Source organism: Trachurus trachurus (assembly GCF_905171665.1).
Source record: "Trachurus trachurus genome assembly, chromosome: 11".
Lineage (NCBI taxonomy): Eukaryota > Metazoa > Chordata > Actinopteri > Carangiformes > Carangidae > Trachurus > Trachurus trachurus.
In genome coordinates this window covers 4,286,877-4,346,618 of record NC_139904.1, presented here as the reverse complement: position 1 = coordinate 4,346,618, position 59,742 = coordinate 4,286,877, and the positions used below count along the sequence as shown (strand labels likewise).

The window sequence follows — 59,742 nt, the reverse complement described above, 5'->3', positions numbered from 1 at the left end:
TTCTTGTTTTTAAATATTTTACAGACAGAGTCATAAAATGATGTATGTTCCACATAAAATAAAGTTTCATTTGGCATAGACTGGAGAAATCTGGCTTTGTGTAGGTGAAATTTACCCAACAGACACAGCAATTTTATTACGTTATTAACTTCCTTATTTTTTACATTCAACATTTAAGAATAAGACCATACTTTCAGTAATGGTGATCAAAACTTTATGAGTTTATAAACTGTAGATAGAGCAAAGACGGTTTAGTAGCTTTGACTCCACTTCCCATCAGCCACCGGGCGCGTCGTGTCCGCTCCTAAAATGGCGCCGTGTGGAAGCAAACAGGAAACGTGTGTCTGACTGTGTGTGTGTGTTGTGTGTTCAGTGTGTTTAGCCTTCTCCTCCTGCTGCTTCTTCTCCTTCACCGACCCCTGTCCGGTACCGACTCATGGCGGCGTCCAACTCCTCCCTGCGGGTGAACCGGGACCTGCTGGACCCGAACTTCGAGAGCTACCGCCTCTCCCTGGAGCCGCTGCCGGCCTACACCGTGCCGCTGGACGCCGGTAGGAGCCACAGCAGCCACTAGCTTAGCATCAGCACCAGCACCAGCATCATCATCATCCAGTGGGGGGTCATTCCTATGTTCCCACAGCCTTATGTTCCCACATTTCTAACTTTTGTTGTCACTGAAAGTTAGGCCCTATGTTCCCACAGTCCTTTGGTCCCACCATTGGTTGGGTTTAGGCAATGAAGAAAAGAGTTGGTTAAAGCAGAAGTAAGCGGAATGTGTGTGTTAATATTAGTCTTAAATAGTTGTATCTTCCGACAGCAATCACTTCTATAGAGTGTTTGGTCTGAAACACGGGTCTGTCAGTCACTCTGCTCTGCTCTGAGCCGAGGAGAAAACTTTCCTTGTATCCTACAACCTTTATCCAATGAGGAGAGAGAACGGCATAAAGGGGCGGTCCTCTCTGTGTGTGCAGCCAAGGGATGCGCCTGAATGTGGTGACGTAGGGACGAGGACCAATAGATCCATGATGAGGGCGGGGGCTGCTAACTCCATCGGCTGACAAGAAGTTATGGTGCGTTAAAGGCAGCCCGTAACTCGTGTTTTTCCAGTTCGAGTTCCAGTTCGATCTGGTACGAGTTCACGGGTCGGAAGTTACGAGTGGCCGTTATAGTGACTTTCACAGGTAAAACAGGTCGGAAAAACACGAGTGGGTTGCCTGGAACGCTACAAAGTCGTAAATTGTGACTTGAAGCTGTAATTTACGGTTTCAAAAGCCTGCCTGGAACGCAGCATTAGCCAAAACGACCGGATCGCTTACTTCTGCTTTAAGTTTACCTGCCAGACACAAGATGTATCCTAAAGTACTTCACTATAGTCAATCGTAGGCATTTGTATTGTACAAAACAGAACCCTGATACTGTATGTAGCTATATATAAAAAAGTAACAAGCCTTTTTGGGAAATGTAAGGAGTAGCCTACAAAGTAAGTAGCCTAATATTTGCGTTAGAAATGTACTGAGTAAAAGTAAAAAGTTGTCAGAAAAATAAATACTTCTAAAAGTACAAAGTACCTGAAAATTCAACTTAAGTACAGTCACAAAGTATTTGTACTTAGTTACTTGCCATCACTGTCAATCTGTCAGTGTGAGCACAGAAAACTAATCAAATCAAATGATTATTTCCTATAGTTTATTAAAACTCCACAATAACAACTATTTCCTGGTTCCAGCTTCAGTTACAATAAGTTAATTATAAGGAGCTTTTATCACATTTCTGAAAGTGAAATGGTTCATTATTCTGATAAATAGCCTATAGCCTAACGGTGGCAGCCATTTTTAATTTACTACTGATTATCATAATAACTGTAATTACTGTGATGTAAGACTATATAAACACAATGAATAACAACTTGATGTCCAGTTCACTGGAGCTGCAGTTTTGTTGTAATGAAGGTGAAAATGTGTCAGAATCATCATCAGTGTTGTGTTGCCATGGAGACACCCTGGACAACAAGTCATTTTCTCAAGACGTGACTGTTTGGTACCGGACCAACGAACGCCACATTGTCAGGTTTAGATCGTTAGGTTATGTATATATATAGCCTGTACTATACATATACTCTGTCTCAGACTCAGCTGACAGGAGCGACTGACTGTAGATGATGCGTTCAGGGTCCAACGTCTCTGAGGAGGAAACGAAGCATCACAGATTTAAAAAAAAGAAGAAGAAAAAGAAACAGGAAGTGAAGAGAGAGGAAACATGATGTCACACTGATGAAAACTTAAAGGGACATTGTGTAGGAATTCCTCCCATCTAGCGTTGCGGTTGTTTATCACAAGCAACTCAATCGTATTTTTCATGCTGCATTCACGTGAAATTGGGCAGACGGCAGACGGACGACAGCCGCTGCACGTAACGGCATAAACAAGCCTCTATGTAAACAAGTGGTCACAATATGTTGTCATGGCGATGTGGTATTATTTACCTGACCCACGTTTTACCGGCTTTCTCTGGACTTCTGTGACTAAAATGACATCTGGTTTGTTAGCGACGGCCGTCTGCCCGACTGCAGGTGAATGCAGCATCAGTGTAACGCTCCATTCCTCCTCACTGCGTTACCGCGGTGACTTTTCACAGACGCCACCTCCACCTGAGCCGACAGCTCCGGTGTCTCCGCTGAGTTTCCGTGGTTTCCTACCATCACGCTGCCACTGAACGTAACAACATGGAGACACCACATGGCAGCAGCACCGAGCTTACCCGCTCCATGGAGATATGAATGATATGAACGGCTCATTCAGAGCTGAAAGGAACACTTCAGTTTGTTGATGCGGGGGATTACTGGTTAGGGTAGCAAAGGGGTGGAAAATTTCCAGTAAATTTCTGGAAACTTTCCAGAAACTTTCCATGGGAAGTTAAGATGGGGAATTTTTTAAATATTCCAAACTGGAAACTTTCCATGGTAATTATGGGAATTACTGGGATTTTATGGGAATTAACTGGAAATTAGGGGTAATTTAAACAAACTGTATCGTATCCAAACATAAATGTAAATACTTTGTTTTGGCATAATCAGACATCCATGCAAAATAATACAATTAAAAAACATTTCAACAGATTTATTTGTGAGTAGAACTTTATCAAGTTTTAAAGGGACAACGAGGAGTTTTGGAAAAGCGTTTTCACACTACATTTATGAGCCTCCGCGCACCGTGAAATTCTTTGACCGGCGCAAGACGGACTCATGTTTTCATTCATCAAGAATTAAAGTCAGAGGTTTGAAGACGATCACATACCGTCGTAGTTCCGACCATAAACGGAGATTCAGCGGCGTTATTCTCATGACTCGCCACGAAACCGAAAGTAAAGAAACGCTGGTCGGCTCGACCAGCATTTCCACCACCACTAATAATAACAAAATAACGATAGAGATAAAATGATATATTTATCGAAAATGGAGCCATTAACAAGTGGTAACGTAGATTCATCCACATTAACGTGAGACTTTTTATAACCAAATAGAAACTCCTCGTTGTCCCTTTAATTCTTGTCTGAACAATCAATTCTTTTACTGAACAACAAAAACATGAATGCTGAGTAAAATATTACACCCCCCCCCCACCCAATCAAAAAATAAAATGCCCGTTAATTCCCATATACTGTATTCCCGTTAATTCCCATGGAAAGTTTTGAACTTTGAAAATTCAGATTAATACTGATTAATGAAAAACATATTTTTGAACGACATCATCGATTTTCGTGAATAGATAACAGGAGAAGTTACACAATGTCCCTTTACTGTAAAATCTGTGTTTCTTATTCACTGTGATCCAAACACACGGTCATAACACCTTCTCCTCTCCTTCCTCCTCCTCCTCCACCTCCCCCCCCCCCCCCCCCCCCAGCGGTGGAGGAGGTGCAGCTGAAGGACTCCCTCTACACGCTGCAGCACATGCAGGCGTTCGGCATGTACAACCACCTGCACCTGGACCCCTGGTACGAGGACAGCGTCCTGTTTGTGGACAATAAAGGACGAGTCCTGAGTCTCACCGTCACTCTGGTCAGTTCCTCTTTCATTCATCCTCAGTCCTCCATCCTGTGTTTCTATTGGTCAGGACTCTGATGATGTCACTCACTCTGGGATTCAGAAGTGACAGTCAGATGTTTCACAGGCTAGAAGACAAAGACAGTCAAACTATAAAATGTAAAAATAGATAGATTGTTGAGGAAAAGAAGGAAACAGAGTTTATACAAAACCAGTCATTAAAACCCTGCGGAGGAGAAAAGAAACAAACATCGCTCCACATTTTCATATAGTAGTTAAAATGTGTCTTTAAAGTTACTAAATCACTCGATGACCTGAGAAGTTGAGTTTAGTAAATTTTAAAGAAGAAGGAAAAAAAAAGTGTTTATTACTGAAGCTGTTAATGTCTGTGATTCACCAGCAGGAGGCGATAAACACAAACCGATGCTCATCTATAGAACAGCTCTATCATAAAGTCAATGAATCCATAAATTGATCAATGAGCTTTGTCATACGGAAAATTCCACCAGGCACTTAGTAAATTAACTGATTAAATTAACTGATTAATTGTTCATTTCAGATTAATTGATGAAGAGAAAAACAGTTGAATTCATAATAAGTAGTATGTTAGTTAAAATGTGCATGTGTGTTAATTAAATCCTCCTTTTGTCATCAAACTGCTTCAAAAACACAAATAGGCTTTAAGAAAATTAAACTCAACAAACTTCACTTTGATTATTGACTACTGATTATTGATTTTTTTTTTCCTGTTTAGAGACTTAGACTAAGAGATAATTTATTGATCCCAAAGAAAATTCAAGTAGTAGCACACATAAATAATAAGGCATACACATAATATAAAGGCATGGTAGAGTAAAAAAAACAAAACAAAGAGAAGTAAAGTAAGAAATATATACAGACTATATACATCCATATAAATTATGTACATCAATATGTTATGAGATTAGAGCCACAACAATTAATCAATTAATTAAACTTTAATCGATTATTAAATTAATGATCAACTATTCTGATAATCTAATAATCAGTTTGAGTAGTTTTTTTAAAAGAAAAAAAAGTCAAAATTCTCTGATTGCAGCTTCTTCAATGTGAATATTTCTGGTTTCTTTGTTCCTTTATGACAATAAACTGAGTCTCTCTTTGGTTTGTGGACAAAACAAGACATTTGAGGACGTGGTCTGGTGGTTTGGGAAACACTGATTGATGTTTTTAACATTTTTTTTAACATTTTATTGACCAAACAACTAATTGATTAATGGTTGGACAGATTAATCGATAATGAAAATACTTGTTAGTTGCAGCTCTAGATGAGATAAAATACTAATATTAGAATACATAGAAGAAACTGTGTGAATACAGCTGCTGTAGTTGTTGATGAAGACGCTTCCAGTCTCTGTGTTTAATCCCATTCAGGTGTCTGTTCTGTTCTGTTCATTCGGTTCTGCTCAATCTGCTCTCTTGTGTCTTTCACCTTTAATAAAAACAGAAAACAACTCGGATTTTATTCTGGGCTTTTAACTGTGAAAGGTCAAATGAACACAGCTCTGAAGCTAGTCTGACAAACAGTGAACATTTTTGAATACAAATATAACATATTGGTGCAAAAACATAAGCACGGTGTGTTTCATAACACAACTTATTTAGCCTATACAATTATATTATATTATGAATCTATAATTTGGCTTTTTTGTGATTAGTGATGTTAAATTGAGTCTGTAGCTTCCTCTATAAAAACCAAAAAACATGTTTAACCTGGTCTTTCTGTCTTCCTTTGTCTCCGAGCGTCTCCATCGGGTTTCACCTGTAGAGAAGAAAGAAAACACAGGTTCAGTTAATGTTTTCAGTGCAAATGTTAACAGGACTCCATTAGGATGATATCATAATTAAATAAATAAAAAATACAAATGTATGGCTCAGAACTGTAAGATTTTTTTACTTTCATATAAATGTCTGATCCACGACCAAGAAGTTTTAAAAAAATCATCTCCGTGACCTTGTTTCATCTGAAGCGTCTTTTATGTCTCAGCTCGTGGCCGTGGTGATGACAGATAATTGGAGCCACATCAGAGTTTTAATGTGTGAGGATGAAGATGAAGATGATGATGATGATGATGATGATGATGATGATGATGATGATGATGATGATGGCGGCGGTGGCGTTGGTGTCATCACGCCGTCAGGTTCTTCTTCTCTTCACCTGCATCATTAACAGACTCTTTATGGAGATGCGGCCGCTCGCATCCTAATTACAATCATCACACGCTAATTACGGCGCCGCGCGGCCTTTTGTGTTGGGGGGGGGGGGGGGGGGGGGGGGGGGGGGGGGGGGGGGGGGGGGGGGGGGGGGGGGTGAGGGGGGGGGGAGGGGGGGCGGAGCTGCAGAGGAGGCGACCGCCACTTTATTAACTAACAGCGGACAGAACGGACACGGAGGAGAAACTGATCTCAGAGCAGCAGCAGCAGCGACGTTAGGTAGTGATATAATACACAGAGTCAGCGTCGCCACGGCAACAGCAGGTTGTTAGGCTGCTGTCACATGGACACACACACACGATACACACAGGACAACTTCACACACTGATCCAGCTTTTATTTTGAAGGTGTCTTCCTGCAGCTTTCAACAATAAGAGCGTGACGGAAGTGAAGCTCCTCAGACCTTCTCCTCCTTTTTCTCCTTTTCCTCCTCTTCCTTCTTCTTCTTCTCCTCCTCCTCTTCCTTCTTCTCCTTTTACTAGCTACTTCTTCTCCTCCTCCTCCTTCTCCTCTTCCTCTTCCTTCTTCTCCTCCTCCTCCTCTTCCTTCTTCTCCTCCTCCTCCTCCTCCTCCTCTTCCTTCTTCTCCTCCTCCTCTTCCTTCTTCTCCTCCTCCTCCTCTTCCTTCTCCTCCTCTTCCTTCTTCTCCTCCTCCTCCTCCTCCTCCTCCTCTTCCTTCTTCTCCTCCTCCTCCTCTTCCTTCTTCTTCTCCTCCTCCTCCTCTTCCTTCTCCTCCTCTTCCTTCTTCTCCTCCTCCTCTTCCTTCTTCTCCTCCTCCTCCTCTTCCTTCTTCTCCTCCTCCTCCTCCTCTTCCTCCTCCTCCTCCTCCTCTTCCTTCTTCTCCTCCTCTTCCTCTTCCTTCTTCTCCTTCTCCTCCTCCTCCTCCTCTTCCTTCTTCTCCTCCTCCTCTTCCTCTTCCTTCTTCTCCTTCTCCTCCTCCTCTTCCTCTTCCTTCTTCTCCTTCTTCTCCTCCTCCTCTTCCTTCTTCTCCTTCTCCTCCTCCTCCTCCTCCCCCTCCTCTTCCTACTTCTCCTCCTCTTCCTCCTTCTCCTCCTCCTTGTTCTCTTCCTTCTTCTCCTCCTCTTCCTCTTCCTTGTTCTCCTCCTCCTCTTCCTTCTCCTCCTCCTCCTCTTCCTCCTCCTCCTCTTTCTCTTCCTTCTTATCCTCTTCCTTCTTCTTCTTCTCCTCCTTTTCCTCTTCCTTGTTCTCCTCCTCCTCCTCCTCCTCCTCCTCCTCCTCCTCCTCCTCTTCCTCCTCCTTCTTCTCCTTCTGTGGCGTTAAACCGAGTCTGTAAAAGTCGTTTGATTGGTCGATGACGTGTTTCACTGTAGTTTAGTGGCGGCCATCTTGGTTTCAGGTTTCACAGAAACGTGAACATTCAGATGAAACTCCTGTTCCTAACGTGTGTGTGTGTGTGTGTGTGTGTGTAGGACACGGCGCTGGGGAAGCCCAGAGAGGTTTTCCGTCTTCCCGGCGAGGAGGAGCAGCAGGAGGAGGAGGCGGAGCGTCTGTGCTGCCCCTCCCTCAGTCTGACCTCGGCCACCTGGGCGGCGCTGTCGGACGGCGCCGGGAGGCTCCTCCTCCTCCGCACGGGGAAGAGAGGAGACGGAGCGCTCTGCAGGTGGGAGGTGGGTCACACACACACACACACACACACACACACACACACACACACGATACACACACACACACACACACACGATACACACACACACACACACACACACACACACACACACACACACACACACACACACACACACATAATACTGATCCATGTGGAGGTTACCTGAGTCACAAGTTCACACCTGTGACGTCACGACAGGTGAAGAAACTGGTGACACGACCTGGGAGTCACTGAGGAGGAGGAGGAGGAAGAGAGGGGGGGGGGGGGGGGGGGGGGGGGGTGGGGGGAGAGGAAGAAGAGGAAGAGGGGGAGGAGGAAGAGGAGGAGGATGAAGAAAATGAAGAGGAGGGGGAGGAGGAGGAAGGGGGGAGAAGAGGAAGAGGGGGAGGAGGAAGAGGAGGATGAAGAAAAAAATGAAGAGGAGGGGGAGGAGGAAGAGGAGGAGAGGAAGAAGAAAAGGAGGAGGAGGAAGGAAGATGATGAGGAGGTGGAGGAGGGAGAAGAAGGAGGAGAGGAAGATGATGAGGAGGAAAAGGAGTAGAAACAGGAGGAGGAGGAAGTGCAGGAGGAAGAGGAGGAAAAGAATAGGAGGAGGAGGGGGAAAGAAGAGAGGAAAGGGGTGGAGGAAGATGAAGAAAATGAGGAGGAGGAGGAGGAGGAGAAGTAGGGAGGAAGAAGGGGGAGGAGGAGGAGGAGGAGGAGAAAGAGGATGAGGAGGAGGATAAGTAGGGAGGAAGAAGGGGGAGGAGGAGGAAGAAAATGAAGAAGAGGGGGAGGAGGAAGAAAAGGAGGAGGAGGGAGGAAGATGATGATGAGGAAGATTAGGAAGATTAGGAGGAGGAGGAGAAGAGAAGGTGGGGGAGGAGGGAGAGGAAGAAAAGGAGGAGGAGGCGGAGGGAGAAGAAGGAGGAGAGGAAGATGATGAGGAGGAAGAGGAGTAGAAACAGGAGGAGGAGGTAGAGGAGGAAAAAGAATAGAGGATGAGGAAAAGAAGGGGGAGGAAGAAGGAGGAGGAGGAAGAAAAGGAGGAGAAGGGAGGAAGATGAAGATGAGGAAGATTGGGAGGAGGAGGAGAAGAGAAGGTGGGGGAGGAGGAGGTATAGAAGGAAAAAGAATAGGAGAAGGAGGAAGAGGAGGAAGATGATGATGAAGAAGAGCAGGAGGTGACTCAGTGATCTGATATTTGATGCGTTTGCGTCTCATTGTTTTTAATAAACTGATCCTGGAGCAGCTTCGTCTTCAGCTCAGAGCAACAAATCCTGTAAATACTGATCCTAGTTATTAAAGGGATAGTTCAACACTTTGGTACTGATCCTAGTTATTAACACAGATCAGATGGTGACATCATCACAGGTCAGTGAACGCACCACGACGGTCCAACAGCAGCTTGTCGTTGTTTTCTCCTCCTGCAGCCTCTGTTCAGTGAACGCACCGCGGAGCCGTTCACCGTCGTCCACAGCGTCTCTCACGTCCAGGACGGCGTCCACAGCCTGGACGTGCTGCTGCTGCGCGTCCAGAAGGACCCGCAGGAGGAGGAGGAGGAGGCGAAAGGCTCCGGCTTCTCTGTGGCCCTGGAGTGGATCACCGTGGGCAACGCCGCAGCACACGGTGCGTTCACTGACCCTCACTGCCCACGTTTACATGGGCTTCTTTTCTACTATCTGGTTATAACCTATGTACGACGGAGTATTAGGCCCATTGACAAATAAAAAAATCACAAACTTCTAGAGTAAAGTCGTAAATTTACGACTTTACTCTAGTAATGTTATGACTTTATTCTCGTAGGAAATGTACGACTTTATTCTCGTAAATTTACGACTTTATTCTCGTAGGAAATGTACGACTTTATTCTCGTAGGAAATGTACGACTTTATTCTCGTAAATTTACGACTTTAGTCTCGTAATGTTATGACTTTTTTCTCGTAGGAAATGTACGACTTTATTCTCGTAAATGTACGACTTTATTCTCGTAAATTTACGACTTTATTCTCGTAATGTTATGACTTTTTTCTCGTAGGAAATGTACAACTTTATTCTCGTAAATTTACGACTTTATTCTCGTAATTTTTACGACTTTATTCTCGTAATGTTATGACTGAAAATTCTGTTCACAATCACACACATTCATCTCTTTCCTCAATGACGTAGTTTTGAGACGTTCTTGTCGAAATTCACACAAGATCCACAAACAAATGGCTCATGACTCACACAAAGCCCGCCCTCCTCCGTGATCCACAAACGCTGAATCACACTTCACACATAATTTTCAGTTTTACAAATGGCTTTTTGTTTTGTTTTTTACAAATGGAAAATTATATATTTACAAGTACACATCTATTTGTAAAAGCCAAAATACAAATTAGAAATTTGAATTTGTGTATAGGAAAACACGTGTGCAAATCAAGGAATGTTTGTAGATCGCCCTCTGTGCATTTACAGGTATTAATGAGACAAATCTAACCCCATAATAATCTTTCTGATTGGAAATTCCAACTTGATGTGAAATAAAGTGGTCTGATTAAAACCTGTGTGTTCATGCATCGAGCAGTTAATTAGAATGAATTCACAGTAGAAGAAGCAGCTTTTCCTTCTGTGATCCTCTGATCAACATGGATCTGTATCGTGTGCTGCAACTGTTGTTTCTGGTTTTCCCTGTAATGAAGCTGCTGTTTGTGTTGTATCTTTTGCTCAATATTATTAATTCCTGCGTTATATTTCACGATGAAAAAATATTAGATAGTATTAAAAATACAGTTAAAAGCAAAGTTTACTTCATTTATAATATGTAATGTTGCACCTTTAGACCACAGGGGGGCGTTTTTTGTTTAGCTGAGTTGAGGAGAGAGAAGGTCAAAGTTTTCCCAATCGACGCAGTTTTATTCAGATCTGCATTTTATTCCTTTTTTACACCGATTATTTGTGTAGCATATAAACATGGGCACTGTGTGTTGTTGTTGTTGTTGTGCGCTGAGCGTGTCGCACATAACGAGTGTGAGTCAGAGTTTGGTCCAGATTCTGTTGTTTGTCTCACTCACTCACTCACAACTGCTGCATAATAATGAACCTCTGACGGGACGTTAGTCATAATCTGCCGCTAATGAAATGTAATTATTGTCTCTCAGATCAGATTAGAGAGAGAGGGGGGGGGGGGGGGGGGGTTAAAGACGCTGCAGTTTGATTCTGCATCAAACTCACACATCTGAGTCACACACACACACACACACACACACACACACACACACACACACACACACACACACACACACACACACACACACTGTGTTAGTGCAGCAGTTCAACAGTGTCGACACTTAAAACACAACAGGATTCACAGCATCATGACGTGTTTCCTGGTACGATTATTGTCAGAGAAATAATGGCGGTATTATACGGTCTACCCCTCTCTATCTCTTTCTATCTATCATACCCCTCTCTCTGTCTCTTTTTTCTCTCCCTTTCTTCTTTCTTATACCCCATTTCTCTGTCTTTTTACTTCTCTCTTTCTTTATTTCTACCCCTCTCTCTCTGTCCTTTTCTTTCTTTCTTTCTTTCTTTCTTTCTTTCTTTCTTTCTTTCTTTCTTTCTTTCTTTCTTTCTTTCTTTCTTTCTTTCTTTCTACCCTCTCTCTGTCTTTTTACTTCTTTCTTTTTCTTTCTGTCTACCCCTCTCTATCTCTTTCTATCTACCTCTTTCTATCTATCATACCCCTCTCTCTGTCTCTTTTTCTCTCTCTTTTACTTCTTTCTTTCTTTATTTCTACCCCTCTCTCTCTGTCCTTTTCTTTCTTTCTTTCTTTCTTTCTTTCTTTCTTTCTTTCTTTCTTTCTTTCTTTCTTTCTTTCTTTCTTTCTTTCTTTCTTTCTCTCTCTGGCTTTTTACTACCCCCCTCTATCTCTATATATCTACCACTTTCTATCTATCATCCCCCTCTCTGTCTCTTTTTTCTCTCTTTTTCTTCTTTCTTTCTTCTACCCGCTTTCTCTGTCTTTCTTTCTTTCATTCTTATTTTCTTTCTTTTCCCCTCTGTGTAAATGCAATGATTTACATATAAAAAATTATAAGAATTATGAACAGATGTAAAATGTAAAAACAAGAGGTGTATCTCATGCAGCCAGTGTAGTAGTGTGGGGGGTTGTTGGGCGAGTCCAAGTCATTTTACGTATTTCAGCATTTTATAAAATAGTAATGCAATAGTTACTTTTCCTGGTAATCAGTTCCTTTTATAATGTAACTCAGTTACTTTTTGGGGACGCTCTCACTGTGACGGAGTGGAGCTTCATTAAAACACAACAGGATCCACAGCATCATGACGTGTTCCTTGGTCGGCTACGATTATTGTCAGAGAAATAATGGCGGTATTACGATTATCACGATTATTATGCATTGTGTTAACTCAAATATTGTCAAAATATAATAACATTACCAATTCTTTACACAAAATAAGTTTTATTTTAATCTTTTCAAGTTTATTTCAAATGACATGCTAACATTTAAATTCCTACCAATCTAATATTATGTTAGGTAAATGGACCAGTAATACCGTTTAATGCCGCGGTTAATTGTGAAAACAAGTAGCCTAATCATGACATCCCCAATAATAATAATAATAATAATAATAATCAATAATAATAATAAACTGAAGCTGCACATGATTAAAATCTCAGTGTGTGTGAGCTCAGCATGACAGAAGCTGCAGTCTGAAGGTAAAATGAGCCTCATTGTTGTTTACTGTATTTGCTCCTTCTGTGTTGCGTTGCTACGGAGACGCCGTGGCAACAGATCAGATTTTCTCCTGATGTGAAGAAACAAAAACGAAACAAAAATCACTTAAAAAATGTTTCTCAGTGAAACTGGGAAAAAAAGACACAGAAACGCAGAAATGACAAATATCTCATGTTAATATAAATGATATAATAATAATCAGATGTTTTTAACCAAAGTGTTGAACTGGTGTCTGGTTTTATAGGATCAGATAGATGGATCATTGCATGAAAAACCTGATTATATCATTTAAAATATAAAAATTAAACTAATTAATTAAAAAATGACTCAGTAAAATAAATGTAGCTGTGTTGGACAGATGTCACTGTAACGACTGTACATTCATCCGACAGGTGATTATTAAAGGATCCTCAGTGTGTGAACATTTGTTTTTTATTATGGATCTTGAGTCTGACATGATGACAATGATGATGATGGTTGTCCAAGATAAACAACAGAAAAATGAATAAATTAAAAAGATAAGAAGATAAGAAAAAATAATCGCAACAAGTCAAGACAGTAGAAAAGAATAACAAAAAATGGGAAAAATTTAAGTTTGATCAAATATTGAGTAGTTACAACGGAGTATTAGGGCCACATTGAGAAATAAAAAAATCACAAACTTCAAGAATAAAGTTCTAAATTTACGACTTATTCTCGTAATGTTATGACTTTTTTCTCTTAGGAAATGTACAACTTTATTCTCGTAATGTTATGACTTTTTTCTTGTAAATTTACGACTTTATGCCCGTAAATGTACGACATTATTCTCGTAAATTTACAACTTTATTCTCGTAAATGTACGACTTTATTCTCGTAAATTTACGACTTTATTCTCGAAGTCTGTGTTTTGTTTTCGTGGCCCTAATACTCCGTCTTATAAGTTTGATTAAATATTCTTTTCTTTTTTTAGCACTTTTCTGTCCTGCTGTTTGTCGTCATGTTTTGTTTTGTTCTGTTTCGTTTGTGTGTTTTTGTCATTGTAGGTTTCTAAATTTGTATTTCATTGTCTGTTTCCATTAAATAAAAAAAATAAATAAAAAGATAAGTATCATAAATAAGTCAACAATTAATTAATGATTACAATTAAAGCAGAAGTAAGCGATCTGGTTGTTTTGGTTAACTTCTTGTCAGCAGATGGAGTTAGCAGTCCCCGCCCTCGTCCCTACGTCACCACATTCACGCGCATCCCTTGGCTGCACACACAGAGAGGACCGCCCCTTTATGCCGTTCTCTCTCCTCATTGGATAAAGGTTGTAGGATACAAGGAAAGTTTTCTCCTCGGCTAACAGCAGAGCAGAGTGACTGACAGACCCGTGTTTCAGACCAAACACTCTATGGAAGTGATTGCTGTCGGAAGATACAACTATTTAAGACTTATATTAACATAAATATTCCGCTTACTTCTGCTTTAATGGAAACCGACAAGAAATAATAAATCTTTAAGTGTTAAATAAGTGTGTGTGTGTGTGTGTGTGTGTGTGTGTGCAGGTGAGGAGAGGAAGTACGAGGTGAGGAAGAGGAGGCTCCTCCGGGGGAAGTCGGTGCCTCACTACGCCGCCCTGGAGCCTCGGGGCCGCGGCCTCGTGGTGGCGTCAGAGAAACCGTTCGTCTGCACGCACGTGGACGGACAGAAGGTGGAGCAGCAGGAGGCGCAGCCGATGGAGGTGGAGAAGACAGGTGGGTGACAGGAGGAGGAGACAAGAGGAGGAAAGAGGAGGAGACAGGAGGAACATCTGGAGAAAAGCTTCAGAGTCAGGAAGGAAAGGAGCTAATTGATAACTAGATATTGATTATTAGTTATCAGTTACAATGTTCCAATAATGGCGCATTTCCACTAGCTCGGCTCGGCACGGCTCGGCTCGGCTCGGTTTGGTTGTGTTTCCATTACAACTGAGTATCACTAGTGCCGCCGTGACGTCATTTACACGGCGCCGAGCAACGATCTAAACTCTGTAAATATATAACTTTAGCAACATTTGAAACATTTTCAGGCGAGAAAGTAGTCGTTTAGATCCCCAACGTGTTGAAAATCTGACTAAATACCAGCTGTTTACAATTTTGTTCAGACGAAGTCAGCGTTACTAAAGCTAGCCGTAGTGAGCAACGCACTTCCGGTTATTTTCACAAAATAAAATACCCGTTGCCTTTTATCATAAGGAAAGCCATTACGATAGAATTGGTGCTTTTACTTTGAAAACAGGAAGTGAACCTACCCTCACTGTAGCTAGCTTTAAACCGCCGTTTTGACCGCTCTCGTCCCGTTAACGGCATTTAACCGTTCAATATGCCTTACCGGAGAGTGTTGCCAGCTCTGAGATCGGCCTGGTTCATTGTAAAACATTTATTTATTGATGTAAATGTGGTGTTTTCTGTGCGTACAGACCCCAAGGCAGTGCTGCTCTTCTGTCTAACCACAAACAAACTTCTGCTACAGCCACAATTGTTAGATTTCATCAATGAGACCAACATTTATCCCCTAAAAAGAGTTTAACCAGCCGGTGGTAAACCTCTAAAAGCCATGGGGTAAGTTAATTAGCGGTCGTTTTCTCCCCGGGGTGACGGTGGTAGGCTGGCCGGCGGAGCACGTCAGGAGCCGGGCTGCTGCCTCTGTGATGTTGCGGTCGCTGCTCGGACCTGGAGCTTCACTTCTCCGAAAAACATCGGGGCAAACTTCTAAACAGCCGTCGTTTGGATAAACTAACCGCACATGGGGATCTAAACAGTTACTTTCTCGCATGAAAAAATATTAAAACTTAATAAAGTCACATAGGTAATAACAGGCTTCAGCAGGAACATTTCTGTTGTCGGTCGTCGCTTCCAGTGACGACACTCATCGGCCAATCAGTGGAAGGCAGTCGGCTGACGTCACGTTTTAGTAACGCTTCGGCTCGCTTGGAACCAGGGCTGAGGTGATACCAAAAGTTTACCTGGTTGCAGGTACTGCGTGCTAGTGGAAACACGCAAATAGCGCCGAGTCGAGCCGAGCTGAAGCGCTAGTGGAAATGCGCCATAAGTGATGTCATGACTCTTGGTGACCTCTGACCTCTGACCTCAGACCAGCTGCTGCTCCTCCCTCCTCCCTCCTCCCTCTGACCTTCACCTCCCTCTGACCTTCACCTCCCTCTGACCTTCACCTCCCTCTGACCTTCACCTCCCTCTGACCTTCACCTCCCTCTGACCTTCACCTCCCTCTGCTCCAGACCCCGTCTACTTCTGGCAGCAGACGCCTGATGACATCACCGTGAGCGTCCGTCTGCCCGAGGGCGTAACCAAGGACGACGTGAGGTTCCGGCTGACGGCGGACAGCGTCTCCGTGGCGGTGCGGGACTTCCCCCCCCTGCTGCAGGGACAGATGTTTGCAGCTGTGGACCCCGAGGCCAGCGCCTGGACCTTCACCGACGACAACAAGAGGTTGGTGTGACGTCATAGATCCATATAAGGAGGCGATGAGTCACCTGACGCTGCTGCCCAATGACACGGCAGAGCCACACGGCCGCCATCTTGGCTCAGTCTGCTCCCTTCCTCAGAGCTTTAAGCCTCTGGAGCTTCTTTCTTTCTTTCTACCCCCTTTCTCTGTCTTTTTACTTCTTTCTTTCTTTCTTTTTTCTACCCCACTCTATCTCTGTTATCTACCTCTTTCTATCTATCACCCCTCTCTCTGTCTCTTTTTTCTCTCTTTTTCTTCTTTCTTTCTTTCTACCCCACTCTATCTCTATCTTATTTACCTCTTTCTATCACCCCCTCTCTCTGTCTCTTTTTTCTCTTTTTCTTCTTTCTTTCTTCTACCCCCTTTCTTTCTTTCTTTCTTTCTTTCTTTCTTTCTTTCTTTCTTTCTTTCTTTCTTTCTTTCTTTCTTTCTTTCTTTCTTTCTTTCTTTCTTTCTACCCTCTTTCTCTGTCTTTTTACTTATTTCTTTTTCTTTGTCTAACCCTCTCTATCTCTTTTTCCTCTCTTTTTCTTCTTTCTTCTACCCCATTTCTCTGTCTTTTTACTTCTCTCTTTCTTTATTTCTACCCCTCTCTCTCTGGCTTTTTACTTCTTTCTGTCTAGCCCCATCTACCTACCACTTTCTAGCTACCATCCCCCTCTCTGTCTCTTTTTTCTCTCTTTTTCTTCTTTCTTTCTTCTACTCCCTTTCTCTTTCTTTCTTTCTTTCTTTCTTTCTTTCTTTCTTTCTTTCTTTCTTTCTTTCTTTCTTTCTTTCTTTCTTTCTACCCCTCTCTCTATGTAAATGCATTGATTTACATGTTTCCTGTCTGGAGGCACTGAACGACTCGTAACCATCCAGAGGCTGAAGGAGCCTCAGTCTGTGAATCCCCACAGGACGGAGACGACCTCGAACACAACACGCACTCGGGGACAAATAAAAGTCCTGCAGACGGGCCTGGGAGGGGCGGAGGGGCAGAGGGGGCGGGGCCTAACTGCCCGCGGCTGTTTACACCTGCGGGGATGTGACCTGTGACGTCGACGGGTCAGAGAGGAAGAGACGGTCACAGACCAGAGCGGCATTTTTATGCAAATGTGAATGACTGATGCATCCTGGGTAATTTAGGGGCAGCGCCCGGCATTTTTAAATTGCACTCATATCAGTGGCTTTTTGTGTTTTGATGGAGTGTAGACTAACTAACAATCAATTTGAATGTTTTATTTTTTGTTTCTTTTGTAGCACTATGTCTCATAATTATTTTGACACCCTCTTTGAAACCCACCGTTCACGCTATCTTGAAAAATTACAATTAATTAATCTACCGGTCTATGCTCATTTAGCCTCCCACAGTGATCAATGACCCCACACAGTGGCCAGAAATGTCTGACCCAGACATCTACACGTATTTGGTCGAATCACCGGGGAGGTTTTGGCTAAGTGTTGTCTGTAAGCCTGTTAATAGCCAACTTTTTGTTAGTTTGTTAGTTTGTCAAGCCAGTTAGGCTGAACTTTTCAATGGAGGGATGCCGGGCGCTGCCCCTAACTTACCCAGGATGCATCAGTCATTCTCATTTGCATAAAAACGCCGCTCTGGTCTATGGTCACTCAGTGATGTCACTTCCTGCTCGTTAACACCTTCTTCATGTCGTTCTCTGATGCTGCGTTCAGGGTCACGTCGTGTTTCACAGCCTGGTTGTTAGTGAGAGAGACAGAGTTCACCTGTTCACCTGTTCACCTGTTCACCTGTCTGCGTGTGTCTCTTTTCTTTGTGAGGAAAAACTCAGATTTATTTTTAGTTTCTTATTCTATCTCAGTTTTTCTGTGTGTGTGTGTGTGTGTCGGTGTGTCTGTGTGATGTTTTCCTGTTCTCGTCTTCGTGTTGAAGCTGTGACACTGAGGAGAAAAATAAAAAACCTCCAGATCAGAGAGAAGGAGGACGAAGGACGAACAGCGACGCTCCTCTACCTCACTAACACAACAGCCTCCTCCTCCGGCTCATGGTCGTCTTGTATCCCTCCGCCACACAAACTAGTTCCTAGTTCCTTCTGGTTCATCCACAGAAAATATCAACAACCGTCTCAACACTTCAGTTCAGTTTAATGTTACATGTGTAGAACCAACTCGTGATATTATAATAATAATTAAGGGGAGACACTACAGGTGAATAGTGCAAACATTTTATTATCACCATGAAACTTAACAAGTTTATCACTCACATTGACAAATATTTTTTGTATTAGAAGTTTTGTCAACTTTTTTGTTTAAATATGTAAATGAGGCAACATCTAATGAAATATGCGCTAATTTGCATACTGAAATCTGAACAATGGATAAAGCTTAGAGTCAGAAGTTTTTACAGAGGAGGATTTTGGATATCTCTTTTTATCACTCTGTAAATGAGAAAATACTGTCACCAGCCCTAAAAAAAAATCTAATGTCTCTTCTTGTCTTTTTAGTAATAAAATGTTGTATAAATGAGGCTGTGAATGATATATCAACAGTTCCCTCTGTAAAAACCTTCAGAATATAGAAAGGGATCAAAGTGGAAGGTTTGGTGTCTGTAAGTGCTGCTGAAGTAGAGATTTCTAACTCAGAGTCTGAGTCTGGAAAACTCTTTCTGAGAAAACGGCCTTTAAAGACTTGGACTGTAAAATTACATAGATTGTTATTGTCAATTGTACTTTTACGATTGGTTGCGGATACGAAGGAAATTACAATTTTTGGAGACAAAGAGACAAAATGAAGTAAAATAAAAACCTTAATGTGGATTTTTCTACCATTTCTTTTGACTTTTCTGAAAGAATACATGCTATGGAAGAAAAATCTCAGAATTGACCAGTGCATGAAAAAACAGTGTTTTTGCGTGTAGTGTCTCGCCTTAACACACGTTCTATGGAGGCTGGTTTTATAACTAAAGGTCACATTCACATCGCTCCGTCCTTTTGTCTTCATTCCACCTCCAGGATGAATACATTCAAACCGTCATGTGATTTTTAATTAAATTCTAATGTATTCCTGTTTTTCAGCTTCGTTTTCATTCTGACACTGACACACACGTGCTGCTTTCAGGGCCCAATGTAAAGAACGACACTGTGCATATAATAATTACTGCCGGTGATTAAATGAGCTGTGAAGAAACAATAATTAATTATTATTATGTCATCAGTTTGAGTTTCATAATTAAAATAATAGCTAACAACACAAACAAACGTTAACGTGGCGATAAATCAGTTTTAATCTGTGACAGGAAACTGGAAATGGAATTATTGCTTACTATTTGTGTGTGTGTGTGTTTGTGTGTGTGTGTGTGTGTGTGTGTCAGCCTGGAGTTGACCCTGCAGAAGCGCAGTGCGGGGGCCGTGTGGTCGGAGCTGGTTCTGGGCGACCGGAGAGGAGAACACGTGATGAGCGAGGAGCAGGCGGCGCTGATCCACCAGAGACTGAACCACCTGACCGCCGACGACCTGGTGAGGCCCGATGATGTCATCATGCTGAGTGACATCACACCGAGCTTAGAGGCGGACCAGAGTCATTCAGCTGCAGCATCGAGCTTGTTCATATTATATGTATATATATATATATATATATATACTATATATATAAATATATGTATAAAATATGAACAAGCTCAATCCTTGTTTATGAGAACAGTTAAACAGGAACTCTGTAGGATTTCCACCTTAACTCAGCTCCATGTGTCCCTTGTCTCCACACAGGGGTCCTTGAGAGGGTTCAAGGGGGTCCCCAACTTTTTCTTGAAATTTTAACACATTTTCCTAGAATTTTTAACCCCCCCTTTTTTTCTTGAGAAATTTTTACCACTTTTTTTTTTTTACTTTCTAAAAATTTCATAAAAACTTTTTTGGGGAAATTTTTTTTACAGCTGTTTTCTAGAATTTTTTTTTTTTTACTTTTTTTTTTTTTTTGAAATCTTACCACTTTTTTCTAAAAAAGAAAAGAAAATGAAAAAAAAAAAATACAAATTATATACAGTATATTTAGAATTTTTACCACTTTTCTCTCAACAATATTTCCAAAAATTCATGCCATTGGCCCTAAACTGAACGTACGTTATGTTATATTATATTATATTATATTATTATGTAGTTGTATGTGTGTCTATATTGAGCTGCTGTCGTCACAGACTCCCTCCCTCCCTCCCTCTCTCCTCCTTCTCTCTCTCTCTGACTCACACATGAAACTTTCATGAGTTCGTCTTCGTCTCGTTTCCTCTGGAGATTCTCATGACCTTCTCCACCTTTTCATTAACCCCCCCACCCCCCATTCCCCCTCTTCATCCTCCTCCTCCTCCTCCTCCTCCTCCTCCTCCTCTTGTCTCTGTCACTTTCCTCTTCAGCTGCTCTGAGTCTCTCTCTCCATCTTCCTCCTTCCTCTCTCTCTCTCTCTCTCTCTCTCTGGAGTCGCTCTCAGCTTCATGTTCAACACTGTTTTCAGCCACTTCCTCCCTCACCCCCCTCAACCCCCTCCCCCCTCCTCAGCTTCTATTAGCATCATCCGGCTCCACTTGAACCAGCTCCTCGGCTCAGATCGGCTCCTTGACATGCTAATACATGCAGGAGTGGCTCTAACTCTTCTTCATCTTCTTCTTCTTCGTCTTCTTCTTGTTCTGTGGTGTTCCTCAGGGCGGGGGTCTTGACGGGGACAAACCTCCCTGTAACTCTTCTTCCTCTGTGGTGTTCCTCAGGGCGGTCCTGACGGGGACAAACCTCCCTGTAACTCCCAGGAGCTGGAGGACTGCGACGGCTTCCCGGAGGACAGCTCCAGCCTCACGCACTTCGACGGAGAGACTCTGAGACCCACTCAGGTGGTGAGTAGCCCTGCCCACTTTCTCTCTCTAGCTCCGCCCCCAGAGGTGTAGTCTCTCAGGTATACTCAGTATACCCAGTACAACAAAACTATCTAACTAAAGTAAATGTCAATGGTTCTCAAGTGGGAGGGTTGAGAGGAGAGAAACTCTACAATTTTTTTTTATTTTTTTACCAGTTTCTTCTCAATTTAAAAAAACACTTTTTTTTATTATTGTTTGACTATTTTGTTGAAATGTTACCACTTTTCCTAGAATTTCTTCGAGAAATTTTTACCAATTTCTTCTAAAAAATTTTAAACTTTTTTTTTTTTTTCTCACAAATTTGACCACTTTTTTGAGAAATTTTCTGTAGGATTTCCACCTTAACTCTTTAGGATTTCCACCATAACTCTGTAGGATTTCCACCTTAACTCTTTTTTTGTTGATATTTTACCACTTTTCCTAGAATTTCATTGAGAAATTTTACCAATTTTTTCTAAAAAAAAAAAAAAAAAAAAAAAAAGCAAAATTTTACCACTTTTTTCTAAAAAAATTGTAAACTTTTTTGTTTATTTTTTTTAAATCTAGTTTATTTATTTAACATATTTATTCATTTTGTCTCAACAGCAACATGACATATACATTTCCTTTCAGTTATATTGTTTCCCTTTTACAGCTGCGCATCATCTTTACACTTATATTCAAGAATTGTGTAAGAAAACAGTTCATAACTATAAAATTCAATATTTATATATATATGATAAGATGATAATAAATAAATAGATAAATAAGCTGTTCCTCTATTAAATATTGATCTTCTTTCAAATTCCTGCCTTGTGCGGTTTGTAGCCACAATACATGAGGGTTTATTTTTTTTACATGGTTATACTTTTGCCACGATACCGGCACCTTGACTTCTGCTGTGCACGGGCATTTTTCTATTTTTAGATAAATAAACAAATAACAAGAGTTTGAATTGGTTGTTTGGACTTTCTAACAGGTTTCCTACAGTGAAGCAGGTCTGAGTCTGTTTCCTCAGCTGCTCCGACGACGTTTTCAAATCTCTGCCTCATATTTTTCATTTATTCCAGTTTTTTATTGGTTCAAGGTGAGAAACGACCACATGTGTTCGATCAGGTTCATTCAGGTCGAGACACCAGAACTTCCTCCTGTCCTTATATGGACGTGAGGAAGTGACACGCTGTCTTCTTTTTTTTTTAATGCTTTTTAAAACAAAATGAGCACAAAGAGCTAAATGAAAACTCTCCGAGCCGCTGACGTCGTGTGTGTTTAGAAAACAGAGAATAATGAGAATAAGTTCATGTTTTCATATTTTTCCCCTCTTTTTACAAAAAGCTCCATTCAGGAGTGTGTGGACATTAGTGCAGGTCACTTTGTCTCACTCCCACTGGACGGCATGTGTGTGTGTGTGTGTGTGTGTGTATGTGTGTGTGTGTGTGTGTGTGTGTGTGTGTTGAACCTTTTCATGATGTAATGAAAGGCTGATAATGAAGACAGAGACAGAGGGAAAGAGCTGCAGCAGCTGATGGATAAAAGCTCTTTATGCTGCAGACGGAGGAGAAGCTGCAGCCTGACGGACGTGAAGGACGACTGTTCACATGTGCACCAACATGTGAGAGTGTGTGTGAGAGTGTGTGTGTGTGTGTGAGTGTGTGTGTGTGTTCCCTCCTCTTTGTGTCACCTCACTGCTGCAGCCTCTCTCTCTCTCTAACCTCGTGTTATAAAGGGATAGTTCAACATTTTGGCAAACTGGCCCATTGCCATAATCCCTATAGTCATAGCAGTAGGTTCGTTACCTTTAATTGTCGGTGCAAGCTATTTTTAGAACGGCGGAGCAGAGCCATGAGCTGCTCAGAGCTACACTACGGAGGCTCATTATGGGATTTCTTGGTTTCCCTCATCAAACTCATCAAATACACAATCCAACAACTCCACAACGCTCTGGTGGACAAGTTGTGACCTGCACATTCACCACGCTATGAGATAATAACACAACGTTACCAGACAGAGTTGTTTTAGAGGGAAATACAGAGACTGCTTGATGAAAAACTGTCCCTGAAGGCAACGCGCATCAGTGGTTTTGCATGAATTTCCCTCTAAAACAACTCTGTCTGGTAACGTTCTGTTATTATCTCATAGCGTGGTGAATGTGCAGGTCACAACTTGACCACCAGAGCGTTGTGGAGTTGTTGGATTGTGTATTTGATGAGTTTGATGAGGGAAACCAAGAAATCCCATGAGCCTCCGTAGTGTAGCTCTGAGCAGCTCACGGCTCTGCTCCGCCGTTCTAAAAATAGCTTGCACCGACAATTAAAGGTAAAGAACCTACTGCTACAGTATGACTATAGGGATTATGGCAATGGGCCAATTTGACAAAATGTTCAACTATCCCTTTAAAACCTTCGCCTCCGTCCGTGAGTCTGTCTCTGTGGTTCTGATCTGATCCGAGCTGAAAAGATGTGATATGCTTTCTGTGTGTGTGTCACCAGAGGAGGTCTGTGACTCACATCCACTGTAAAACCTCTTATAAGGGTGTGTGTGTGTGTGTGTGGCTGTGTGTGTCTGTGTGTGTGTGTGTGTGTGGAGGATAAGAGGCTTTGATCAGAGACAAGATTGTAAAACCGAACCTTCGTGTTATTATTTATAGAAAAGATATGAATTCAATCTTTTCATTGTTAAAGATGAAAGATGTGAGTCTGTAGTAAAGAGGAGGAAATCCACACGGCATCATGTTTGTATAAAAGACATTTATATTTATAGAGATTTTAAGGTGAGACACTAAAATTTAAACTAACAGATTTCACCATGAAATCCATATCACTCACATGAAGACAAATATTTTTTGTATTACAAGTTTTGTCAAATGTTATGTTTAAATATGTAAATTAGGCAATATCTAATTAAATATGCACTAATTTGCATATATTTCCAGAACAGAAATCTGAACAATGGATGAAGCTACTTTTAAAATTCTTGTTTTATCTTGTTGACATATTAGAGTCAGAGGGGATTTTGGATATCTCTTTTTATCACTCTGTAAATGAGAAAATACTGTCACCAGCCCTAAAAAAACATCAAATGTCTCCATGTTTTTTAGTAATAAAATGTTGTATAAATGAGGCTGTGAATGATATATCAACAATCCCCTCTGTAAAAACCTTCAGAATATAGAAAGGGATCAAACTGGAAGGTTTGGTGTCTGTAAGTGCTGCTGAAGTGGAGATTTCTAGCTCAGAGTCTGAGTCTGAAAAACTCCTTCTGAGAAAACGGCCTTTAAAGACTTGGACTGTAAAATTACATAGATTGTTATTGTCAATCGTACTTTTACGATTTGTTGCTGATACGAAGGAAATGACGTCATTGTTCAGGAGAGAGAGAGCTTTACAATGATACTAACTTTTGGTGAATTTAGGAGAAATTTACAGACGAAAGCGACAAAAAGAAGTAAAATAAAAACCTTAAAGTGGATTTTCTACCATTTCTTTCCACTATTCTGAAAAAAAGACGTGATAAGGAAGCACAATAGCCCAAAATCTCAAAATTGATCAGTGCATGAAAAACCAATGTTTTTACCTGTCGTGTCTCACACCTTAGTGATAATTGACATAATTAACAGTTTAACGGAGCGAGGAAGGTGAGAGTTTATTGGCTGGTTATTTCACCAGATACAAGAAAAACAAACTCCGTCAAACTAATTAAAGTTAATTAACAATCAATATTGAAGTTGTAGGTGAGTAAACAGCAGCAGAGACTCCAGGTGTCATGGTAACAGACACCCAGAGAGCAACATCTGGCCCAACAGCTGCTCAAATTCACATCACAATGTTTTTTTTTTTGTGTGTGTGTGTGTGTGCATACGATTTAGCTCTGAATATCAGAGAAATATTAATTACACCATTAATGTGGATTTAATTAGTCTCCAGCTCTGCAGAGACTCACTGTTCAACTCTGTGATGTCATGTGGACTTTTCTTTTTCAAATTTAAGTTTAAAGGGATAGTTCAACATTTTGTCAAATTGGCCCATTGCCATAATCCCTATAGTCATAGTAGCAGTAGGTTCGTTACCTTTAATTGTCGGTGCAAGCTATTTTTTGATGAGCTGCTCAGAGCTACGCTACAGAGGCTCATGGGATTTCTAGGTTTCCCTCATCAAACTCATCAAATACACAATCCAACAACTCCACAACGCTCTGGTGGACAAGTTGTGACCTGCACATTCACCACGCTATGAGATAATAACACAACGTTACCAGACAGAGTTGTTTTAGAGGGAAATTCAGAGACTGTTGATGAAAAACTGTCCCTGAAGGCAACGTGCATCAGTGGTTTTGCATGAATTTCCCTCTACAACAACTCTGTCTGGTAACGTTGTGTTATTATCTCATAGCGTGGTGAATGTGCAGGTCACAACTTGTCCACCAGAGCGTTGTGGAGTTGTTGGATTGTGTATTTGATGAGTTTGATGAGGGAAACCAAGAAATCCCATAATGAGCCTCTGTAGCGTAGCTCTGAGCAGCTCACGGCTCTGCTCCGCCGTTCTAAAAATAGCTTGCACCGACAATTAAAGGTAACAAACCTACTGCTATGACTATAGGGATTATGGCAATGGGCCAATTTGACAAAATGTTGAACTATCCCTTTTAAACCTTGATTTCCGGTCTGCTTCTTTATTCCAGTCCAAACACACAAACATACACACTCATTAGGTTAATTAGTGATGTAAATGACCTGTAGGTGTGAATGTGAGTGTGTGAGGGCGTTTGACCCTGTGACCTGGTCCAGGTGATCATTAAGTCCAGTCTTCAGTCAGAGTCGAGTTGTGTTGTCGTGTTGTCGTGTTGTGTTCAGGCTTCGGCTTCTTTAACACAAACCTCTGACCTCATGTCTGGTGCTTTCATCAGCTCTTATTTTGAAGGGGCCTATCTGTGTTCTGCAGGAGGCGTTCAGGGTTTAAAAGGTTTAAAGTTAATCTGTTGGACGGAAACTGGAGCTGAGTGTAGATCTGGTCTGATCTCTGCAGGAAACTCAGAGATAAAAACTCAGGATTCAATTGGATTAAAAAACTCTTTTTGCAGTGAGTTTGTAAATGAGGAAACAGAAGAAGAAACTCAGAGCTGATGATGAAAGATGAAAGAAATAAAAAGATGTTTTTATGAATAAACCAGGTGACTCACTGTTAAACTGTTCATCCATAAGATCAATATTCTCTCTTTTTTGTTATTAAACCCAAATACTTTTTTCATTTTCATTCATTTCTTTATTTATTGAGTTGGGACAATGCACATTCATCAACATTAATGCGTTAAGCATCAGTGTAAATGCGCTGGACTTAGCACAACTGCTAAATTTCAGCCGTAGTCCCAAGGCAGGTTCCTAGACATGAATATAAACACAGCAGACTTTAAAACCTCGCAACAACACATCATACAAGGAACAAAACAGAACACAGACAATTTTAACCCACAGTTACAGAACAATGTACCAAAAGCCCTGGGAACAGGCACCAGATTAAAAGCAGTATTTAAGCTATATGGGTACATGTCTGATTTGTTTTTAACGAGTGTTTGAGATTTTTTTTAAAGAGTGAGTAGTTGTCACAGTTTCTGATGTGTGATGGTAACTTTCATTTTTTCATTTATTGGTTTATTTGAGATGGGACTCCACATATTCATGAACATACAAAAAAACAATTATTTGCTGTAAATATGTCGGATTTAGCTAGAAAGCTAGTTTCCATCCGTGGTCCCATGGTACACAAACAAATAAAATTACACTCAGACATTTAAAACGATAGACAATAACCTCCATAGGGTGTTAGCAGCAATTACAATTACATTGTTGCAAATTGCTCAGCAGGTGACGATGCTAGGCAACGCATTGCCACCTGCAGAGAAAGAAAGGAGAAAGAAGAAAGAAAATAAAAATAAATAAATAATAATGCAGGTGACAATGCTAGGCGACGCATTGCTTGTTCCAGGACTGTGTTCCTCTCACAGAAACGACCATTTGACAAAATTTTGTTCTACGCCTCGGTACAACATTACAATCACCTCTTGTTAAAGCTCTGGTTCTTCGTCTTTTTTTTCTTTCTTTTTTTTCTGAATGAATTCATTCAGTGGTCGGGGGCAAGTGCATTTAAAACTTTGAAAATGAGGCAAACATCCATAAAAATCTGATAACTGTCGAGGCCAAGAATGTTAAACTTTTTTTTAGGGCTGACCCAAAAAAATCGAAGCTCCGAAGCTTCGTTCGTTGCCATGGTAATCGATCATGAAGTCCGTGATCGATTGTTTTTTTTTTCTTCCTTTTTTCCTTTTTGACACCGGTTCTCATCGGCAATTGTTACATTAAAATGAGTAGGCGACTTGGCATCCTGGAAACCTGCTTGATTTATGAGATATGCAGTGTTTGTTTGCCATTACTTTCATTATTTCCCGCTACGGTAATGAAAATGAAGAGGTTTCCTGTCCAAAATCTTAACTGCCTTTTTGAAGAGAGACTTGATGGGTTTTAATATACTTTCTGTTGTGTGTGTCCACAACGTTGTAAAACAATAATTTATGTGTGAGAATATCATGGCATGCATATAAACTTTAGCCGTCTTGGAGGTAAAACCCAAACCCAAACTCTCTGAGGTCACAGCGTCTGCAGATGATTCTGATATTTACATGTTGAATCCCTGGAGAGAAAGAAAAGGAGTCAGAGTTTGATGATGTTTGTCTGGTTCTGGTTCTGGTTCTGGATCTGCAGCTCTGTGGTTCTGACCCGGGCGACTCCGGCTCGGCGTCAGTCACCGAGCTGCACTGACAGACTGTCACAGTAAACTGAAACTCTGACAGAGAGACAGAGAGAGTGGAGGAGTGATGAGTTTCTAAACGGCCCTGTCACCGTGGGCAACTGTCAATCATCAGCCGTCGACAGTGTGAGCTGCAGAGAGTGTCAGCTGAGGGGGAGGAGGAGGGTGCTGTCACTTTACACCAACAGAACAGAAACAAACAGCAGCAAAAATAATATCAAACTGTTTTTATTTTTGATCAATATTGTGAATCTGATCAGCTGATACAGAGTCAATGAGTCGTGTCCAGTTTATGGTGAAATGTTCCTTTAAGTTCCAGATGAAACGGTGCATTCAGACCCGTCTGTCACCGGAGCATCAGGATGTTCTGCTGCATCAGTTTCATCAGGATGACCTTTGACCTTTTCATAGGCGACAGTAGGGATGTCACGATCATAGAATTTCTTGGTACGATTATTGTCAGAGAAATAATCACGATTATCATGATTATTATACATTAGTTAATTTCACAACACTATTAATTAATAGTCAAAATATAATTATATTACTAATTATTTACACAAAATATTTTAAGTATCTTTTAAAATATGACCAATTATTAATCATCCAGGGGAAGTGTTTGAAATATTCAAGACCATGACCATATTTGGAGACATGTTGAGATTATAATGGGTGTGTATTGCACGGAATGTTCGTGTTAGAGTGCGTGACATCATCGGTCAGAGTGGGAGAGAGCCCAAACAAATTCCAGATTTTTTCTCTTTCCACGCTCCTCCCGGACACAATTTACACTCTACACACATGATTTTTTCCATATTTGTAGACAAACTCGTTCTGTCTTTCACCATGTGCTCAAAATATCTGAGAGACTTACAGAATTTGAGTTGTCAGCCTCTGAGTGCGGCCACGTCTGTCTCTGCTCCTCATTGACTCCAATACAAAGATTTTCTGAGAGTAGCAGTACGGACCGATGTTTTAAACTCGCAAGTGTCTCCAAAATATTTACTGTAGAAACACCAAAATCGCACCAAATCGTTCAGGAAGTCCTTACAGCGATGACGGTCTGTGTTTTTTTCTGATAGGAGCTACCGTTTTGTCACAATAAGTCCAAATGTGAGACCAGTGCAGAGGCAGAAAATCGCTCTTTTTCTCCACGTTTCTGTCTGCCTCTATCGTCATTGGCAACCACCTCGAGTTGCCGTGGTAACCTCTGATTCTCAGGCCAGAGCTCGTTAACATGTTTATAAACACACACACAGATATACACAGGTAACCTAATGTGGTTACAGCTCCTCCATATCAGAGCTCAGTGAAAGATGATCATGTGCCTGATCAGCTCTGTTTTGGTTTTTTACATTTCACATTTTACATTTGTTCCTCCTTTGTTTGTATTGTGGCTTGTCCTTGGCTCCGCCCACTCACCTGTGACCTGTGTGTGTGTGTGTGCGTGCAGGTGAACCTGAGCAGCCATCAGTACCTGTTCACGGTGCAGGTGAACCCATCTGAGATGCCGTGTCTCTGTCTGCGTCACGACGTGGACGCTCTGGTGTGGCAGCCCCGCCCCCAGGAGCCCGGCGCCATGTGGGAGCACGTGGCCACGTTCAACGCCCTCGGTGAGACACACACACACACGCACACACACACACACACACACACACACACACACACACACACACACACACACACACACACACACACACACCACACAGCCCTGAGTGGTGCATTCAGGTGCTGACACAGTAGTAGGACGTCTGGGGTCTCCCACTGACTGTCCCAGGCATAGATATAAGAACTAGATGACTCACCCACCGCTGTTTCCCAATGACACAGCGTAGCCAGTACGGCGGCCATCTTGGGACGGGCAACTCTCTCCCTCAGAGCATTAAGCCTCTGCTGCATGTTCTGCTATAATGACCATAACTTGCTCAGTTTTTATCCGATTTCAAAACGGTTTGATTTTTTATGAAAGTCTATGCAGTTATGATGCAGCATACTTAAAATCACGGATCATTTTAATCATGTACTTTTTTTTGTAAAAGTAACATTATAGTGACATTATGCAAATAGTTAAAGTAATAGCTACATACTGATTTATTTTTCACAGTTATGAATCGTTTTTTTAGTGCAGATGACTGGATCACCTATCTACTGCACTGTAACTGCAGCTAGAGTCAGAGCAATTTGCCCGTTCAAATATGGCCGACTGTGAGCTGCGCCTGCGTGTAGTGCGATCTACCCCCTTGGTCCCAGGGGTCAGGACCATGGATGTATTATATTAACTGGATACCGGACTGGAAAATGGCCGCCGTTCATTTCAATGGAAGCTGCTCGCCTGGCGCATACGCCGAAAAAGTTTCTGACTTCCGGGTTTACTTCCGCGTTATCGGGCCCATAGAGCATGCGCAGTTGAGTCACCCCCCATAATGCTCTGCGGTCTCCCATCATGCACTGGGGCAATGAGAACGAGCAATCGCCGTTCTAGTTTTGGCGCTGCGCGTTCATGTATGTGTTACTTGTGGATTTAAGGAATGAGTATTAAGACTTTTACAGGACTCACACGGACTTTAAAACAAAGATAATGATTTAAAAAGTAAGACGGACGATCGTAGGTTTACTACGGTCGTTTATATGATCGTTAAATCGTTTTGACAGTTCATTAATATACGATGTTACACTGAAAACGAATTAGTCCGAACCTGTAAGCTTAAATCACAATGGAAAATACATAATTAACTGTATTTTTGTTAAACATGACAGAGATGACCCCAGAACACCTCAAATAATGTAATGAGGGCTTTGCTCTTACCTTTTTTATATATTTAACTTGCTGCACAGTTCACCAGTTGTATTTACAGGACGTTGGTGGAGGTATTATAAACTTAGTCACACCTGTTTTGTTTTTATCAACCACACTGTGATTAAAGACAGTTAGAGCTCTTTGGCAAATGCATCTTCCTTTTAATAATTGTCTGTACTGGCTGTGTTCATAGTTTCATCATCATCATTAAGCCTTCAGGTGGAGACTCTTTGTAATTCAACAGTTTAATTTACAATATTTCCACAACACGCAGAATATCAGTGTCCACTAATACAGCTGTTACAGAACCAGACATTTTAATTAAACACGAATGCCCCAGACACAGTTGCAGATGTTGGATTTGGTAGAAGAAGAAAAAAGTCACAAGCATGTTGGTTTTTTTCCGAACAATTTAATAATATGATTATGAGTTTAAGTGATCATGTAGCATACTGACACTGAACAAACACACACTGACGACGGTGAGGAGGATGAGGAGGTCCACGGTTCTTCCTCCGGCCCCGGTGAAGACGGGGAGCAGCTGCACCGTCAGGACACACACCGACACACACCGACCATGGAGGAGTCTGGACAAGTCTCGGTTTACATTTGACCAGCTTGGCATTAATTAAACCGTAAAATAAATTAACGTTGACGTTGTGAACGGAGCAACAGGTGTTGAACATCAGCCGCGATGAGACACTGTTGACAGACACACACACATTCAGCATAAATGACTTATCAAGCTAAAATTACTGAAAAATATGAGTTTTACAGGAGCAGCAATGTAAAACAGTCCGGTTTCACGTCAGTAAATGCAGTCACTACGAGGCGATCTCATCAATTAAAACGTTACGTTTAAGAATACGAGTTGACAAGAGACTAATAACAGACATTAACTATCATAAAGTTAAATTAACTCGATGTGACCAAACAAAAACTCACCTTTGAGCGGTGTTTTCCACTTTTCTGAGTGATTTTAGCACCGGGCACCGTCCGTCTCGTTAGTTTCAGGCATCCTCGGTCCCGAGACACACACGACCGCGCACTGCTGGTGCACGGACACAGCCGTGACGTCACGGCCAGAAATGAGACTTTTCTGTGGCTTTTCTGGCCGTTAGAAAACATTTTGACGGATAAAAAGTCCATGACTTAAAAATATAGAATACAAAGATTAGTAATTAACGGAGGTTACAGCTGGAGGTGTCCTGTGAACAGTTTTACAGGCTTCTCTTTTACTATTGCGGTCTATGGGAAAAAATCCTTTTTGGGCCCCATGGGATTTTTTGTTGCAGTACCACGGGTGGCCACTGGAAAAAATCGGCGTGCCTGCTGAGAGGATTACAGGGGGGCTGGTCAGCAAGGGGGTAGATCGCACTACACGCAGGCGCAGCTCACAGTCGGCCATATTTGAACGGGCAAATTACTCTGACTCTGGCTGCAGTTACAGTGCAGTAGATAGGTGATCCACTCATCTTCATTAAAAAAACGATTCATAACTCTGTGAAAAATAAATCAGTATGTAGCTATTACTTTAACTATTTGCATAATGTCACTGTAATGTTACTTTTACCAAAAAAAGTACATGATTAAAATGATCCGTGATTTTAAGTATGCTGCATCATAACTGCATAGACGTTCATAAAAAATCAAACCGTTTTGAAATCGGACAAAAACTGAGCAAGTTGTGGGCATTATAGCAGAACATGCAGCAGAGGCTCAATGCTCTGAAGGAGAGAGTTGCCCGTTCCAAGATGGCCGCCGTACTGGCTACGCCGTGTCATTGGGAAACAGCTGTGGGTGAGTCATCTAGTTCTTATATATATCTATGCTGGTCAGGACCAAGAAGCAGCATTTTGTTCTCATGTTGTCACCTCCTGATGATGTCATAACACAAGCCCCGCCCCCGACCTGCTAAAAGCTTTTCTGTTTGACATTATTACTGAATTATTACATCTTTTTGTTCCTTTTTAAACTTGATTTCTAATTATTTTAATCCTATTCATGTTATTTATTATGATAATTTTTTTTAATTGTTAGTGATTTATTCATTCATTTTAATTTACGTTTTTATTTATTTATTTCTAAACTCTTTTATTGTCAATCTGTTTCCTTTATTGTCATATCTATAAAAAGCACTTTGCAGGACAGAAAATCTATTAATTCATTTCTTTGAATAGTTTCAGTATTGAAGTGAAGTGTGTCTGTTGGTGTGTGTGTGTGTGTGTGTGTGTGTGTGTGTGTGTGTGTGTGTGTGTGTGTGTGTGTGTGTGTGTGTGTGTGTGTGTGTGTGTGTGTGTGTGTGTGTGTGTGTGTGTGTGTGTGTGTGTGTGTGTGTGTGTGTGTGTGTGTGTGTGTGTGTGTGTGTGTTGGTGTGAGTGCGTCACAGCTGCAGTGACGTGTGATGTGCCCCTGAGCAAGGCACTCATACCCTCAACATGAGGAGCTGAGTCACGGTGTCTGTTGTCTTCCCTCAGTCTGTAGAGAAACATGAGCTGGTGATGCGTTCAAGGACCAAGAACTTCACGTTACATCATCGTCTAATGTCACATTATAGATCTGTTTGTTATAATCTGTCCTATTAGAGATTATTATACCAGGGATATCAATATACTGTATATCAAGGATAGATAGATGGATGGATGGATGGATGAATAGATAGATGGATGGATGGATGGAGGGGTAGAAATAAAGAAAGAGAGAAGTAAAAAGACAGAAATGGGGTAGAAGAAAGAAGAAAAAGAGAAAAAAGCGACAGAGAGAGGGGTATGATAGATAGAAAGAGGTAGATAGAAAGAGATAGAGAGGGGTAGACAGAAAGAAAAAGAAAGAAGTAAAAAGACAGAGAAAGAGGGTAGAAAGAAAGAAAGAAAGAAAGAAAGAAAGAAAGAAAGAAGAAGACAGAAAGGGGTAGAAGAAAGAAAGAAGAAAAAGAGAGAAAAAAGAGACAGAGAGAGGGGGATGATAGATAGAAAGAGGTAGATAGAGATAGAGTGGGGTAGAAAAAAGAAAGAAGTAAAAAGACAGAAATGGTGTAGAAAGAAAGAAGAAAGTAAAAGACAGATAAAGGGGAAAGAAAGAAAGAAAGAAAGGGATAGATGGATGGATAGATGGATAGATAGATAGATAGATAGATAGATAGATAGATAGATAGATAGATAGATAGATAGATAGATAGATAGATAGATAGATAGATAGATAGATAGATAGATAGATAGATATTGATAGTATATCTCTCTCTCTCTCCTCAGGTTACGTTCAGGCGTCCAAACGTGACAGGAAGTTTGCGACCTGCGCTCCGAACTTCTCCTACGCCTCGTTGTGCGAGTGTCTCCGCCGGGCGTTCATCTACCGGCAGCCGTCGCCCGTGGAGACGGTGCTCTTCAACAGGAAGCAGGGGCGGCAGGTGGGTCAGGTCGCTAAGCAACAGGTGGCGAGCCTGGACTCAGACAAAGCCATCCTGGGCTTCAGAGCCACCAACGAGAGACTGTTCGTCCTGACCTCCAGTCACCTCTTCATCCTGAAGGTCAACAACGACTAGTCAGCTTTCATCCTCAGAGGAAGTCGAGTCATTCCACAGAAGAAGAGTTGGACAGGAAACTGGTTCTGGACTCACTCTCATCATATATATAAATATATAAATATATGAGCTGAATCTTTTGTAAACAGAGTCAGAGATTAAACCTTCATCAACTCACTGGTTCTCATGAATCATTTTATTTATGATCAAAGGTTCATAACAGGTTATATGATGTTTGTGTTCTGGTGTCTCCTCCTCTGTGTCTCTAACCCTCCTCTCCTCCATGTGCATTTGTTTCCAACTAAGCCGGTGAGAAATCAATCCATAGACCAGAGCGGCATCTGAGAATGACTGAGGCATTCTGGGTAATTTAGGCGCAGCGCCCGGGATCCCTCCATTGAAAAGTTCAGCCTTTCAATGTAAATAGCTTGTTAAAAGTTGGCTATTAACAGGCTATTTACAGACAACACTTAGCCAAAACCTACCTGGTGATTCGACCAAATACGTGTAGATGTCTGGGTCAGACATTTCTGGCCACTGTGTGGGGTCATTGATCATTGTGGGAGGCTAAAGGAGCATACCGCTAGATTCATTAATTGTAATTTTTCAAGAGAGCGTGAGCGGTGGGTTTCAAAGAGGGTGTCAAAATAATTATGAGACATAGTGCTACAAAAGAAACACAAAATAAAACATTCAAATTGAGTGCAATGTAAAAATGCCGGGTGCTGCCCCTAAATTACCCAGGATGCATCAGTCATTCTCAGATGCCGCTCTGGTCTATGGAGCGGTGGATAAGGTTATTTATCATCTACCATGTTACCATCATGTGTATATCTGTGTAGTCTTATCTGTCATCAACAAGAGATTAGGGGTTACGGGTTAGCGCGTTAACGTTTGTGTGGCGGTGTCGCCATGGAGACGAGAGCTGGGACACCGGGTCGGAGGCTCTGATCTTACAAGGTTGGTTTTCAGCCAAGAGACGCTCCATTCTCCCTGGAACTAGTTACAAGGCATTGATTTAACCAGAACTAGGACTCTGGAGCTGGAGACAAGGGACACATGGAGCTGAGTTAAGGTGGAAATACTAAAGAGTTCCTCTTTCATAGATAAACTCCGGTGGCTCTGAAGGCTGAAGGCTGGGGTTCTGGTTCCAGTCCTGGTCCTGGTATCCACCTTTTTCCGAACGTCCAAAATCTAAAGCTGGTTTTACTCTTCCGGTGGAATTTTATGTTTATGTTTCCATGGTTTCGGTAGTTGCGGTAAATGCATTTATTTTTTCAATGTTTCGTTTTACAGATTTTCATTGAAGAAAAAAAAAAATCCATGCATTTACCGCGACTACCAAAACCATGGAAACGTAAACTACCTAAAATTTCACCGGAAGAGCAAAACCGGCTTTACGTTTTTGATGTTCGGAAAAAGGTGGATAAGCTGAGTTTGTTTGGTTTATTAGAACGTCATTATCACATGATTCACATGCTATTGATCACATGGACGGTTAGCTTAGCATTAGCCTTTAGCCTGGTCCCCCACTTTATTGTGTCCTCCAGAAACACTTCCTGTTGTTGTTGTTGGGAGTTGTTTTTGTATCATGTTTGTGTGTTTTCCTCCGCTGCAGGGATCTGGTCCCTCTGAGCCACCGTAGTTTCTCCATGTAGCAGTTTATTGCTTCATTACTCACATTTGTAATTCCATGAAAACACATGCGGGATTAGAAATGAACAGATTTCTGTGAATGAGTGATGGATTTACTGCTGCGCTGATGGCTGATGGTAGTACAGTGTCAGATGGTCTGTGGTTGGGGGGGGGGGGCTCAGAGGAAATCCCTCTTCTTGGCTGATTCTACAACCATCAAGGATTCATCTCCATAAATTTACATAAACATGTTGGAGACAGAGCTGCTGGAGCTTCCTCCTCCTCCTCCTCCTCTCCGGTCGCTGCAGGATGTTTCTGGACCCGAGGCCGATCATGGAGAGCAAACACATTTCCTGCAGCTTTGGTGAATCTAAAACCGCTGTGGTAAACAAGACGACTCCTTAGCAGCAGCAGAGACGTTTTTTCATTTTCCCTTTTCTTTGTGAGAAACCGAAGCAGAAGATTCAGACTCTCTCGGAGTTTTTTTCACTTCCTCCTCTTTGTGTTTTCTCCGACTGGAACATGAGGAAAATGAAGAGGAACGGAAGCAGCGGAGGTATTTACAGGGTCTGTTATAAACACTCGATCAGCACCTGAAAGCAGCATCCGTGTGTTTTCAAACTGAGATGAAGGTGAAAGGTGGGCGCATGACGTCTGTCCGACTACCCATTTCTCCGACCATACATTTCTTTATTTTTGCGTCCATTAGCCCGACCTCCCACTTCTCCGACTTAAGTGGCCCTAACCCTTAACCTTACCCTAAACCTAACCTTAACACTGTAGAATGGGTAGTCGCAGAAATGAGCCGTCGGACTTTTGGGCAGTCGGACTGATGTATGCTCCCCGTGAAAGGTGATGAAGAATGAAGATGAAACGACCTCACAGCTCTGATCGGCCCATGGCTCCTCCTCCTCCTCCTCTTTGACCATATTTAGATTAGCTGAGAGTTGTGGGGGGCGGAGTCACAGGAGGTGACGTCCATCTTTTTTTAGGCCACACTCTTACCTCTTTTCCACCAAAAAGAACCGGTGCCGGTGCCTAACTGGTTCAACTCTGGTGCCTCCAAAGAACCAGTTTGCTTTTCCACTGGTAAGAAGGGAGCTGACTGTCTCTGCTGCTATACAGTTATAAACGGACCTGAAAATTAAAACCTGGTCTGACCGACATGGTCCGTCTAATTATTGATAATTCTCAGCCTAAACCTGGCTGGAAAAAAAGGAAAAAGGAAGCCATCTTCATCGCAATCGCCACGACCCACACCTATGTTTTCACAGCGATATGTTTTGATATGAATGTTAGCATTTGTTAGCCACTGCCTTCACTTCAACTGTGTTTACATTGATTACATAGCAGATAAGCAAACTTAAAGGGATATTCTGTCATAAGTTTAACTCATGGTCTAACACATCATGACACCAAGTAAGACCCCCCCTCCAGAGATCAAGTCTGACGACCGCTAGCTTCTCTAGTTGTACAAACTTGAGCAAAGACCACATGATAACAACACACTGCTGTCGATTCCTCCACCAGCACCGGCATCAAAAAAGCCGCTCATAGCCACAAATAACAGCACCAAACTACATCAACAGTACAAACAGGGTCCCAGCCCATAATACGAGGCATCAAACACCTGCTAGCTTTGCCTGAAAAGAGAGGAAAACAAAACTCCACTCTCCTCCCCCAGCTGCTTCCTACTGATGCAGAAGCCCTGATGAGTCGATCACCGAGTGCATCAGAGTTCCTCTCTGTTTCTAACAATAACTAGTGTTAAAGTGTTAAACAGGGAAATGAACAGAGTTGAGTTGATCAAACTGTCACAGTCAGAAAAGCTGCTGCAGTTTAGGAACTAAACGTCTCTGGACTCTTTACTGTTCTACTGCACTCGGTGATCGACTCGTCAGGGCTTCTGCATCAGTAGTAAGCAGCTGGAGGAGGAGAGTGGGTGAGTTGAGTTGTGGCGGTTTTCGTCTCTTTCGTGTGTTTTATTTAAGATGAAATATGAACAAGGATGCATTGTCAACTTCAGATTTTAAGTAGGCCTATTTTTATTTAAATAAATGTTCAAAAAATAATGTTTGCCCCATGATAAATACATTTTACATTCATCCAGGCTGCTTGTGCGACCAGTATTAACTATAAACTGCTCCTAATCAAGCCATGATAATTTTATGATATTGAGCAAGTAGAAATGACGGATTTGTGGGTAAACTAAATAGTCTTACATGCTTTTTTCTGGACTACTTAAAAAAAAGGTGAAAATTGAGAGCATGCCCACTTCTCCAGGGACCACCACTGATCACTGTGTGTTCTTGTCCTCTTCCTCCTCGTCTTCTCCCCTGGCGCATCCAAACAGTCTCATCAGTTGCTTCCTCAGTAGGACCAAAATCAGACCCACTGTCGCTACCACACCTGTCACCGCCACTATCACTCCTGCCCTAAGCACCTACAGAGAGAAACACAGGGGGATGGATGTGTTGAGATTTCTTCACACTCAAAACTCAATGAAAATGATCAACCACTCACCACAGTTGTATAAGTTGCATATTAGAGCTGTTTTAGGCTAATTTTAGTTCAACTTCTGTAGAGATATTGTGCTCTTGGGTTAGTTTTCTGTGTGTAAATCTGTTCCACATTGACCGCTGGTTTTGATCTTGTCTTGTTGACAGCCTCGTACTTTTTCTGAGTGTGGACTGATGAACATGATGAACATCTAACTCTGAGATGACTTTAAGACCCATTCAGATTTAGTCATAAGATCTCCATGGAGGGTGGGGGGGTGGGGGTCATTTAGGTGTATGTTGGTTCAGTTGCTATGACCTAGATTTAATACTTATTTATTCTATTTTATTAGGATAATCTAGTGTGTTTACTCCTTGCGGAGAACACAGACCACTGCATGGCCTTTTCACATTGACGGGACCACCACGTTGTGACTCCAGCTGTGGAGATATGGACACTGATATGCTGGTAAATTATATAATGCCCACTTTTATTGAATGTTTTAAAACTGTGTTGAAATGTCTACTTAAAGCCTCTATCTGTGTCTGTAGCACTGGGAATGTTCAACTGCACCTGAATAATTAACTGCGATGTGGGACAATTGAGCATACTTGCCAAGTAGGCTTATATTTATTAACTCTTTGACTGCCAGCCATTCTCACAGCAGCTTCCTCCAGCTTGCCAGGCATTTTCCAGCTTTTTGACTGATTTTGGTAGACCCACCATATATTATGTACTGTTACTACATACACATTCAACCCATCAAAGGAAAGATGAGGGTCTCTACTTTCCAGCAAAAAAAACTGTTTGTTTCTATCTTGTTCCAGTCTTGTGAAATTGGCGGTTGAATATAGGTTGGTTTAGCCCAAAATGCCATTTTGTCACCAAAATCTTGAGAAAAAGTGGTTTTTGTGTCGGCTGTCATTTTCAGGTGAACCAGTACAATTGGCTCCATTATATTTTGCTTTAGTGATGCCTCAACATCTGTACAGTTGTTCTCTTGTAAACAACAACTAAATCAACACTGACAAATTACTTTTGATGACAAAAGACAAAACATTTAGCTACTGACACACACTACTGCAGCCTTTTTTCTTTCTTTTCTTTGAGTTACAACTTTTTCTTTCCTTTTTTTTAGTGTATGTGCGTACGTGACATGTGCGTGTGCATGTGCGTGTGCGTGTGTGTCTGTGTGTGTGTGTGTGTGTGTGTGCGCGCGTGCGCGGATCAGTTCGACAGGTTTTTGTTGCCGAAACACAACGGCGCTTTAGATCAGATCCAGCTTCCTCTGGTCAGCAGGCAGCGGTCTCACTCACTCTCTCTCTCTCACACACACATCTACACACACACACACACACACACACACACACACACACACACACACACACACACACACACACACACACACACACACACACACACACACACACACACACACACACACACACACACAGCCTACAGCTCTGGCTGATGTGCCCCCTGAACCCACAGCCACAGACAGTACGCTGACGCTCACAACAGACACTCCCACCATCTTTAGCTCTCTTCGTCACGTTCGCCGGCGCCGTCCGCTCCTCATCCACACTAGATCGGGGATTTTCAAGCTGCTATCTGAGTGATTTCTCGCAAAATCTGGCGACTTTCCAAACGCTCTTGACGACTAACGACGAGCGATCAACGGGGTTGTTGTTACTAACGTTTGTGCTTTGTATCACGGAGCTGCACGGAGCTTCGGCGGCCAGAGTGTCACGGAGCGGCGCCGCTGCAGTCAGACACCCGCTCCGCTCCGTGAGGGGGGAAAAACACGCTATATTTTTTATATCTCTCAATCCAAATGTGTTTTTCTGCACTTTATTTTGATGATACAAGTCTGATCTTCACAGAGGAGTAGGGCAAGACATTCAACATGGCGTTGCAATTAAAAAAACGCTAAGACGAGTTATCTCGTCTTTGGCAGACTACGCTTGGATTCGCTAAGACGAGATAACTCGTCTTAAAGCAGAAGTGAGTGATATATTTGTGTTAATATAAGTCTTAAATAGTTATATCTTCCGACAGCAATCACTTACATAGAGTGTTTGGACTGAAACACGGGTCTCTCAGTCACTCTGCTCTGCTCTGAGCCGAGGAGAAAACATTTATCGTATCCTACAGTTTTTATCCAATGAGGAGAGAGAACAGCATGCAGGGCTGTGTGTGCAGCCAAGGAACGCCGTGAATGTGGTGACGTAGCGACGAGGACTGTTAGGGTGCGTTCAAGGAAACTCGTATTTTTCCGACCGTGAAGTCGTACCAGTTCGATCTGGTACGAGTTCACCGGTCGGAAGTTACGAGTGGCCGTTATAGTGACTTTCACCGGTAAAACAGGTCGGAAAAACACGAGTGGGTTGCCTGGAACGCTACAAAGTCGTAAATTGTGACTTGAAGCTGTAATTTACGATTTCAAAAGCCTACCTGGAACGCAGCATTAGCGAAAACGACCGGACCACTCACTTCTGCTTTGAGTTAAAGGTTGAACATGCTGTGATGTTAAACTAGGCTGGTAACTAATGTGTTTTATTTCTCTCTTAGAGAAAGGACCACTGTTTTATTGTTAAATTATCGTCATTTTGTGAATTTAACTTGTTTTGGTTCTTTTTCTTCTTTTGTCTTTGTTTCTTTTTTTTGTCTCTGGGACCAATGGTCAGTTATAATTCTGAGTGAATTAATTTAAATGCTGTTGATGCTGGTTGTACTCCTCTCTTACGTGTATGTGTTCTCGTCTCTGTATTAGGCCGGATTTGCACGGGTGTACTCCTCCCCCCACACACACACACTCACTCACACAATCCTTCTTCTGGAGCTGGTAAAAGGGTAGTTCACACTTCGACCTACCTGCCGGGACTCGGCCTTGCCGTACCGCAGCTCAGTGGCAAAGTGCTCACAGTTCCGACTGCCGAGACGGTACAGCTGCTCCTTGCCCACCAGCCCATTGGCCTGTGCCACAATGTCATGAACTGGACGAGGTCTGTATTCCTCATCCAGGTAGTTGTTTATTTTCCACTTGTCAGTTCGCACCACAACCTGCAGTTTCTCTCTCTTCACCTCAGCCTTGTCTGTCAGGACGGACATAACGCTATTGGCGCCGGCACCTGGGACCTCAGCTATAAATAGAAAGGAATGACAGACAGAGATAATCATCACTTGTAGCTACAGGTTGAAAAGGTGGCATTAATTTGACATCACAACATGTTGTATTGTGTTGTTCCAGATATGGGACTATTTTAGTTTCTAGGTGTCACTGCAGTTGTATTGTGTTGTGCATGACTCACGGGGTGGTGCCAAGTGAACGACAAAGCCATCACCAATGTAAACCGCCCAGTGCTGGTAGACACCACGATAGATTTCTATTAAGTCCCCAGGCTTTGGTTTCGCATTCTACTTGGACAAGACAAGACAGAGAAACAAAGTTTGACTTTGTAATAAACTGTAGCACATTTGACCTGGATCAAAAAGTTTAAGGCCAAATTCACATGCTATAAGGAGAAAGAGAAAGAAAAAGATTTTGGTAAGGCAATAATTTCCTCACCAGAGTCTGGGCCATATCAGTGTCTCTTTCTTCTGTAGGCTAAACGAACTGGTTTGATTTTGAGCACCTGCAGGAAATCAAATATCAACAGACAGCATAACATACAATGATATAGGATGTCATCAATACATTGGTGATTATTAGGCATTTGTGTGTAGCATGCTCATTTCTTTGTTAGCCCAAAGTGCAGCATTTTACAGATGCACGTTATTCAAACTGAAATTATAGCTTAGGCTAGTATGAAAGCAAAACCTTCTTCTGAAAGGGAAAGATTGGCACTGAAACACGTTCTTATAGCCTATCTAAGCTTGAGATAAAAAAAAAGAAAGAAAGAAGCTAGCTAGCTGCTTAGCTGGCTTAGATCACGTTTCACCACAAGACGTTATAAAAAACACCGTAGCTCGAGGAGCTGATAGCCTACATCTTAGTGTACCCAAATAATCCCACTGATTATTATCTTACCGATAACGATCAATCCACAGGGCAGTTCTGATGTCAGGGTTGTCACCAACGTCAAATGTCAGCTGTGAGTGATCAGATAATGGTCGCTCTCTGTCGATAGCCTACCTGTAGAACCAGAGAACAGGTCCTACAGCTGTTGTGCAACAAGGGCGGGGAAAGACCAAATTTGGTCTTTACCGGTCAGTACTGGTCTACACTGTTCAGCTCAATTGAATGCTGCATTTTGATTACATACAAATTAATTACACACTCTGATTTGACATTTTACGGTCTTTTATTCCTGTATAACAGACCAAGTACATTACTGCAAATCTTAAAGGTGTACAGAAAAGAAAATTGAATTTGAGCCCACTCTGGGTCATTAAATTAGTGTAATAACTCATCTTTTAGACGATGTAGGCCAAACTTTGTGCAAAATTCTATTTTTGAGTAAATCCAGGACGAAAGTGTGTAATTTTTTTTTCCGCATTGGATAACGCAGGCGCACGGATTATACGTCAGCCTGTACACGATTCACCAGCCACTGATATTGGATCCGTAATCCGTCATTCAAACGTCTGAGACACGCACACACACACGGAGCTCGGTCTCGCCCCAAGCTTTGAATATCCCGCCCGCTCGATAACGACCAATCAAATTCGTTTTCCTTACTCGGGTAAACTCGTGTTGCAGCTCGTGACAACTCGGCGCGACAAACAGGACAAACGGCCATTTCTGTACACCTTTAAGCCCCGTTTCCACTATGCGGTACGGTACGGGTCGGTACGCTTATTTCAGCGTACTCGTCAGTGGCGTCATTAGGCCTATTTTAGGGGGGCTGAAGCAACAGAACCTGACAACACAGTGTCTCGTCTCTGTCGTCTCTGAGTGTTGAGGAGCTGAAACCAGATAAATGATCTGAGTCTGATGGTGAAGATGTGTGAGCCGGAGGGGGCGGAGCTCTGTTACCATGGCGTCGCCTCCTCCTCTCTGCCCCAATCAGCTTCATCTCTCACCGTGTCTCTTGTGTTTTCACTAAAATCCCCTTTCACTTCCAGTGTTTTGATCTGATTAGTGGTGTAACTGAGTCGGAGCTCAGTGTTTTATCTTCTCTACATGACGGTGCTCAGAGACACAAGTTATCCCAAAAAAAATCAATACGTTGGATCGGCTGCAGATGCTAAACTGACGAACTTTAAAGGCACAGAAATATGATTTTATGATCAAATATTCAGATTCAGAATCAGAATTACTTCATTGATCCCCGGAGGGAAATTTTTCTTCGTTACAAACTCCTGAATAGTCAGAGAAAATCACCAAACAAAAAGTGATTTTCAGAATGAGAACAGAATAAGAACAGAATAAGAATAAATAAAACTATAATGATAACAATTTACACATGTAGCTACTTTGCATTTATTGTTACAGTTACAGAGATGTACATGTATATGTATATACAGAGCTCAGGTGTCCAGGAAGTTTGTTGAACAGGTGACGAGCAGAGAGACGTCAACAGCTCTGGGTCCTTTTTTTTTTTTTTTTTTAAAGCATGTGTTTGCTAGTTTTTGTTTGCAAGTTACAGCAAATCAAACAAGACATTCTTACATGCAAGAAACAGAGCAAACTTTTTCTCCCTGTTCTCCCTCTCTTCCAGTAAAGCATTAAAACTATTTTTTTTAAATAAGATGAAAAGAAAGCAAAATGGAAGGAAAAAAAGCTAATAAATAAATATAAATAGACAAATACAAATTACAGTTACATGATGGATTTCAAGGGCGTTTCTCAGGACATTATATCACAAATTCTTCTCCCTCAGAGCCTCCTCAAGTCTTAAAAAACGTATAAAAGGTCTCTAGATGTCACCAAATACATGATGTACATTATCTTTCTGGTTCCATTTGGTGCTGTAATTTTTATTAGTATAGCCCATTGTCTCAAAGGGCTTTAGAGCATCATAACAACATCCTCTGTCCTTATAGAGCCTCACGTCCACTGAGGAAAAACTCCATAGAAAACCCTTTAACAGGGAAAACCAGGATTTAATCTCTGACCTTTGACCCCCAGACGTCCTTTAGGAGCAGCATCACAACAACAGCAGAGAGAAAAGAGACAAAGCCGCTAAAAGCTACAGTTGTAACGATGATTGACTGATTGATCTGATTAGTCTGTGATTAGATTTTCTATGACAAAGAGGACGAGCTCGTCTCAGTGTGATGATGTCATCATGACCCGGGCTCGAGTGTTTACCTGAGACACCGAACAGCAGCTGGTCTCCACTTCATCATCATCATCATCATCATCATCATCATCATCATCATCATCATCATCATCATCAGCCTCCAGCTCAGATTCATCTCAGCAGGCTGCAGCTACACACACACACTGACGTTTAGTTTCTTTCAGTGGTGTAGTCTAATGTTTTGTAGTGGGTAAACTGCTTTTTAGGTGGTAGGCTATACTTGTATCACATAGACCGGTGGTTCTCAAACTTTTTTATACCACGGACCCCCATTGGACAAAACACCAGAAATATACAAACAATCGTATAAATTAGGCGTACATTTTTGAAAGATTATAGAGAAATTTCTGGAAAAAAGTTTAAACATTTCTAGAAAATAGTGGTAGTTTTTAAAAAATTAGAAAAAAGTGTTTTTTTGTTTGTTTTTGAAAATTCTGATAAAATTACTCAAGAATTCTAGAAAAAGTGGTAAAAAATTTTTTTTTTAATTATAGAAAAATGTGGTAAAATTTCTCAAAAAAGGGGGGAAAACAATAATACAAAAGGAGTAAAAGTTTACCGCGCGGGTTACATTTATTTTTTTGACCAAAAATTAAAATTTCTCCAAACTCGGATATATCATCTGGGGGTCCGAGGGGAGTCCAACGCAGAAGGTTTGGTTGAAATCGGGCCGGTGGTTTTGGTCAAAATGACCAAAAACCACACATGCCATTTTGAAAGAAAAAAATAGTAAAAAGTAGAACAGAAACATTTAGAAGAAACTGGTAAAAAAAAAATTCTAGAAAAAGTGGTAATATTTCCAAAAAGAAAAGAAAAGAAAAAAAATGAAAACAATAATTAAAAAAAGTGAAAAAAAATTCTAGGAAAAGTGGTAAAATTTCCAGAAAAAGTTGGGGACCCCCTTTAACCCTGTCAACCCTCCCACTTTGAGAACCATTGACATTTACTTTAGTTAGATAGTTTTGTTGTACTGGTACATACTGAAATATTTATGCATTTTCAGCGTGTATACTGAGTATAGCTGAGTATCATATGGACTACACACTGTTTTCTTTCTCTATGTGCATGTGTGTTTCTTTTATGTTGAGCCATCAGGGCCACCGTAGCTGATTTGGTAACGACCGCCTGCTCTTTTTAAAATCCTGCACAGACACAGATACACGAGGACGATGAGTCACCTGGTTTCTCTTTGTTCCATCCCAACATAATGTCCTGAATATGATCAGAGCTCATACACAGAATTTATTACAGATAATACAGTTGAAAAGGAATCTGGTTTATTCCGGTCAGGACGCCACCGAGCGCCGGCCTCTGACTCACTGAGTCGCAGCTCGGTGTGTAACTGTGAATCTGAGCCTGAGGCCTTGAGAAGACAAGCGTTGTGTGATTGAAGCCGTCGTGGTCGTCGCGGAGACGTCTCCTCTCCTCGCTGCAGGTGTGATTGTCACATTTTAAGATGATTAAAGCAAAAACAAACCCACGTTTCCTTCTCCTGGAGAGAAACGAGACACAGAGCGACGTCGTTGAGTTGATTGCACATTCTTCAGTAATGAATAGAGAACATGAAGGGGGGTAATTAACAACCTGAACGTTACAGCAACATCGCTTTACAACAAAGACCATCACTCAGAGAAGAACGGTCTGAATGGAAAACAAACACCATTCAGTTTTCTAATTGTAGTGTACTACATGAAAATATACATTTTTCTCTCTGTGAAAGGTGTAATCATGGATTTAAAACTGTTTAACACAGTTTATATTTGGGGAAAGTATAAATAATCACGTTCGAGTTAGAAAAGCACATAATATCTTCGGTTTTTATTCACATTCAACAAGCTATAAGATATAAACCGTGTCCCAATGCTGCATTTAGGACCAATAGTGACAAATTATGGCTCCTCCTGGGACATGTTGGTCCATGATGTTACTATATAAAAATAATTAAAAGTTATAAAATATTATACATTCATTACTTTAACTGCTGTTGAGTCAGAGATTGTGAAATGTAAAGTTCACTTTCCTGCATAATAAAGTGGCATGGATCGGATCTGTAACGAACGTGTAAACGGGGAAAAAAAACCTCTTTCCACGCAAGCAAAATGTAAGTAAATGCAGATACCAGATATGAGTCACTTCAATAGAACATGTAGCTAAACAGATGGACAAAACAAATGGAGTATAGGCAACAAATCAGAACTGGGCATCGAGACCTGTGGAGTAAAGTGCGGATACAGGACACATCACCGTTTACCATGTGTTCTTCACTGTGGTCCCAGTGCCGATCGGATCATAATCAGTCCTCAATGTGTGCGTTTACACCTGGACTCTCATGTGGTCCAGCTCTATCTGATTGTAATCTGATTACTGAGAACTCCTGTTAATGCAGGTGTAAGACTGACGTACCTACACCTGCTCTCATTAACTCCACCTCTCTGTCCTCCAAGACTTTAGTTTTCACTTCTTTACTCGCAGCCTGATGTGTAATTATTCACAAAGCTGAGGCTGTTGTTCTTCCCTGGATACAGGAGAGCTGTAATTACCCCCCACCACCTCCTCCCCCTACCCCCCCTCTGTCTGTGTGTGTGTCCGCGGTGTCACAGCGAACATTACAGACCCATTATCACTGAACAACCTCTTTTTATTGTGCAGAAAACACGTCTTGTTCCAGAGCTAATGAGCCAGAAAGTTTCTTATCTGAGCTCCTGCGTTAACAACACCTCTCTCCATCCATCCCTCCCCCCTCCTCCCTCCCTCCATCCCTCCCTCCCTCTTTCTCTGTATTAAACTTCCCTCTCACTCCGTCTCTGCCTCTTTGCACCTCGGCTGTTGTGACACTTGATTAAACTGAACTCAGACCAGTTAATATTATAGAGTGGATGCCTTGTTATTTCATCTCCAGTGGGGCGCTAATATGATTCATCTGATTCAAGTCCTGCGTCCTGCAGACATTCGGCTAATTACACCCTGCTGCCACACAGGAACAGGATTTTAAGTGCTAATCTACTTTTATTTTTTTATTTTATTATTTTTATACATCACTTGTTAATGAATAATCGCTGTGGAGTTTCTTTCTTCTTCTTCTTCTTCTTTTATTTTTTTCTACAACTCACAGAAATCCCCCGTCGAACTGGAGCTGAGTTACTGTGTTGATTAAATGAGTTGAAGTGTTTGGTTTCAGTGCCACTTATTATTAAAGGGATACGCCAACATTTACCAGACAGAGTTGTTTTAGAGGGAAATTCATGCAAAACCGCTGATGCGCGTTGCCTTCAGGGACAGTTTTTCATCATCAGTCTCTGTATTTCCCTCTAAAACAACTCTGTCAGGTCACAACTTGTCCACCAGAGCGTTGTGGAGTTGTTGGATTGTGTATTTAGGCTCAGAGTATTTGGAGTTTGCAAAAATGTTATGATCATTTTTTATAGAGCAGCAATTGAGTCAATACTCCGCTATGGTATCACCAGCTGGTTGGGTAACTTAACTGTTAAATCTAGAGCTGAAATCTCAAACCTTGTCAAAACTGCTGGCAAGACTATGGCAATAACACCCCCCCTAAATCCACAGGACCTTTTTGAGCAGGCGACGATCAGACAGGCAAATGCCATTTTAACAGATAGTTCTCATGTGCTGAATAGTGAATATACTCTCCTGAACTCTGGAAAGAGATATAGGGTTCCCTTGTGCAGGCACAATCGATACAAACATTCCTTTGTGCCTGTATCAACCAAGCTTCTCAACAGCAGGAAATGATTGCGATGTTTCTGTGTATATGGAAATGAATGTATGAGTCAAACTATGGATGTATGTGAGTGAATGGATTAATGTATGCTTGAGGTTATGTGATGCTGATATGAATGTATATTTATGATTACAGTTAGAGTAGCGGTGTGGATGCATGTGAATGACGTTCACGTCAGCTTGCTGCATGTGCAGGATTGTCCAGTGGTCTGTTTACTCCACCAGTCTTTTAACTTGATGTTCTTTTTGCACTGTATGTGTTTTTTATGTATGCAACATGTTCCCTGTCTCTGCAACAAATTTCTCCCTGGTGGAGACCAATAAACTAACCTAACCTATTTGATGAGTTTGATGAGGGAAACCAAGAAATCCCATAATGAGCCTCCGCATCGCGTAGCTCTGAACAGCTCATGGCTCTGCTCCGCCGTTCTAATAATAGCTTGCACCGACAATTAAAGGTAACCAACCTATACTGCTATGACTATAGGGATTATGGCAATGGGCCAATTTGACAAAATGTTGAACTATTCCTTTGAGTATAATTAGATTTGTCTTGACTAGAAATGACATTTTGACTAAAAATAAGACAAATATTCTCTGTAACGTTTTGAGTTTTTGCAGTGTTCCTCTTCTGCTGCTGCTGCTGCGTCTGTCCCTGAGGACCGGCTGATGGAGCGGATGGAGGAGACAGGTGGACATGAGGGAGCTGCAGCTGAAGGTTAATGTCTCTGAGTGTGGACAGGTGTGGATGGAGCCCACAGCTGTCCAACATCTGGGGCAGAGTGGTTGGTGGCTGGTGGAGTTCACATCAAAACATTCATTTACAGCCCAGAGAGTTGAAAGTCCAGTCACGACGCATGGGTTCAGTCCTGAAGCGAACGAAGCTGCAGATGAAGAGTTAACAAACAGAGTTGTTTCATTCGGGGATGATTGACATGACGGCAGAGACGAGGGAATTTACATTTATTGGTTTGAGTCGGAGCTGCTGTGTTTCTGTTGGAGAGAGAGAGAGGCGTCTGAATGCAAACGAGCCTCGGTGATGGATGAGCTGCATGCGACACGTTCACTGACTGAACAGCGGCTCATTTCCATCCACTACATCAATATGATTCATATCAACTATGAATCATTTTAGTCAAATAACAGCAGTCATATATACAGAATAACAGCAGCACCACAATAACAATATTAATACTTTAAATAATATAAACCATAGGTTCCTCATTAATGAAGCCTCAGCTTGACGCTCTAATCCTCTTGGTTCTATTCCACAGTTCAATTCAAAATAAAGTAATGATATTAATCCAGTAGGAGAAAAATAAAAAAGAGTGAGGCAATAAAAGAGAGGTCAAAACACTGCGTTTTTAAGTGCAATGAATTTAAACTATTAATTTACCTACTGTAAATATGAACTATCAACATTTTAATTTGTAAATAATGTAAATAGCCCTTTAAAAAAAAAATCAGAATCAACATATATTACCTTTAACATATAAAGTTAAAATATTATCCAAACATGAATTACTGTCATTCAAATTGTATTTAGGCTCCTACGATAATAATAATAATTCATTTTATGTATAGGTGCCTGTTGAGGCTCTAAAGGACAAGTCCATAAAATACAAAAGGAATGAAACCGTGACAAAACAACACTGACTTGTTTTCACTTATACGACTTTAATATGTTTATTATAGGTGGCAGGAGAGCATCCATTAGATATAAAACCCATTTTTATCATTTTTCAGAGTTTGGCTAATTTAATTGAACATTTAAACTCTATTTTTGTCTCTCTCACCAACATTACTTTTATTCTGAGAACTGCTGCATGCTGGAAAATCATGACAGTCTTCTTAATAGGAGCTAAAAGGCTCTGGATGACGTTCACATTAATGTGCTTTTCTCTGTCAGAAATAAAAACAGGATAAAAAAAGTCTAATTCTGGAAACAACTTTATTCTGAACCAAGTGATAAAATGTACAAAGTGAGGATTTCTACAGAAGCACACAGAGCTCACAGCATCACAGGAAGATAAAGACTAAAGCAGCGAGTTCAGAAGAATACGTCACCAAGATATTTGATGTTTGAATGGAGAGAAAAAGAAACGACATCAACGACTCCACAGAGAAAACACACTGAAGCCTGTACAGTGCTGCTCCAATCATTACAATAACACACACACGCACACACGCACACACACACACACACACACACACACACACACACACACACACACACACACACACACACACACACACACACACACACACACACACACACCGCTCCTCCTCCTGGTGAATGGGCTCAGAAACTCATTAACTGTCACTGATGTGAGAGAAGAAGCTGCAGAGCATCAGCATCTAAACATCACACGTCCATCCACTCACGTTCACTAGTCCACTAGTCAACCAGTTCACCAGTTCACTAGTCACCAGTTAACCAGTTCACTAGTTACCAGTTCACTAGCTCACCAGTTCACTAGTTACCAGTTCACTAGTTCACCAGTTCACTAGTTCACCAGTTCACCAGTTCACTAGTCACCAGTTAACCAGTTACAGTAACCAGTTCACTAGTTCACCAGTTAACCAGTTCACTAGTCACCAGTTAACCAGTTCACTAGTCACCAGTTAACCAGTTCACTAGTTACCAGTTCACTAGCTCACCAGTTCACTAGTTACCAGTTCACTAGTTCACCAGTTCACTAGTTCACCAGTTCACTAGTCACCAGTTAACCAGTTACAGTAACCAGTTCACTAGTTCACCAGTTCACCAGTTCACTAGTCACCAGTTCACCAGTTACAGTAACCAGTTCACTAGTTCACCAGTTCACCAGTTCACTAGTCACCAGTTAACCAGTTCACTAGTTCACTAGTCACCAGTTCACCAGTTCACTAGTCACCAGTTCACCAGTTCACTAGTCACCAGTTCACTAGTTCACCAGTTCACCAGTTCACTAGTTCACCAGTTAACCAGTTCACTAGTTCTCTAGTTAACCTGTTCACTAGTTAACCAGTTCACCAGTTAACCAGTTCACTAATTCACCAGTTCACTAGTTCCAAGTTAACCAGTTCTCTAGTTAACCTGTTCACTAGTTCACCAGTTCACTAGTTCTCTAGTTAACCTGTTCACTAGTTCACCAGTTCACTAGTTCACCAGTTAACCAGTTCACTAGTTCACCAGTTAACCAGTTCTCTAGTTAACCTGTTCACTAGTTCACCAGTTCACTAGTTCACCAGTTAACCAGTTCACTAGTCACCAGTTCACCAGTCCATTAGTCACCAGTTCACTAGTTCACCAGTTAACCAGTTCACCAGTTCACCAGTTAACCAGTTCACTAGTTCACTAGTTAACCAGTTCACTAGTTAACCAGTTCACCAGTTCACTAGTTCACCTGTTAACCAGTTCACTAGTCAACAAGTCACCAGTTCAGCTGTTAACCAGTTCACTACTTCACCAGTTCTATAATATTATCTTTATGCGGTGATGTTTCAGTGTAAAAAGGCATTTTATAAGAGTTTATAAGTTGTGTTGTGGATCATATTCACACTTTAATAGACATTAATAAGAGCAGAAATCTGTCAGTTGAGTCTTAACTTATGAAACAAAACTGTTTTTTTCCTCCTGGAAACATCTAATTATTATAATGAATTAACTCACAACCACAAGCTGCAGAAGAAGAAGCTGTAGTTTTATAAATCTCATTCATATATTGAGAGTGAGCTGCTGCGCCGGGGTTTGACTCCGCCCCTCAACTCCCAGTCAATCCAAATATGGTCAAAGAGGAGGAGCCTGTGTGGAGCTGAGACTTTGGTTGGCTGATCCAGCTGTCCGTCAAAGAAGCCCCGCCCCCTCAGTCATGAATAAACAGAGGAAATGACTCTAGTGGTCAGGAGAGGAACTGCAGCTGTTTGAAGCTTTGAGCAGCTGCAGCTCATTAGTAGCTAATCACTGATCAATAATCTGTGGTAAAGTCCCATCTGAAACACCACGGGGGCAAATATGAGTACATTAAAGTGACAAAGGACTTTTTGAGCGCTCAGCTGTTTCCTGTCAGTGAAAACTCAATCACACCGACTGAATGAATGAATCTCTGAGCCGCCGTCTGTTTTCACAAAGCGCTCGAGGCCGTGCAGCACGTGTCCTTCACAATAAAAGCAGGCTCAAAGAGACCACCTGCCCTGAATGCATCGTCAGGCCGCGATGATGGAGGTGAATTGAATTACAGTTTTTCTCCACTGGTTTGGCTCATTTTTCGAAACAGAAATTACATTCTCAAAACTCTAAGATAATTTTGGCAAAACAGTGTCACAGTTCAGCACAACACCATAGATCACTGACAAAAGCGCATCTCTCTCTCAAAACAGTTCACTCGTGTGTCAAAACTAAATTTCTTTACAAAAATAAACGGTGGAGCAGTGCAGTGGTAATGTCCAAAATATCAACGCACTGCAAAAACTCAAAATCTTTCCAAGAATATTTGTCTTATTTCTTGTCATAATGTCTCATTTCTAGTCAAAACGAATCTCTTTTCTCTTTAAGACTCATCACCTAAAAATTTACTTGTTTTTAGATCATTTTCATTTGTTTCAAACAAATTTTCACATGAAATAAGGTGAAAAATCTGCCAGTGGAAGCAGGTTTTTTGTGCTTGTAATAAGAAAGAAAAACTTGCTCCACTATCAGATTTTTCTACTTATTTCAAGTGAAAATATGATTGAAATTAGTAAAAAGTGTCTTAAAACAAGCTACTTTTTAATGTGATGAGTCATGAGTCATGTGATGGGTCTTATTTTAAAGCAGATATCAGTGGAATGTTTTTGTTAATATAAGTCCTAAATAGTCCTATTTTCCGTCAGCAATCACTTACATGAAGTATTTCAGCCTAAACACGAGTCTCTCCGTCACTCTGCTCTGCTGTAACCCGAGGAGAAAATTTTCCTTGTGGGATACAAGTGTTATCTAATGAGGAGAGAGAACGGCATGAAGGGCTGTGTGTGCAGCCAAGGGATGCGCGTGAATGTGGTGACGTAGCACGAGGACCAATTGATGCCTGACAAGGGCGGGGGCTGCTAACTCATGGTGCGTTCAAAGAATAAGATAAGATAATACTTTATTGTCAGATCACTCTGAAATTTGTCTTGCGTCCCATGACGTCCAAGTTTCACACAAATAATAACAAAATACAAAAACACACATTTACAAAAAGCATAAATGTTACCCTCAAAGGTCACATTTAAAGAGAAACACAAACTACCTCCTAACTCCATTCACAACATAAATCCAACATTACAATGTGTCTTTGGTGCAACACCCAGTGCTCAGTCTGTACATGAACCCTAGTCTACTTAGAGACCAAACTCTGATTTAACAGTTTGACAGACTGAGGGACAAAAGAGTTCCTCAGCCTGTTCAGTCGAGCTTGTGGAACTCTAAACCTTCTATTTGATGGCAGAAGCTGATCAAATAGAAGGTTTAGAGTTTAGACTCGTACTTTGTGTTTTTCCTTCCTGTGAAGTCATACCAGTTCGATCTGGTACGAGTTCACGGGTCGGAAGTTACGAGTGGCCGTTATAGGGAACTTTCACAGACAACAGGATGGTAAAAACACGAGCTACGGGTTACCTGGAACGCTACCAAGTCGTAGTTGTGACTTGAAGCTGTAACTTACGGTTTCAAAAGCCTGCCTTGAACGCAGCATTAGCCGAAACGGCCGTGAAGCTGATATCTGCTTTAAGTATAATGAGATTTGTCTTGACAAATGTTCCTGGTAAGATTTTGAGTTTTTGCAGTGCAACCATTTATTTTTGTAAAGAAATCATCACAACAAGGAAAAAGTGTTTGTTTCTGTGGCGGGGAGAGCAGGCGCTCTGTGATGGGATAGTAATGTCTTTCCAGGATGTTTCAGAGTTTGGCTATCTGAGGTGAGTGACTACATGCAAAAACACAGAGTTTATAGTGTTTATACTGTACACTATATGAGTTCAGTGGTGTCTCTAAGGATTCCAGTTATGTACCAGAGATATTTGATTGTTTTCTGAGTGTTTGTTGTGGTTGAAAGAATTGCCCCCATGGGTTAGCATTGTCGCTATCCCTAGCGCCGGGTAGCCATGGTGTAACTCCGGTTTGCCTGCATCAATTTTAATTGCGTTTTTGCTCCAACCAACACTGGGTGACCATCAGGATGACGATTTAGGGGTCAAAAATGACCAGATTTCTCCTTTAAACCATAAAGACTCAATGGACTCCATGCCTCTGCTCAGTCCGGAACTGTCTCTGACACTTGCAGTGCATTTGGATGATTTCAGGAGGGGGAGGGGGGCTGGTGGGGTTAGATCTTAACCTAGTTACCCCCCTGCCCTGTAGCTCCTCCAGAGTCGGGCCTGGGTGTGTTTTTTTTGGAGTGTGTGCGTTCCCGTCGTGTTGCGTTGACCTGTGAGCAGCAGCAGAGATGAGAAGCAGCTGAAGCACTTATCTCTTCACAGCGTCCAGGATGTCACAACGCATCAGCGGCTCCGTCCGATCTCTGTTTACATCTCTGGCCTTGGAAAAGGTCAGCAGGCACTCAGGAAACCGCCACCCGCTGCCACCGCCACTGCCACCACCGCCACCGCCGAGTCCATTAAAGCAGAAGTAAGCGGAATTTTTGTGTTAATATAAGTCTTAAATAGTTATATCTTCCGACAGCAATCACTTCTATAGAGTGTTTGGTCTGAAACACGGGTCTGTCAGTCACTCTGCTCTGCTGTAAGCCGAGGAGAAAACTTTCCTTGTATCCTACAACCTTTATCCAATGAGGAGAGAGAACGGCATAAAGGGGCGGTCCGCTCTGTGTGTGCAGCCAAGGGATGCGCGTGAATGTGGTGACGTAGGGACGAGGGCGGGGACTGCTAACTCCATCTGCTGCTGACAGGAAGTTAGCCAAAACCACCGGATCGCTTACTTCTGCTTTAAGCAGCTGGTTGATCCTCTGAATCGTCTCTGTGACCTCAGAACGACCTCAGGCGTCGCTGAAACTCACCTGCCCGTACACGCGGGCGTCCGGGAACGCCGTCTTCTGCTCGGACAGCAGCTCGTCGGTGACCGTCAGCTCCTCCAGCTCCGTGGTGAAGTGGTCGGTGCTCTCGGCCATCGACGTGTCCTTGGCGGCGGCGCTGTAGGCGAGCGCCACGCTGTAGGCCGCCGGCTTGTCCAGCCCCTCCCCCCCTCGCCGCCGTCGGCAGCAGCGGCAGATCTTGCGGAAAGCGGCGCGGAACTTCTGGGACATGGCGTTGTAGATGACGGGGTTGATGGCGCTGTTGAGGTAGATGCAGACGCGGCAGAAGAGCAGGAACCAGTGGTCCAGGTAGGCCCGGTCCAGGCAGGAGTTCACCACCACCAGGGTCCGGTACGGCATCCAGAGCGCCGCGAACAGGACCACCACCACCGCCAGCATCTTGGTCACCTAGGCAACGACCAGGAGGGAACAGCTGATCAATGACCAAACCAATACTGATCAATCACTGATTGACTTAACTCATTGAGTGCCATTGACGTCTATGGACGTCAATCAAAATCCAACGCTTGAGTGCCAATGACGTCCATAGACTGTGAAATGAAATTTTCAGACGTCTTACATGTTTTTGAAGCCAAAATTAAAATGGATAAACACTATTTTTCTTGAGAGACTCTCTTTCACAAAAATGTATTTTTCTCAGCTTTCTAGAAAAAAAGTGGTCTTTTTGGTGCAACCAGGCTCTATTCAACTTAAGATAAATCAAGAATGGAACAAGGTACAAACAAATGGTTTTCTCCCTAGTTAAATAGAGAGTCTCCTCTTTCCTTTGAGGTGTTTGGTGTTTTCAGAGTCATAGTACAAAATATTCTCTGGGTCTTGAAATATTACTCACAATGCCCCAAAACGCTGGCACATGGCACTGACCATTTTATAAAAGGGCTGGCACTCAATGAGTTAAGATCGTCTCATGGTTTTTAGTTCAAAAACTTAAGTTCGTTCATGCACTTACAGACAAAAACTGTCACCACTGTGTAGTGTGAGGAAGGACGGAGGCACTGATGTTGCATTCAGGTGCAGTCAGGCAGACGGCCGTCGGCAAACCAACCGGATGTCATTTTACTCCACCAGAGAAAGACGGTAAAACAATACCACATCACCATGACAACATGTTGTCACGCCTGTATTGTTTTGCCTCGTGCTGGCGGACCACTTGTTTACATAGACGCTTGTTTATCCTGTTACATGCCTGACGTCTGCCTGACGTCTGCCCCATTTCACCTGAATGCAACATCAAGAATACGTTCAGATATGCAACCGCACCGCTAGATGGGGGTAATTCCTACATATTATACCTTTAAAGCAGTAAGCAATATTTTTGTGTTAATATAAGTCTTAAATAGTTATATCTTCCAACAGCAATCACTTACATAGAGTGTTTGGTCTGAAACACGGGTCTGTCAGTCACTCTGCTCTGCTCTGAGCCGAGGAGAAAACTTTTCTCGTATCCTACAAGTTTTATCCAATGAGGAGAGAGAACGGCATGAAGGGCTGTGTGTGCAGCCAAGGGATGCCCCTGAATGTGGTGACGTAGGGACGAGGACCAATAGATCCATGACGAGGGCGGGGGCTGCTAACTCCATTGGCTGACAAGACGTTCTGGTGCGTTCAAGGCAGCCCGTAACTCGTGTTTTTCCGACCTGTGAAGTCGTACCAGTTCGATCTGGTACGAGTTCACGGGTCAGAAGTTACGAGTGGCCGTTATAGTGACTTTCACAGGTAAAACAGGTCGGAAAAACACAAGTGGGTTGCCTGGAACGCTACAAAGTCGTAAGTTGTGACTTGAAGCTGTAATTTACGGTTTCAAAAGCCTGCCTGGAACGCAGCATTAGCCAAAACGACCGGATCGCTTACTTCTGCTTTAAGGTTTTTTATCATTGGTCTTGGTAGCTTCTGTTCCGCTCTTTCAGAATAAAACACCTGGCTGTCCGCCCGCTCCTCCATCGTGCACTCACCTGTCTGCGCGAGGTGGCGGTGGAGCTGGAGTGGCGGGAGTTCTTGCAGCTGGCGCTCTTCCCGTGTCCGTTCTTCTTCTTCTTGTCCTTGGGGTCGGAGGGCAGCGGGTTGAGGAAGAGGATGCGCGCGATGAGGCCGTAGAGGACCGCGGAGAGCAGCAGCGGCAGCACGAAGAAGGCGCCGAAGTCGAAGAAGTAGACGGGCAGGTAGAGCTTCCGCGAGACCCGGTAGCCGCACGTGACCACGGTGACGTTGTTGTCGTACACGAGCGTCTGCAGGTCGGACAGGTAGAACCACATGACGCAGTAGAGCGAGGTGAAGGCCCACACCAGCACGATGATCTTCTTGGCGCGGGACAGCGTGCACAGGAACTGCGCCTTGATGGGGTGGCAGATGGCGATGTAGCGCTCCACGGTGAAGGCGGTGATGGAGCACGAGGACGCGTTGATGCCCAGGTACTGCAGGTAGGTGATGACCAGGCAGCCGGCGCGCCCGAAGGCCCACGAGCCCAGGAAGAGGCTGTCGGCCACGGTGGGAAGCCCCGCCGCCGTCAGCACCATCAGGTCGGCCACCGCCAGGCTCACCAGGTAGCAGTTGGTGGGCGTGCGCATGTGCTTGGTGGTGAGCACCACCAGGATCACCATGACGTTCCCCACGATGCCGGCGGCGCAGATGGAGAGCAGCAGCAGACTGCTGATCACCTGGTTCACACAGGACAGGACGGCAAAGAAGGTTGATGAGTAAACGGGAGAATACGGCATCTAATCTACTGCCGGGTAAAATATACTGTCCTCTGGGTGGAGGAAGGAAGGAAGGAAGGAAGGAAGGAAGGAAGGAAGGAAGGAAGGAAGGACAAAGGGAAAGAAGGAAGGAAGGAAGGATACAGGGATAGACAGAAGGAAGGACGAAGGGAAAGAAGGAAGGAAGTTAGGAAGGAAGGAAGGAAGGAAGGAAGGAAGGAAGGAAGGAAGGAAGGAAGGAAGGAAGGAAGGAAGGACAAAGGGAAAGAAGGAAGGAAAGCAGGACAAAGGGATAGACGGAAGGAAGGACGAAGGGAAGGAAGGAAGGACAAAGGGAACGATGGGAGGAAAGAAGGATAAAGGGATAGACGGAAGGAAGGAAGGAAGGAAGGAAGGAAGGAAGGAAGGAAGGAAGGAAGGAAGGAAGGAAGGAAGGAAGGAAGGAAGGAAGGAAGGAAGGAAGGAAGGAAGGAAGGACAAAGGGAAAGAAGGAAGGATAAAGGGAAAGAAAGAAGGACGGACAAAGGGAACGATGGGAGGAAAGAAGGAAGGGAAAAAGGAACAAATTGGGTCAAAAAAGAAGGAAGAAGTAAGGACGAAGGGAAGGAAGAAGGAAGGAGGAAGTGAACAGATTGGGTCGATTTGACCCAGAAGGACGACAGGGGGGTTAATTTATCATTTTATCATTTAATTTATCAGACTCACTAGATCCACACTCCTCTTTCAATCCCTGAGTTTTCTTCCTATTTTTTTTGCTGTAAATACTTCTCAAATATGTATTTTTGTTTTATCAATCCATTCACAAGTTACTTCCAATCTGTTTCCAAACTGTATTTCAGTTCAATTCCCAGATTCATAATTTCAACACTTGGTCAGCAAATAATCTTCATCCCACTTTTTTTCAACTCTACTTTCTCTCAGTTCTCAATTAGATTTAGAGATCCACACTTTTGGAATTTGTTACCAATTCACCTTAGAAACTGCACAAGCATAAATTAATTTAAGAAACAAATAATTCACTTTCTATTGGTCCAGTTGAGCGACGCATAATCCACATATTTTCTTTACATCACCACAACATTGCTTTTCTCTCTCTTCTTTCTAATTGTTCTGTGTTGTTCTTCACATTACTGTAAATTAAATTTATGTTGAATGTTTATCTTTAGGAGGAACATTTGACTTGACAAGCCCTTAGGGTTTTTTGTGCGGGTTGTTGACCCATGTCATGTCAGGTATCATTGTAAAGCTCTCTCTCTCCTGAACAATGAATGATGTGGCTCCAAAAATGGTAATTTCCTTTGTATCAGCAACAAATTGTAAAAGTACGATTTACAATAACAATCTATATGTAATTCTACAGTCCAAGTCTTTAAAGGCTGTTTTCTCAAAATTAGTTTTTCAGACTCAGACTCTGAGCTAGAAATCTCCACTTCAGCAGCACTTACAGACACCAAAACGTTCCAGTTTGATCCCTTTCTATATCCTGAAGGTTTTTACAGAGGGGATTGTTGATATATCATTCACAGCCTCATTTATACAACATTTTATTCCTCAAAACAGGGCAGATTGGATTTTTTTGGGCTGGTGGCAGTATTTTCCTCATTTACAGAGTGATAAAAAGAGATATCCAAAATCCTCCTCTGGAAAAACTTCTGACTCTAATGTGTCAACAAAATAAAACAAGAATTTTGAAAGTGGCTTTATCCATTGTTCAGATTTCTGTTCTGGAAATATATGCAAATTAGTGCATATTTCATCAGATATTGCCTCATTTACATATTTAAACATAAAATTTGACAAAACTTGTAATACAAAAAACATTTG

At 42.1% G+C, this 59,742-nt stretch overlaps 4 protein-coding genes across 4 annotated transcripts in view; 2 read left to right on the top strand and 2 right to left on the bottom strand.

Moving 5' to 3' along the window:
* The first annotated feature begins 324 nt into the window (after positions 1 to 324).
* Positions 325 to 34,211, top strand: nudcd1 (NudC domain containing 1). Its single transcript, XM_083981460.1, has 10 exons — positions 325 to 551; positions 3,903 to 4,057; positions 7,725 to 7,922; positions 9,334 to 9,529; positions 14,173 to 14,361; positions 15,885 to 16,095; positions 19,434 to 19,578; positions 20,817 to 20,939; positions 29,190 to 29,349; positions 33,785 to 34,211. Exons 1-10 carry the CDS (start codon positions 437 to 439, stop codon positions 34,072 to 34,074), a joined length of 1,782 nt encoding a protein of 593 aa, XP_083837586.1. The 5' UTR covers positions 325 to 436; the 3' UTR covers positions 34,075 to 34,211.
* Positions 34,212 to 37,984: 3,773 nt separating this feature from the next.
* On the bottom strand, positions 37,985 to 41,770 carry LOC310993851 (phospholipase A and acyltransferase 3-like; the record flags this gene model as incomplete). Its single annotated transcript, XM_083982334.1, has 4 exons — positions 37,985 to 38,131; positions 41,062 to 41,330; positions 41,499 to 41,604; positions 41,756 to 41,770. 4 exons carry the CDS (start codon positions 41,768 to 41,770, stop codon positions 37,985 to 37,987), a joined length of 537 nt encoding a protein of 178 aa, XP_083838460.1.
* Positions 41,771 to 42,959: 1,189 nt separating this feature from the next.
* The window catches only part of LOC310993850 (transmembrane protein 74), a gene marked incomplete at both ends in the record, with an annotated part of 35,795 nt that continues 19,012 nt past the window's right edge, over positions 42,960 to 59,742 (top strand). The window contains 2 exons of the mRNA XM_083982333.1: positions 42,960 to 42,964; positions 44,463 to 44,527. Coding sequence (XP_083838459.1) covers positions 42,960 to 42,964; positions 44,463 to 44,527 — 70 coding nt within the window. The remainder of the gene's footprint in view (positions 42,965 to 44,462; positions 44,528 to 59,742) is intronic.
* trhrb (thyrotropin-releasing hormone receptor b) overlaps positions 55,169 to 59,742 on the bottom strand; it is a gene marked incomplete at both ends in the record, with an annotated part of 4,794 nt that continues 220 nt past the window's right edge. Inside the window, 2 exons of the mRNA XM_083982170.1 lie at positions 55,169 to 55,612; positions 57,178 to 57,879. Coding sequence (XP_083838296.1) covers positions 55,169 to 55,612; positions 57,178 to 57,879 — 1,146 coding nt within the window. The remainder of the gene's footprint in view (positions 55,613 to 57,177; positions 57,880 to 59,742) is intronic.

Coding starts and splice junctions, on each gene's coding strand:
- nudcd1 (XM_083981460.1), top strand. CDS start 437: ATGGCGGCGTCCAACTCCTCCCTGCGGGTGAACCGGGACCTGCTGGAC. Junction 16,096..19,433: donor TTCACCGACGACAACAAGAG/GTTGGTGTGACG, acceptor TGTGTGTGTCAG/CCTGGAGTTGACCCTGCAGA. Junction 29,350..33,784: donor GGCCACGTTCAACGCCCTCG/GTGAGACACACA, acceptor CTCTCTCCTCAG/GTTACGTTCAGGCGTCCAAA.